Genomic DNA, 72,089 nt, shown 5'->3' on the forward strand with positions numbered 1-72,089 from the left:
TCTGAGATTCGAGTCGACTCCCAGGACAGTCGAGTCGACTCGAGAGGACAAAATTCAAAATTGGATCCACGGACTTCAGTGGATGAGCCGACTCCGAAATTGCCAAGTCAGCTCCAGAAGTTGGCGAGTCGACTCCAGGTTAAGACGAGTCGACTCCCAGTCGAGGCAAGCACATTAATTCAAATTTGGAACAGTGGCCGAGTCGTCTCCGGTAAAACACGAGCCGACTCCTGCAACAGGCGAGCCGACTCCTGATCGCGCGAGTCGACTCCGATCCCAACGGTCATATTGTCAGGAGCTGCAGACTGGTTCCAACGGCTCTATTTTTGTCTCTAACGGCTATATTCTTGTTTCCACTCCATCTAAAGCTATAAAAACAAGAAGAGAGCTAGGGGAGAATGCATGGAAGTGGGAGAGATCATCTAGGAAAGAGATCTCAAAGAGATTACAAAGGAAATCTCCCAAAAGCACAAAAGGGCCATTCAAAGTGAAATAGAGGGAAGAAGAGCATCCAAGTGAATCCCAAAGCTTCCTCTCCATCCGTGTGCTGCCTCAGTGATCCTCCACTTCGTGCCAAATCAGAAGAGGGTCAAGTAAAGAAGAAGTCGAGCTCCTTCATCTTCCAAACTCGTTTGAGGACTTCACTTTACTCTATTTGCTTATAGTGTTATATTTGCTTGTTTAAGAAGCTTTGATTTATCTTAAACTTTGTTATAATATCTTGTAACTTGATTCAATCACGGGATTGAATCAAGGGGTAAAGGTTTGTTGGTGAGCCAAAGGGAAAACCAACGGTGTAAGGTTTGTTGGTGAGCCAAAGGGAAAACCAACGGGGTTTAGGTTTGTTGGTGAGCCGAGGGTAAAACCAACGTGTAAGGGTTTGATTGTGAGCCCGGGAAAACAATCGGAGTGGTTCTAGTCGGTGAGCCTGGGAAAACCGACCGAGTTCGTTGTGCGCTCGTAAAACAACAAGTTGGGTTGTGAGCTTGTAAAACAACCGGCTGTAATCGCTAGGATTATAGTGAAATTCCCAAGAGGTCTTGGGGAGTGGATGTAGGTGCTGGGGTGCACCGAACCACTATATTTTTGTTGTGTTTGTGATGCTCTTTGTTGACTGACCTCCTCACTCACTTACTTAGATATTAAGCTTGCTTAACTCTTCTTCGTGCATCCTTTAGTTGCAAGCATAATCAATTTACTCAATCATTAAATTGAATAGCATACTAGGGCAAAATTAGACTAATCTTTTATTGAACCCACTGCTTAATAGTTGATTAGATTAGAATCATACTCTTGCTAAGGTTAAGCTTCACTAAGCATCCATACAACTTAGCATAATTAATCTAAAAGATTAGAAGTAGTTTAAAAGGTTTTAAAAGACCCAATTCACCCCCCCCTCTTGGGTTGTCACCTTGGGCAACAGAACCTATGTTGGTTTTCCGGGCTCACCAACGAACCTTTACAATTGGTTTTACGGGTTCACCAATCAACCTATACCGTTGGTTTTGCAGGCTTACCAACTAACCTTTACAAGGAGTTTAATAAACAAAGAAAGAAGATTTAAGCTCCTAGATGAGCAAATATAACAATATAATCTACAAAGAAGAGTTTAGAGAATAGTTATCGCTTGATGTGACTTCTCTCTTCTTTGTCAAGGATGCTTCACTCTTCAAGGGTGGATGGAGCTCTTAATGACTCTTTGAATCTGCTCAACCACTTTCTTTTGACTCTTGAATGAAACACTTGGATGAAGAAGATTAGGGCACTTTCTCTTTCTTGTGTACACTTTGATATTCTTTGGAAAGGATGTTCTCTCTGATGAATAGTGCCACTTTAAATAGTTTTCTTCATCCATTGGACAAGCTCCAATGGTTAGAATTCAAAAACTAGCCGTTACTCACTGTTGGAAGGACAAAAAGTACTTCTGCAGAACTAGCCGTTATGCTTCTGCCCGTGTTTGGGTCGGCTCAACCTGTCCTTGGGTCGACCCAACTTTCACTTGGGTCGACTCAAACTTTCCTTGGGTCGACCCTCTCAGAACCACAGAAACTTGCAATTCAGCCTTCCTTCACTTGGGTCGACCCAACATTTCTTTGGATCGACTCAAGGTTTAGTTGGGTCGACTCAACTTCTTCTTGGGTCGACCCTCTCAGGGTTTCCAGAGAACCTTTTCTGTCATCTGTTCTGTCTTGCCTTTGGGTCGACCCTCTCAGGGTTTGGGTTGACTCAAGCTTGGGTCGACTCAACTTCATCTTGGGTCGACCCTCTCAGTATTTCCAGAGAACCATTTTTTGAGTTATTGAGAAGCTTGAAGTTTGGGTCGACTCATGCTTTCCTTGGGTCGACCCAACTTACTGTTCATCTATGCCATTTTTCCAGAAGTGTGCCAAATGCTTTCTTGATATGTCGGGGTCGACCCAATCAACCTCGGGGTCGACTCAATCCACACTTTGCTGCAACTCAAGGTTAGATTCATCCAAGTAAACAATGAAATACATCTTTAACTTGTTATACAAATATACTGAGAGTAACAGACTTATAAATGAAGTATCGAATTAACTTATAACATACTCTCGATTATTGCTTGTTAATTATCAAAATAACACTATCATCCTCAATCTCCCCCTTTTTGATGATTACAAAATATAGAGTATGAGCCTATTGATACTTGTCTTATAATCAGTTTTAAAAGGGCTCAAGTTGCTGAATTTCAGCTTTTCAAATATGAGAGTGAAGTCTCCCCCTATATCATTCAAATGTTTCCAATTTAACTTTTTGAATTGCTCCCCCTTTCATTTATATTTTATTAAAGATGAAACTCCAAAAATTCGAGATAAAGCATGAGTTTCAGGTTATGTATCGAGGTGTGAAAGGTGCGTGCCAAATTCTAAAATTCTATGTGCCAAATTCTGAAATTTAATAAAAAATTTAGATTTGATCATTTTCATTGTTACAAATTGCTGCCCCTAAAATGTATATGCTTTTCCATTATAATTTTTAATTTGTTTTACAACTTATTTCTCTTTTCTTACACAGCTTATTTCTCTTTCTTTACTTCTCCCCCTTTTTGTTATCATCAAATAGGTGCATGAGAATAGACACAATAAATAACAAACATTCAAATTTCATTGATCAGAATAGGAACATTTTAGTACAATCATGCCAAAAATAAAAGCAAATACAATGTTCCTCAATCAAGGTTCAAAATACATGATCAACACAAAATACATATGAAAACTAGATACATATCCTAGGCTCTAAACAAGATCGTGAGACTCTTCCGGATCGCTTGGCTACGGCTCTCTTGGGTTCCATTTCTCCAAGATCTTGAAGTAATCTACTGTTTGGAGATGATTGGAGAAGATTTGAGAGTGGAGAATAGGATTTTCGGAAGAGGACAAAGGGTAAACAGTGCCCTAAAAAAGCTCTCGGGTCCCCCTTTTAACAGTGGGGTCCCAACGTTGGGTCGACTCAAGAATTTTCTTGGGTGCGACTCAACGTTGGGTCGACCCTATTCTGGGTTGGGTCGACCCAAGTTCAGAAATTTTTTCTTTCTCTTCCTTTTCGCTTCTAAAAATTTTCCTTGCTTCCAATCCTTACAAATTCTTTCTGGGACAATGATACATGAGTAAGGAATCTATAGATTACAAGTTTGACTCATGTTTCATGGGTTTCTAGAAATGGGAGGAATGTATCATGAGACTGCTTGCTCCCTTTTATATTTCTTCAATAAAAAAAGGATCACATATGCCTAATTCCCTCCTTAGCATGCAGAATCTATCTTCACTCAAGGGTTTTGTGAATATGTCAGCTAATTGTTTTTCAGTGCATATATGTTCAATACATATGTTTCCATTTTGCACATGATCCCTAATAAAATGATATCTTATTTCTATGTGTTTGGCTTTAGAATGCTGAACCGGATTTTTAGTGAGGTTGATGGCACTAGTATTATCACACTTAATAGGAATGTTATCTAGCTTAACTCCATAGTCCTCTAGTTGTTGCTTAAGCCATAGTACTTGAGCACAACAACTGCCAGCAGCTATATATTCAGCTTCAGCTATTGACAATGCCACTGAATTCTGCTTTTTGCTAACCATGATACTAAGTTGTTTCCTAAGAATTGACATGTTCTACTAGTGCTCTTCCTATCTAATTTGCATCCAGCAAAATCAGCATCTGAGTATGCAAACAAATCTAGACAGGAGTCTCTTGAGTACCATAATCCTATGTTCGTAGTTCCTCTTAAATATCTAAGGATTCTTTTAACAGCACTTAAATGTGACTCCTTAGGATCTGATTGGTATCTAGCACATATTCCTACACTAAACACGATGTCTGGTCTACTAGCAGTAAGGTAGAGCAAGGATCCAATTAGTCCTCTATAAAGCTTAATATCAATACTCTTTCCTTTCTCATCTTTGTCTAGCTTACTAGTAGGATTCATTGGAGTGCCTACTCCCTTATGATTTTCATTCCCAAACTTCTTTAGTATTTCCTTTGTATACTTAGTTTGATGAATGAAGATACCTTTTCTTTTTGTAAATCTATTTAACTTTCAAAGATAATCGTGAATGATAAAACTGAAATTTCTTTTTTTTAATATTACTTAAAAAAAATTTATGTAGTATTTCAAACATTCAAGCATTGGAACACAAGTTAGTTTGAGGCAAGGGTGAAGCAAAGACTTGTGAGCAAAGTTAAAACATATTTCAATCAACTTATCCAAGCATGGAGCATTACAAAATATTGAAAACCCATAATTCAAAACATCATGCCACATGCAAAATATATTATGTGTTAAATCATGCATTAAAATATTAAAAACAAGCATGTCAAGGATCAAAATCAATTCTTTTCAAATAAACTCCCCTTATTTAAATATAATCTTGCACTGATTTCATCCTTAAAGTGTGTTTTCAAGTGATTAAAAAATTTGACTTGATTCTTCTTATATACTTTCATTTATTTTGTCTTTCATTTTTACCTTCTTATGCTCTATACTCTATTTGCTCCCTATCCGGTGGAGTTGGAAGGGGCACGAGGTACTACCACTAGTCTTCCTCTTGTGCCGTCCCTAATATACCCTACACCGAATAGTTGGGTCAAATAGTGCCGGGTACTACCACTAGCCTTCCCATTGGCACCATCCCTATGATGAGCAATATAGAAATGTTAAAATGTTCACTTCAAACTCTCCCTGTTTAAGTGTAATTAATTACGGATTTTATCCCTTTCACAAGTCTCACAAATGTGCCGAATGTATTATGCTTGTTTTGCTTTTCCTTAAGATTGAAGTATTTGCCTTTACTTAGATTTTACTTCTCTTGAATAATATCCATTTTTTTTTCTTTATCTCTCTCTCTTTTTGTTATTCTCAAGTAATTTACATGAAAGAGCAGAATAAAGAAATAATCTTATGTATCATATAGATGTATATCATGCAAACAACATTTTCATTATGCTCAAGAATTCATAGCTTCTCATAAGTCAATTCAAATCAGCATTTTAAGCATATACTTGTGTATTTCATGGTTATGATATAGGCAAAGGAACATTTTAGTTTGAGCAAACCATGAATCAATTTCTAAAAGCATAAGTCAATTAATACATATATAGACATGATATCAAGAAATTAATAATTAAAGATTTTAACCATGCCACAATAAGATTTAAGTTATTGACTTTGCTCAGCTAATTTATGAGAGAGATATCTAAAATTACCGATTCATTTTATATTCTTCAAAGTCAAACTAGATTTTTTATGTGTGAACGTTTGGCTGAAGAAGGTCCTCTCTCTTGTTTGCATGTGAATGTTTATTGTATCTTATGTGGAGGTGTCCTTCAAGTTGAAATCTCTCATTTTCTTGCTCAAGGATCCTGCATTATTAACAAACTCCTTTTCTTTCTTGAAAGAAAGTCATTAGTTTCTTCAAGATACAAAACATTCATCCAACATATTTTTAACTAGATGACTCAATATAAGATATGACAATAGTTGAATGTTGAGTCACTTTACTCAAGAGATTGCCTAAATATAAGCAAGCACATATCACTTGAACTAAAAAGATAGTTTCATTAACCAAGATAGTTCAAGGACAAGCATGTGAGGCAATAGAAAGATTCATCAAGATCAAATCAATTTCTTATTTTCAAAATCAATTTAGCTTAGATTCTATTTGCTTAAGATAAATGTCAATAAGGCATGCTAGCTAAGTTTTGATCAAATTGTCTTAAACAATTATTTCTATCAAAATTCAGATTATGATTCATTTGTTATCAATAAAATATGATTCATTAGAGTTAGATTGAAGTCTTGCATAAGGGCACATAATGAGCATACAATCTGGTCTACTAGCTGTATGATAAAATAATTATTCTATCATGCTTCAATATAGCTTTAAAACAATAGATCTACTTTGCTCATCCTTTTCAAATTCTACAAGATGGGGTCATAGACATACCTTCTTCATGCCAATCTTCTATAAGAGTTTTCTTGTGGACTAACTTTGGTCAATGAAGATCCCCTTCCTTGTTTATCTTAATTTGGAGTTCGAAAGAAAATGTTGATTCATTCATTATACATATTTCAAACTTACTTTGTATGAGCATAGTAGAATCTCCATATAAATTTTCATTAGTAGAACCAAAAATGATGCCATCAATGTATGCTTTGAGCAAGCAAGATATCACAAATTCTTCTTTTTAATGTATTGATTTATCATTATTACTTTTTATCAAAAAGTTACTCAAACTTTTATATCATGCTTTTGATGCTTGTTCCAAATCATATATTGCTTTATCATATTTGTAATAAGTGTTTTCAAATAAGGTGGTTATTTTACATAGATCTTTTTAATGAAATAACCACATAGGAGTGCATTCTACACATTCATTTGACAGAATATAAAGCTCATAAAGTAAGCAAATGATAATGGTGATCTTTACTTCTATGCAAGAATTTCATCAAGATCTATTTCATCTTTTCTTAATTTAATCTTTAGGGTGTCCATATGCATACCTCCATTTCTTTGGCAAGTTTTGAGATTGTGGTGGCACGCAATCATCTCCCTTATCTTGAATTGGCACGTCATCAATATTCAACTTTTCAAAGTTAATAATTCCTGTATCATCATCAAGAATATTTTCTTTCCTAGCAGACTCACTATCAGACTCATCAAATATGATATTAACTGACTCTTCGACTACAAGAGTTCTTTTATTGAATACTCTGTATGCCTTGCTTAAAGAGTAATATCCAAAGAAGCACTTGTTTTATCAGATTTGGCATATATTTCATTCTTGAGAACATAATATGTATAACTGAAAAACATGAAGGTATGCACCATTTGATTTTCTGTTTTTCATTAGTTCATATAGGGTTTTCTTCAAAAATAGATTTAATAGAAACCTTATAATATGACAAGTTGTGATGATAGCATTAATCAACTGCTATCACAAGGCATTATCCTTACACAACCAAGGTTCTATTTCTATAACCCCTATATGCAATAGTGTTCTTGGTGCAAAAATAATTGTATTCAATATTATTTTCTATGCAAACCTTATTAACAAATTGCAAACCTTTTTCATTTGAAATCTTTTGTAAGTTTGTGCTAATGCAGAAAATATTTCAATTTAAGTGCCAAGAACAAAACCAATATTAGCTTTGAGAAATTATCCATAATTACAAAATCAGAAAGCTTATCTCCTAGGTTCACAATCCTAGAGATCCAAATAAGTTCTTATGGAGAATTTTCAAAGGCTAAAGGTGAAAACAATATTTTCAGATTTAGAAATGATTCTAGTTTGTTTTTCTAGATGACATACATAGCAAACTTTGACCTTGCAAAAATTAATCTAAGTGAACCAATGACAAGGTCTTTTGAGATTAAGTCCATACTAGTATGAGTTGATTTTATATGCCAAAACTAGTCTATTTAATCTTGGTATTCTTAATGTATATATTAAAAAAAATATACCAAGTAGACATTCTTGTGTTTATGATCAATAGAAGATAATGCCGAGGATAAGAACTCTCAATCAAGTATTTAGAGAATTCAAAGAGTTATTCTAAGAGTATTGATTAAGTAAATTATCCATCAATAACTAAAGCATAATATAGGAAGATGGAGTGATTTGGATATATTTTCTTTTCATACCAAAAGTATCACTTATATCACAGAAATGATTAATACTAGCTACAATTTCAATATGAGAGGATGCAAGGATTACTAATTTCATTATTTCTTCCATTTTGGTCACTCTTCTTAATTATATTTTAAGTTTCATTCTTTAACACGTGTCTAGAGAACCCATTGTCCAGATAACATCTTTCATTGGAATCTTGGGTAGCTAGACACATTTGCTAAAAATGATCATGTTTTCAACTTAGAAACCCAAGCTCTTTTGGGTCCTTGCAGGTTAGCTATAATTGTTTCTTTTGGAACCCATATTCTCTTAATTACCATTTTGTCTCTTAGTTTGCAGGTTTTAGGATTACAAGTAATATACTTCTGCATACTCTTGCTAAATTTAAACAACATAGATTTAGCAAAAACAGATAATGAATTTTCAGTTTTCTGTTTTTGTTTATTAGTTTCACCAGATTTGTAAAAAATTGTTTTAGGATGAATAGTGGAGGATTTAAGAAATATATTCTCGAAAGATTTTTGAGTGTACCAAGGTTGATATCCCAATCCAGCTTTGTCATATACAGCTCTTGAATTTTCTATCATTAAATTCAGTTTTTCAGAGCTGAGAGTGAATCTTTCAATAGTAGGTTTCAAATTATCAACTTCTTTAGTTAATTTTTCATTATCTTCTGAAAGCAACTCATTGTTTTTCTTAAGTTTATCATGGCTTTCAGTGAGAAGTTGATTTCTCTGATTTAGTTCTTTATTTTCTTTAATTAAGATTTCAATTTCATTAGTCAGTTTTAGTTTTTCATCTATTAGAATTTGATTTTCATTCTTCAAGTTCTTGTTCCTAAAAATAAGTTTCTTATGTTCTAAATATAAATCAGAAAAGACATCACGAAGTTCATCAAATGTAAAATCATTTTTAGTTTTAGCATGTACCTCATATATCTCATCTTCATGTGCCATTAAGCATGAATTTGCAATATGATGCTGCTCTTCTTCTACACATGATGTTTCAGATTTGTTAGTGCATTCATATTTAACTTCAAGCATATTCCATATTTCCTTAGCAGTTGTGCAAAAAGATATGCAATTAAGTTCACTATCATCTAATGCACAAAATAGCACATTCATGGCTTTTGCATTTTGCTGATCCATTTTCTTATCATGATTAGTGCTTGTGTGTGGTCCATTGACTATGATACTCCATAAATCATAGTCATGTGCTTGAATGAAAAGTGGAGGTCTATCAATTAATTGTCCCTCTCCTAGAAAACTATCTATTTGAGTTGTCATGATCTTTGGCTCTTGATCTTGAGATCAATAATTAATATTAGAGCACCTGCTCTGATACCACTTGTTGCCCAAGGTGACAAGCCAAGAGGGGGGGTGAATTGGTTTCTCTTAATTTTAACTATCTTACTTATGTTAAATGATGAGTTAGTAGAATTAAACAAATCATAATACAAACAACAAGAAGTATAGTGGTTCGGTGCTCTCCTTAGCACCTACGTCCACTTTCCAAGCGACCTCTTAGGAATTCACTATAATCCCGCGGATTACAGTTGGATTATTTTTCGGGCTCACAATCCAAAAACCTTTACACTTTGGTTTTCCGGGTTCACCAAAAACCTATGTTGGTTTTACGGGCTCACCAACGAACCTATGTTGGTTTTCCGGGCTCACCAACGAACCTTTACAATTGGTTTTACGGGTTCACCAATCAACCTATACCGTTGGTTTTGCGGACTTACCAACTAACCTTTACAAGGAGTTTAATAAACAAAGAAAGAAGATTTAAGCTCCTAGATGAGCAAATATAACAATATAATCTACAAAGAAGAGTTTAGAGAATAGTTATCGCTTGATGTGACTTCTCTCTTCTTTGTCAAGGATGCTTCACTCTTCAAGGGTGGATGGAGCTCTTAATGACTCTTTGAATCTGCTCAACCACTTTCTTTTGACTCTTGAATGAAGCACTTGGATGAAGAAGATTAGGGCACTTTCTCTTTCTTGTGTACACTTTGATATTCTTTGGAAAGGATGTTCTCTCTGATGAATAGTGCCACTTTAAATAGTTTTCTTCATCCATTGGACAAGCCCCAATGGTTAGAATTCAAAAACTAGCCGTTACTCACTGTTGGAAGGACAAAAAGTACTTCTGCAGAACTAGCCGTTATGCTTCTGTCCGTGTTTGGGTCGGCTCAACCTGTCCTTGGGTCGACCCAACTTTCACTAGAGTCGACTCAAACTTTCCTTGGGTCGACCCTCTCAGAACCACAGAAACTTGCAATTCAGCCTTCCTTCACTTGGGTCGACCCAATATTTCTTTGGGTCGACTCAAGGCTCAGTTGGGTCGACTCAACTTCTTCTTGGGTCGACCCTCTCAGGGTTTCCAGAGAACCTTTTCTGTCATCTGTTCTGTCTTGCCTTTGGGTCGACCCTCTCAGGGTTTGGGTCGACTCAAGCTTGGGTCGACTCAACTTCATCTTGGGTCGACCCTCTCAGTATTTCCAGAGAACCATTTTCTGAGTTGTTGAGAAGCTTGAAGTTTGGGCCGACTCATGCTTTCCTTGGGTCGACCTAACTTACTGTTCATCTGTGCCATTTTTGCAGAAGTGTGCCAAATGCTTTCTTGATGTGCCGGGGTCGACCCAATCAACCTTGGGGTCGACTCAATCCACACTTTGCTGCAACTCAAGGTTAGATTCATCCAAGTAAACAATGAAATGCATCTTTAACTTGTTATACAAATATACTGAGAGTAACAGACTTATAAATGAAGTATCGAATTAACTTATAACATACTCTCGATTATTGCTTGTTAATCATCAAAATAACACTATCATCCTCATTCTCTACCCTACGGCAGCACCAACTCTTTGTGAAGAGGGAGAAGTGTGCGTTTGCGCAGCGGAGGGTGCCGTTCCTCAGGCACATCATTGGGGATGGCAGGCTCATGATGGATCCCTCAAAAATTTCAGCCATAGTCGAGTGGGAGGTACCTACACGTGTTATACACTTACGCTCTTTTCTTGGCTTGGCAAATTACTATAGGAGGTTCATCACCGGATATTCGAAGTTATGCGCCACACTGACGAATTTGTTAAAGAAGGATCGACCATGGCGATGGTCAAACCAATTTCCGGAGGCATTTGATCGTCTCAAGTAGGCGGTCACAGTAGAGCCGGTCCTCGTGCTACCGGACTTTTTTATTTCTTTTGAAGTCCACACCGACGCATCAGATTTCGCCATTGGAGGGGTGCTCATGCAGGAAGGGCACCCAGTGACCTACGAGAGTCGGAAGTTGAACGACACCGAACGCAGGTATACGGTTCATGAAAAGGAGATGACAGCGATTGTGCACTGTCTTCGAACCTGGCGTCATTACCTCCTCAGATCTAAGTTTGTGGTGCGCACGGATAACGTGGCCACAAGCTACTTTCAGACCCAACCAAAACTCACCCCCAAGCAGGCGAGATGGCAGCAGTTTCTGGCTGAATTCGATTTCGACATCGAGTACAAGCCGGGCCGAACTAATTCAGTCCCTGATGCTTTGAGTAGAAAGGCACAGCTGGCTGCAGTCTCTTCCTTTTCCAAACCAGCAAGTAACCTAATGGAGAGGGTCAAGACCGAGATGGAGAAGGATCAATGGGCCACTTCCATGGGTGAACTCATCAAAGACGGCAAGGCGCGCCGTTTCTGGACCGAAGGAGGGCTGATTTTGACACGAGGGTGACGTGTCTATGTGCCTTCAGGTGGAGGGCTAAGGCACGAGGTGTTGCGAGAACACCATGATTCTATGTGGGCGGGACACCAGGGGGTGCATCGGACCCAAGCTCTTATAGAACATAACTACTATTGGCCGAAGATGCGGGATGACATCGAGGAGTATGTTCGCACTTGTCTACTATGCCAACAAGACAAGGTTGAACATCGACGGCCTGCAGGGTTGTTGGAGCCATTACCTATACCAGAGCGTCCATGGGAGAGTGTCTCCATGGACTTCATCATCGGGCTACCTCTGGTGGATGGGAACAGCTCTATCATGGTAGTGGTGGATCGCTTCTCGAAGTACGAGTCTTCATTGCAGCACCTACTACTTGCCATGCGGAGGACGTGGCGCGGTTGTTCTTCACATATGTGGTGAAATATTGGGGGATACCGCGGAGTATCGTTTCTGATCGCAATGCTCGCTTCACGGGGAGGTTCTGGACGGAGTTATTTCGGATACTCGGAACGGAGCTGAAGATGTCCACGGCCTTCCACCCTCAGACCGATGGCCAAACAGAGCGAACCAATGCATTACTGGAGATATATTTGAGGCACTATGTGAGTGCCAACCAGCGGGATTGGGTGCGACTCTTGGACCAAGCCCAATTCAGCTACAACTTACAGCGATCAGAGTCGATAGGTAAATCACCATTCGAGGTGATTACAGGGCTGCAACGCCTGCAACCAGACACTCCGGAAAGTATCGCAGCGGACTACATGGGACGTAGTCCGACCGCCTACAGGTTCGTGAGGGATCTGAAGGAGGATACAGATTTGGTTCAGGTTTCCTTGTGGAAGGCGACCAAACGGATGAAGAAGTGGGCTGACATAAAGCGGCGGGTAGCTGAATTTCGGGTTGGTGATCGGGTATTGGTGAAGCTTTATCATCACATGAAATTGAAGTCGGGCTACCACAAAGTACTTGTGAGGAGGTATGAAGGTCCCTTCATCATCACACATCGAATTGGAGAGACAGCATACCGATTGTCGCTGCCTTCCAAGCTGAAAGTGCACCCGGTGTTCCATGTGTCCCTATTGAAACTATTCAAAGAGGACACAACTGACCCTTCTCGGGCTCGAAGCGGGCGAGCTCCAGTGGCCGTACGAGTTCATTACACCAAGAAGGTTTCTGAAATCAAGGCGGACAGGAAAAAGAGTAACCATGTGCAATACTTAGTCCGATGGAAAGGACTATCAGATTCAGAAGCAAGCTGGGAATATAATGACGAACTATGGCAGTTCGAGGACATCATCAACGAGTACCGCCTAGCCTCGTCAGGGGCGACTTCGGCTTAGGTGGGGGAGGGTGTCACGGCTCCTCGAATCGGGGCTGGACCGGATGCGGATCAAGGTATAAACCAGATCAGGTCGCTGGACAGGTTCGAGGTCTGACGGTGCTCTCTAGAGATTTGGGCAACTTGGAGACCAAATCTGGACCCTAGGATCACCTAGGGAAACGTGTGCAAGATGTAGGTGGAATACCCAAGAGCATGGGGCCGTGGGCACGTGCTCCAAGGCATGTATTGTTGAGAATACATGTTGATTCATCATTAGGAGGAAAGCTGCTGCAACGAGACTGATTCAGCGTTGTGGGCTTTTCTCGAAGCATGGACTGAATCCGGAAAATTGGGATGCATAGAAATGTGTGCCACTGATGGAGAAACGTGGCATAAGTCTCCAGAAGGCAAGGGACACGTTTTAACACATTTTTATAACTGAAAACGTGTATGGTTAGAAGACGTGGCTGTAATGCTGTTTCCACGCGCTTTCACTTTGAGGGGCATTTCGGAAACTCTACAGAAGTCCGTTCAAAGTGGAAAAGGTGCCATCTGGAAGGGTTTTTCGTCCCGAATCCAACGAATATAGTTTCATGGTAATCCGAGTTCGTTTGAGGCATAAACTTGGCTGTTTTATCTGATTGCGCAGAATCCTACGGGAATCGGGGTTTTCCTATCTTATCTAGAATTCATCCTTATCTTGTGCATGGGAAGTTGAATTCGTGAGGGACTTGTAACTGGAGGTTGCTCCTCTATAAGAGGACCCTCAAAGGGGAGGGATTGGTATCCGGTAGAGCTGGAGAGGCCAAGAGAGCTTATTGTAATCAGTTGAGTGGTTATTCAATAAAGTTCTCTTCCCCTACATTTCTTCTTCTCCTTCGTAGTATTTTTTGGTGTTGTGTTTCGCTGCATTATTGTTGTTAGGCGTGACCTAAGTCATAGAGACTAGGTACCCACGCTAGGAAGGCTGATCGGTTATCTTCGATAGTCCGAGCCGCACGTTGTTGGGATTTGCTTTGTAATCCCTTCGTACGTGTCAGAAGGATGTCCTATCGGGCACATTCCGACAATCTGTGATCGCTTCATTTTGGTTGCGAGTCATCTCTTACACTGCGCATTCCAACTTCAACTAAGCCGAGCAGCCCAGTCTCCACCATAGCGCCAACTCCTCCAGGTCGGATTTTGGACAGCAACACATAACAAAGTCATGGATGGTGAAAGAAGTCTTGCCTGAGAATGTCCAAACCCTAATTGTCTATTTGATTATTTTAAAATTTGTATTTCACCCAAGTCTGCAGATAATGGATGTAGCTTGGAACGATCTCCACAAGCTGCACAATAAATGACAAAATAGAAGATTAATAAATCAATAAACACAGCTAGAAACCAGGGATTATTCACCACGTCAACTTGGATCCAATCTAGCTCACAAGCAATGTAGTTCATTTTTTTTTTATTTTTTTTTATTTTCGGTAGTTTAGGGGAAAGAACCCAGTTATGTTCTTATGAAATGAACATTAGATGCATCAGCCGAAACAGAGTGACAAACATCACAATGGAAGTTAGCCATCCAGTTGAAGGAATTTGGGAACAGATCAAGCGGCTGTAAGAGCTAGACAATCATCAGGTTCATCACTGTTATGGAACATATGACTGGCATGGAAGCCCCAAAGGAAGCGACAGTACTTTGGGAAGCAGGTTACGCACCACGGTGTCCGCTGCAGCTTGAAGGCCTTCCCATCCGCCACTCAGTTCAGCACAACGGACACTCGCAGTTCGAACCAGGATAGCTCCAGCAGGTATTCTACCATCATAAACAAACCTAATTTCAATTCAGTCACCAAGGCCAGAAGGTTTTTCCAATCTGATAGTCTTAGGAATCAGCATAGATAGCAAAGGCCGGCTACCATGCAATATCAACATCTCACCAGAAAGCTAATCACGGATCATGTTTGGGTATGGAGCATCTTGAATTTTAAATAGGCTGGGACCTTGGCCACGACAAATAAATACAGTTTGGCCCGAGGCCCAGCCCATGATCAGCTTAGCACCACACTGCCATCCGATCCAAAATCTTTATAAGCTTCAATCAACACAATCGGACGCCAACTATACATATGAATCAAACACAATTATCAATAATATACATCAGACACCAAATTATGTCCAGCAAAACAGTATCTATTCAGGGAACAATGAAATGCATAAACAAGAAAACAGCGTTATACTTTCCAAGCATCCATCCTCACTATTCACAAATGTGCACAGCACTAATACATAGGACAGGTGGCTCAATTCATCAACCTTCTACTGAAACTTCATTGGGAGCATTTCCAGGAAAGGAAAGGTTACACATAGTTTGAGTTTCGTCAAATGTGTTCTCCAGAATGGCTTTAGCTTCTTCAGTAGCATTTTCTGGAACAGCATTAGCTTCTTCACTTGTGTTCTCCAGAGAGACCGACTCCACTGCCACACCTGCTTCAGGAGGGACTGCTGACGATTTGCCATCACTCTCCCCTACCATTGGTTTCTCAATTCTGGGTTTCTGGTCTGATGCTTTTGGCTCTGTGCGAAGGGGTTCGGTTTCAACCTTTGCAGCTGTTGATTTCTGAGTCGGCAGCCTCGAAAGTGATTTCTGAATCGGTTTCTTCAAAGCTGTGGAGGCTCCTTTATTGTTTGCTACACCTTTCTTTGACTTGTTTGTGCCAGAAGAGGGGTGTGGGTTCTGACTTGAACCTTCCAAAGGGTTGTCAGCAGCAGCGATGGATGGCTTGTTCCGTCCAAGCTTTGGCGACCTAGCACGTGTTGGTGGGATCTGTTACATGATCAAACAATTAGTAGCAGTAACAAGCAATCATGTTCTTATAACGTAAAACTTTATTTAAAAATAAGGTCAACATATAAGCATACATCAACAAGCAATACATGTTAATGTAAGCATTATGATCACAAAGCTTCTAAGGCAGCCACCTCCTACTGATACAATAATTAATATGAGAAATGAAGAATAAATGTAGAGCATGATCTTAAAAAAACATATTGAAATATAGAAATCAAGAAAAATTTAGACATCTGCAGTTGACAAACATGATTGTGAACCTCTTCAGGGCTATTGGTGTACTCTATTAGTTGCAATAAGCTCACAAATATATAATTTCAAGTGCTGGGCCAGTATTGACACCTGACACGGATTGGCATGACATGCACTAATAAATTTTTAAGATTTTTTGATTTACAACAGATTTTTTTCCTTCCTGGTATAGAATGGCACCAAATGCTAGCACTGCACATGCCATGTCAGCAGGTGATTGGTTGGGGTACTAGCAAGTGAAAACAATATCCAAATCATTGAAAATTATGATGAAGTGCATGATATTCAAAATCGAATAGTGGTGAAAGTAGATTGAATCCATTTTCTTATCCGAAATTATTTGGATATAGAAAGAAATTTGAGCATCCGACTAATATCCGTATCCATATCTATCAAAGAAAAATAGATATGGATATGGATAGACAACCATTCGATCTCTATCTGAATATCCAATTCCATTTGTAACCCCTTTTAATTTTACATAGCACTCGTAAACTTTTAAGAAAAATAAATAACCACATTAACATTGTATTAACTTAATTTATCAGCCACTTAGTAATATCTTTGATTCTATAGTCATAAAGTTTAGTTATATCCATATTTATATCCATACTTTCAGTATCCGATTTGTATTTGTATCCATTTAAAAGAAATATGAATATAGATTTTTACATCCAACTGACATCTATATCTGTATTCGTTAAACAAAATAAATATGGAGATAGACATACTAGTATCCGATCTGTATCCGATCTGATTTCAGCCCTAGAATCGAAAGAATACATGTAATGATTACGAATGTTTCATTTCAACTTTCAAAAGCCAACATTCATGTTCCATAACTTCACCAGCCATGGCATTTATGGATTCCATTGACCAGCTCTTTAATGGATGAATAAATATTGTACAAACCTCATTATAACGAAGTCCAAAGGATGTCAATTCAATGATCTCAAATTTAGGAGATTCTTACACAAGCCAATACAATATGGCTTTGGAATGGTCATATCTAAGGAGATATTATTAAAAGCATGCAGCACCCTCATGTAGCATCATATTCAAGATACAATTATAAACAACAAACCTCAACAACTATGTGGAATCTATATATGGATCACCATATACCCCAGGAATTTGGAAAGGCTTTACGAGCAACTCTCAATCTGACATCATCCTATTTGGAATTGGTGCCAAATTTTTGGCCAATGCTACTTTGGGCAAAACAACCTTGAGATAACTATGATGCATCTGTATTTGTTCAGTACAATGCCACTAGGACTTTATTCATTTCCAATCCATCCAACCAGTCACGATTAGAAACTTATCTAAACAATATTCAGCATCAGCATCAGCATCATCATAGCTTACAAAAATGATGGGTAGCAACAACAAAGGGCAATTGTTGGCTGCTCAAAGGGGTAATTAGCAGAAAGGGGTAATTATTATAAAAGGTGATAGGAGAGTAGTCATGAAAGTGGTGACAACATGGGCAGGAAGGTTAGGGAGCTGAAGACAAATGATAGTGGTGGGAGTATTTAAGGGTAGGAAAGGGTAGCAGAAGTCATATAGAGCTGAAGGCAATGAAGAAGGGTCAGAAGACGGTAGCCACATTGCTCGCATAAAATGGAAATGGGACAACAAGAGAAACAAAAATCAGATAGTTCAACCTATTTATTGAACTGAGTATGTGAGACGCTGAGACTGAGCCTGGTTCATTTGACCAGCCCAGCCCCTTGGCTTGGGCCTCATGTGCGTTGCACATGAGGGCAACAGGGAGGAAAACTCTGGCTGGAGTCGTCTTCCTCCCCGATCGCGATGAGGATGAGGTTCATCGCAATCCGGACACCGACCGATAAGGCCGAAATCCGCTATTTAGAGACCTCCTCCTCCGAGTTCATCCAAGGTTGACCAACCGAAGTCCAACATTCTCTTAGGATTCGGATCTTCTTCTTCCTCGGTTTGTTGCTAGAGAGCCGACGAAACCTCGCCAAATCGAGGTAAGAGTTCCTCATCTTCCTCTCTTGGTGTTTTGGCCATGAATCGTCGTGAATTTGAGCCAGCAAATTGCCGGAATTGATGCGAAACAGGGTGCTCTATTTCAGCCTGTGTTCTTTCGCCGCCGGCCTTGTTCGCCACCGTCGGCGGCCGGGGTTGGCTGAGCCTGCTTCGTCATATCCCCTGTTTGGAGAAGAGAAAGAGTCTCTCTTCTTTTCTCTCCTCTCTCTTCTCTTTGTTGTTGGACTTTCTCTCTCTTGACTCATGCTAGTCACGTTGCTTGATCCAGTTGACTTATGCCATTGACGACCAAACCCAGACCCCTAATTGAATCGAACTGAGACTCTCTTTTCCATCTTTTTTCTTTTGTTTCTCTCTCCATCTGAACTTTTTCTCTACTCTCTAGAGTATTTGGATCTAGTAGGGACTCTTTGCAGTAATTTTGAATTGACCCTAATGAAGGATCCTAATATGGAGTCATCGGGCGACATGTCAACCCCACTCTGGCTCTTGCCAAATACTGTTAGATTTGATCGCTCCAATATTTATAGAACTATTTGTGCTCTAGTCTGAGCATGATTCAATGAATTTCACGTTGATCAGACCGATCAGAATGTCAGGCACTCCTGCTTGATCAACTTTATGAGAATGTTGGAAATAGAATTTTTATTTTAATAAAATTTTAAGAAAAAAATATAATTTTGGAATATTAGGCTCTGAGAAGAATTTTCGAAATTAATTGGATCTCTTAGTTGAATCACATTTGCAAGATAAGTAATAATCTGCTTCTTCTAGATTCTTCATTTATATAATATTATTTTTATATCGAATAAATTGTTAATGAATATATGTGTGATTTATGAATTTTACGAGATGATGATTTGACTAAAAATAGATATATAACTTGGAGTAATATTTTTTGGACTATTGTTATATTTACGGTTCTTGCATCATACTATACATATTTGATCGGATTATGATATATTTATTATTTTACAAAAAAAAATTTGATGTGCATCAGATTTGAAACTCCTAGCCTATGTTCTAAACCCTGCCAATTGGGGGTTATACATTGCCACTCTGATTCTGGCCCCACTACAAGTTATAAGCGCGGTATTCTAGCCTACTCCACAAGGTATAAGTACGATATTCTATCTCACTCTACAGAGTATAAGTGCGGTATTCTTGCCTACTCCGTAAGATATAAGTGTGGTTCTATTTCTAGCCGAGCCACAGGGTGCAAATGTGGCCATAGTTAAAGGTTGTTGAGTTGAATGTGATTTGTTTCAAATTAGATTTATGTTTACATATACGAATATTTGAAAGACATGAATTTTTAATGGATGTGTTTTAAAACAAAATTAATTTCTTTATACTGATTCATCATAATTTACATTTATATTTTATTATATGATTGTCTAGTTAAGATATTCATTACTTACTGGATTGTCTAGCTCATTATACGATTTCTTACTATTTTTACATATTCAAAAAATTAGCTCAACCCAGAATTTTTCAATTTGAGAGAGCGACTAGCAGAATTGTGGTACAAGTTATCTTAGATTAGAGTTTATTTAAATTGATGTATTACCTTAGACTAATGTTAGAATTGTAAGACATTATAAGTTGAATTAGTTAATGAAATAATGATTGCATATCATGTTTAAATTGTTCCGCTGCATATTAATGATATCACGTTGAGATGCCTTGCATGCTCGTAAGAAGAGCTCCTTAGGAGTCTGCGACGGTTGCCGTGACCCCCATCTCGTGATCTTGGGTCGAGGGCATGACAGAGTAATTGACCAACTATATTGCTGATGACCCAATCCAGTGCTTGTATGTACAACTAGCTGATCATCATAGGAAAATACTTGATGGAAATCAAATCCTGAAAGCCATGAGGAAAAAAATCTTGTTACACATCCAATGTTGCGACTAGATTGGATTGTGTGGAGTGATTGATTATAACCCTATTTGATTTTGATGAGCTCAAAGCATTTGAGTATATCTTATATTATACTAATGAAATTCAATCTAGTGTTTCAGCCAAATATTTGTGAATTTATGTTTAATTATCTCTAGCCTTGGTTCAATACATTTTGGCTAAGTATGGAACTCAGTTTGAACCAAAGTCTGGAACGCGAGTCGACTCCGGAAGATTACGAGTCGACTCCAAGTGTTTCAGAAGCTCTGGCACAGACTCGAGTCGACTCCGGCACACTACGAGTCGACTCCAAATGAGAACTGACAACAGGACAGAAGGATGAATCTCAGACCCTGTCACCGAGTCGACTCCTGAAGAATTCGAGTCGACTCCGATGCTTGCCGAGTCGACCCCCGATAGTTCCGAGTCGACTCCAAGGAGTAACAAACAGAAAGACAGAGAAGTTTTTTTTGGACTCTGAGAACCGAGTCGACTCCAGAAGAACTCGAGTCGACTCCAACGGTTGGCGAGTCGACTCCAAAGAAAGCAAGAGTCGACTCTCAGAGGAATGCAAGACTAAAAGTCAGAGAGCCAACTTCGGTCTCTGAGAACCGAGTCGACTCCCGCAAAGTCCGAGTCGACTCCGAGGCAGTTCAACTCCAAAGACAGAAGACCAGTTTTCAGGCTCTGAGAGCCGGGTCGACTCCAAGAGAATCCGAGTCAACTCGAGGAAGTAAACCCGAAAGAAAGATCTTTGGATCCCTAAAAACGAGTCGTCTCCAGAAGGCAGAGTCGTCTCCGGATATTGGCGAGTCGACTCCAAGTTTGGCCGAGTCGACTCTAGAACGGGACAGCACTTTAATTCAAATCCTGAACAGTGGGCGAGTCGTCTCCAGCAACAGCCGAGTCGACTCCAGATCGAGCGAGTCGACTCCGATCCCAACGGACACTGTGTCAGGAGTTGCAGATTGTGCAGAACGGCCCTAAAAGTGAGTCTAACGGCTAGTTTTCAATGGAGATTGCTTAAATAGCCAGATTGAACGGTAATAGACACTAAGAAAGCTATTCCATTCAAACAAAAAGGGATTTCCACCTACCAAAGGCTCTCAAGAGTAAATACAAGAGAAAGAAGGAAAAAGCGCATTCAACTCCATCCAACCAACGTTCTCCTTCGCATTCAAAGCTCCCCTTCTGACAGCAAATCTTCAGCACATTCAAGAGGAGTTGAAGAGTTTGAGAAGCCCCTTTCTCCACCTCCAAAAATCTGTTTGAGGGCTTCTAACTCTTCTTTGTTTATATTGTTTAAATACGCTTTTCAAGAAGCTATCTTTTTACTTGTTTCAAACTGTTTTCTCTTACTTGATTCAATCAGGAAATTGAATCAAGGGTGTTAAGGTTGGTTGGTTAGCCTAGGGTAAAACCAACGTGTAAGGGTTCGATTGTGATCCCGGAAAAACAATCGGGTGGTTCTAGTCGGTGAGCTTGTGAAAACCGACCGAGTTCGTTGTGATCTCGTAAAACAACAAGTTGGATTGTGAGCTTGTAAAACAACCGGCTGTAATCCGAGGGATTATAGTGAACTCCCAAGTGAAGCTTGGGGAGTGGACGTAGGAGCAAGGGTTAGCTCCGAACCACTATAAAATCTCTTATGTTTGTGATTGTTTCATTGTCTCTTCCATTCCCTTCATTCACTGCATATAGTAACTAATTAATCCACTTGAAATAAGTTTTAATTAGTTACTCACAAGGTTTTTTAATTGCAATAATTACTTAAAACCCAATTCACCCCCCCTCTTGCGTTGTCTTTTTGGGCAACAAGTGGTATCAGAGCCGGAACTCTTCTATCAAAAGAGTAAAAGATCAAAATGACAATCCCATTTGGATCTTCTCATATTGAGGGGCAATCCACCCATAGACCTCCATTCTTTAATGGAACCGACTACTCCTATTGGAAGGCTAGGATGAGGATATTTATCCAAGCTCAAGACTATGAGATTTGGAGCACTATAGTTAATGGACCATACACCCCATCTATTTTTGTAGAGGGTGTTACTATACCCAAACTTGAAAAAGATTGGGATGACAATGATATTAGGAAGGCACAACTAAACGCCAAAGCAATGAATGTGCTTTATTGTGCCTTAGACCGTAATGAATTCAATAGAGTCTCAACTTATAATTCTGCAAAACAAATATAGGATAGGCTTAAAGTGACCCACGAAGGCACGAATCAAGTAAAAGAATCTAAAATAAACATACTAGTTCATAAATATGAACTATTTAAGATGGAATCTAATGAAACTATCACTTGCATGTTTACTAGATTTACTGATATTGTCAATGGCCTAAAAAGCCTTGGCAAAAATTATACTAACAGTGACCTTGTCAGGAAGATTCTTCGATGTTTGCCAAGATCATGAGAGGCCAAGATAACGACAATTCAAGAAGCCAAGGACTTGAACAAGCTTCCACTTGAGGAGCTTCTTGGATCCCTAATGACGCACGAGCTCACAATGAAACAACACAGCGAAAAAGAATCCTCTCATAAGAAAAAGGTAATAGCTCTCAAATCTACTTCTTCTAACAAGGATTTATCTTGCAGTAGCAGCAGTGAAGAAGAAAATCATGAGGGAGATGATGATGAGGCTCTTCTCGTGCGAAAGTTCAGAAAATTCATCAACCGAAAGAAGTTCTTTCATCAGAGGAGAGGTCCCTCAAGTTCCTACTACAAGGATAAAGGTAAGGAAAGGAAAAATGAAGGAATCGGATGCTATGAATGCAAGAAGCCGGGACATTTCAGAGCTGACTGTCCTTTGCTCAAAAAGGCCAGCAAATATAAGAAAAAGAAAGTCCTCGTCTCCACCTTATCGGATTCCGATTCATCATCATCATCATCGGATGAGGAACAAGAGAAAAAGGCCAACTTCTGTTTTATGGCAAACGAAAATGAGGTAACATCTGAAACGCATTTAGATTTTACCTTTGATGAATTGTATGATGCGTTTAATGAATTAATGGATGAATATAAGACAATAAATCTTAAGAATAAAGAGCTAAAACTAACCAATCAATCTCACTTCCATAAATACGATAAATTAGTTAAGGATAAGGATTTTATCATTAAAGAAAATTTAGAACTTAAAACAAGCAAGCAAATGTTAATTCAAAAAACTAATACCTTAATTAAAGATAACGAAAAACTAACCAAGGAAATTTCAGAACTTAAAAATGACAAACAAACTATAAGAGATAATCTCACAAAAGACTTAAACATACTAAAAACAGAAAAACAAAAGTTGGCACAAGAACTTGAAAAATACAAACCTTTTGTAGAAAAGTTTACATATAGTTCTGAAAAATTGGAAATGATACTTAATAATCAACGAGCTGTGTTCAATAGAGCTGGTTTAGGGTATAAACCTAAGAATAAGCAAAAGCTCCTTAGTAATTTTTTTGTGAAAGCAGAGGAAAGCAAAATTAAGAATATAACCTGTTTTTGCTGTGGAAAAACAGGACATAAAGCTAATGTGTGTGACCATAAAAAAGGAAAAGCTAAAAGAAAAATTAAAAAGGTTTGGATTCCAAAAGGAATCAACATTACGAACCATGAAGGACCCAAGAAAACTTGGGTACCTAAAATTGTATGATTTCCATGTGTAGGAGTGTCTTGCAGCCAAGGTCGACAAAAACTGTTGGTACTTGGATAGTGGCTGCTCAAGACACATGACGAGTGACAAAGACCAATTCTTCACCCTTGAGCCTAAAAAGGGAGGTGCAGTGACATTTGGAGACAATAACCAAGGTCACATCGTTGGTATAGGTAAAGTACAAATCACCTCCTCAACCTTTGTTGATAATGTACGATTTGTAGATGGTCTTAAGCATAACTTACTTAGCATAAGTCAATTATGTGATAGGAGTTTTGATGTTCTGTTTAAGCCAACCCTATGCATCATAACCAACTCAATTGACAATAGCTTAGTATTCAAAGGAATAAGACGTGAAAATGTGTACGTAGTAGATCTTGAAGATCTTATCAAAAATAACCCTTGCTTAGTAGCTAGTGATACTAAGGCTAATGATATAAGTTGGCTATGGCACCGTAAGTTAAGTCATGCAAGTATGGATACAATATCAAAACTAGTTAAAAGAGATTCTGTAATAAGTTTGCCAAAACTAAAATTTGAGAAAAATAAAATTTGTGAAGCGTGTCAATATGGAAAACAATCTAGGAGCTCTTTTAAATCCATAAATTGTGTCACTACTACTAGACCCCTTGAACTACTACACATGGATCTATTTGGACCAACTAGAGCTAAAAGTCTTGGTGGAAACAAGTATGGCCTTGTCATTGTAGATGATTTTTCTAGATACACATGGATCATGTTCTTAGCTCATAAAGATGAAGCATTTTTTATGTTTAAGAAATTTCATAAAGAAGTTACTAATTCAAGAAGTGTTTCAGTTATAGCTATTAGGAGTGATCATGGAACGGAATTTGAAAATCATCTATTTGACGAATTTTGTAGTAAAAAGGGGATAACTCATAATTTCTCTGCACCTAGGACACCACAACAAAATGGAGTTGTAGAAAGAAAGAATAGAACCCTAGAGGAAATGGCTAGGACCATGTTATGTGAAAGTAACCTCCCTAAGTATTTTTGGGGAGAAGCCATTAATACATCATGTCATATACTAAATAGAGTTTTATTGAGACCCATTATAAAGAAAACACCCTATGAACTTTGGAAAAATAGAAAGCCCAAAGTAAACTATTTTCATGTTTTTGGATGTAGGTGTTTCATTCATAATAATGGCAAGGATAACTTAGGTAAATTTGATTCTAAATCTGATGAAGGTATCTTTTTGGGATATTCTACATCAAGTAAAGCATATAGAGTATTTAACAAAAGAAACCTTGTTATTGAAGAGTCTATACATGTTGTTTTTTATGATACTAATGATATCTCTTCTAGCAAGATAGTTGCTCCTGATGATGATGCAGAAATTCTTGAAGAAAAGATTGATGAGATTACATTACAAGAAGATGAACAAAAGCTAATTGGAAATGCATCAACAAGCCAAGAAGCAATTGTGGATCATGGGCTGACTAAGGCTTGGAGGTATGCTCATGGGCATCCTAAGGAATTAATTTTAGATGATCCATCTCAACCTGTTAGAACTAGAGCATCTCTTAGGAACTTAAATAATCATCTAGCATTTGTCTCACACTTTGAACTTAAAAACATAGAAGAAGCTGAAAATGATGTAAATTGGATAAATGCAATGCAAGAAGAACTAAACCAATTCACTAGAAACAAGGTGTGGAATCTAGTTGAACGACCCTCTGAATACTCAATAATAGGAACCAAATGGATATATAAAAATGAACTTGATGAACATGGAATCGTGATTAGGAACAAGGCTAGACTAGTAGCAAAGGGCTATAATCAAGAAGAAGGTATAGACTTTGATGAAACTTTTGCTCCTGTAGCTAGACTTGAAGCAATTAGATTGTTACTAGCATTTGCATGCTCTAAAGACTTCAAATTATTTCAAATGGATGTAAAAAGTGCCTTTTTGAATGGGCATATTAATGAGGAGGTGTATGTAGAACAACCTCCTGATTTTGAAAATCATCAATACCCCAATCATGTGTATAAATTAAACAAAGCACTTTATGGTTTAAAACAAGCACCTAGAGCATGGTATGAAAGACTTAGCAAATTTCTGTTAGACCATGAATTCTCTAGAGGGAACGTTGATACAACATTATTTTTAAAAAGAAAAAACAAAGATATGTTAGTAGTTCAGATTTATGTAGATGATATTATTTTCGGTGCTACTAACAATCGCCTCTGCGAAGAATTTGCTGACCTAATGCAGAGTGAATTTGAAATGAGCATGATGGGAGAGCTGAACTATTTCCTCGGGCTCCAAATCAAACAATCTGAAGAAGGGATCTTCATCAATCAAGCTAAATACATCAAGGAGATGCTTAAGAAGTTTGATATGGAAGGAAACAAGTCAATCAGCACACCCATGAGTTCATCATGCAAACTAGACCAAGATGAATCAGGTAAATCAGTAGATCAAAAGATGTATAGAGGTATGATAGGATCTTTATTATATCTCACTGCAAGTAGACCTGATATCATGTTTAGTGTATGCATGTGTGCTAGATATCAATCTAATCCTAAGGAATCACATTTAATCGCAGTTAAGAGAATTTTTAAATACCTAATAGGAACAAAAAATATAGGTTTATGGTACTCTAAAGAATCTAGCATAAACTTAATAGGGTATACAGATTCAGATTTTGCTGGTTGTAAACTTGATAGAAAAAGCACCAGCGGGTCATGTCAATTCTTAGGAAAAAATTTAATCTCTTGGTTTAGCAAGAAACAAAACTCGGTTGCACTATCTACGGCGGAAGCCGAATATGTTGCTGCCGGGAGTTGTTGTGCTCAAATCTTGTGAATTAAACAACAGCTTGAAGATTATAGCATTAAACAAGATAAAATTTTCATTAACTGTGATAATACAAGTGCCATTAATCTAACTAAAAATCCAATTCAGCACTCAAGAACTAAACACATTGAGATAAGACATCATTTCATAAGAGATCATGTACTGAATGGTGATGTGACACTTCAATTTGTGTGTACTGATAATCAACTTGCTGATATCTTCACAAAACCTCTGAGGATCGATTTTGCATACTTAGAAGAGGATTAGGAGTGATTGATCCATTCTCGTGATACTCTCCTCTAGTTCATAGATTTTGAGGATTAGTCTATGGTGGACATAGGACTTCTTATCTACGATCATCAAATCAGTTCCTAAATCCTGGATAAGTCCATAACTCTCTTTTGTGGCACGAAAATAACTTGATTTTGGGTGTGTGCCAGAGTTCGAGTCGACTCGGACACATTTTAGAGTCGGCTCATGGGGGAGTCGACTCGCGCATATTTTGGAGTCGACTCGAGGTCGAGTCGACTCGCGACTTACTGGAGTCGACTCGAGGTCGGGAATCCGATGTTTTAACCCTAATCGAAACGTTCAATCCCCACTTCTATTCACAGCCGACACTGTTCCAAAACCCTAGAGCCGTCTCCGACCTCGTCTCCGACCCATTCTAGGTCTTCTCCATCGAGTTTTTCCTCCATTTTCCTAGTTCTTCTCCCGTGTTTAGGTCAAAAATGCCTAGGAAAGCAGTTGTCCCAAGCCGGAAGAGACCTATCTCTGCGAGCGGGGCCGAGCGACGGTCAAAGGCTCGGAACGAACCCGCGAGGCCACCACCTCCGGTTTCTTCCCCGCCTAGGCCGGTTCCCTCGCGTCCGTGCGCCGGGAGGGCGGTCTCCACCGGAAGAAAAGTCAACTTTGACTTCCTCTCCCGGGAAGGCTTCACCCTAGGGCACCGTCTTAGGGTACAAGGGCTAGAGTTTTTCTGTTCCTTAGACCTCCCAACTTACCCGGGGTTAGTTAGGGAATTTTATGGGACTAGCCCGGGGTAGTGGTGGTATCCAGGGAACCGTAGCAGGTGTCCCTATATTCATCTCGGAGGACTTCATTGCTCAAGTCCTCCATCTTTCCCAAGAAGGGATCTCTCCCAGTCACCCTCTTGATAGGACTGAGGTCCTTACAGCAGTCTTAGGGAGTCCTCCACAGTCCCCCATAGAGGAGGTGTTCGCAAATCAGCTGTCGGCTGAAATGCGGCTTCTCCTTAGTGTTATCTCTAGGACTCTCTTCCCAAAGACTGGGAGGTTTGACTTTATCTCCGAGAGGGACCTAGCCCTGATGTACCATATACTCCAGGACACTCCTATCAACTTTCCTAAACTTATCTACAAATATATCTGTGAACCCCTAGATAAGCCAAGGTTGAGTCTCCCCTACGGTATGCTTTTCACTCTCATCTTTAGGGAGTTAGATGAACCTATTCCTGAGGGGGAACCCTCTCGCTCACTGCGTCACACAGATCGCATGGGTGAGGGTACTCTTCATCGGATGGGATTTCATAGAGTAGAGGGAGTCTGGGTACGGAGACCATCCACTTCATCTGAGCCAACCACTCATCACTCTCCTGCCTCTGACCATGACCAGGACCACCATACAGATCTACCCACCCATCCTTCTACCTCTGGTCCTGCACATACAGAGCCCTCCACCTCCACTGCCCCATCTACTCAGCAGCAGCCACTGGAGGTCCGCATATCTTCTGAGCAGCTCCGAGAGTTGCGGCAGGAGATAGTGAGGGATCTGAGAGATGATCTGCTGAGGGAGCTCCGAGGTCCTCAGAGTGCTCCCTCCACCGAGCTAGTTCCCTCCTTAGCAGTCGTGACAGAGATGGTTGCAAATCTGGAGGAGATATTCAACATTCGAAGCCTAGTTCAAGGTCAATACTGGAACATAAGTGACGTCAAGAACGACACAAGGGAGATGCGAGATAGCATCAAACATGAACTAGGCAACCAGAGTCAGGGTGCAGAGAGACTAGCCAATGTACTGATCTTCAAACTTGACACCCTCCAGGAGAGTGTGAACAACATTTCTACAATTCAGTCTAGAACCACCTCGGAGATTCTTGAACAACTGGGGAACATCAATGAGAGGTTAAGCATGGTCATCAAACACACTAGACTGAGCAAGGAAGCCACATCCTCCACCACGAAGAAACCCTAGTGTTTTTTGTTCTTTTTACTTTATGATGTACAGTCCCTTGAGGACTTCTTTTGATATGTAATCACACTTGTACTCAAATTTGAATTTAATACAATGAGTAGAAATTTCCTTTCAAAATTGTGCATTCTTGAGTTCTTGTACTTTTCTGTGCTTTCTGCCTTTTTGCTATGATGACAAAAAGAGGGAGAAAATATATTGAATTGAAATGTAAAGGGAATCAATAAAAAGAAAATTCTTAAAGCACAAAGTAATTTGTTCTAAGTGGATTCGATACCTCGAGGCTCATTATCTCTCTGTTGGGACTCCTAAAGGAATAATCTCCAGAATCTATTCAAGGGATATTCGGAGATTAGTTGAATCATACTCAAGAACAAATTGGCAGATTTTCCCTCTAAAACCAAAAATTTAAGCTCAAAAGCTTCAAGACATTAAAAGAAAATTCAGAGAATCTAAACAAAATTGAATGCATATGTTGAGGGGGAGAATCTGAAATCTTAAGAAAGCAAATTCATTAAACACATATAAGCCAAACAATTGATTGCATGACATGAAGGCTTATATAATTCCAAATGAAAGGAGGAGCTTTAACTTCAGGATTTACTGTTTCACACCTTTCAATTTTGGATAAATTAAATGACTAGACACTTGAATTCATTTCAAAACTTTATTATAAATCTTCTTTTTGGTTGAGCAATTCACTTTACAAATACTCAATGTTTTGTCATCATCAAAAAGGGGGAGATTGTGGAGTGATTGATTATAACCCTATTTTATTTTGATGAGCTCAAAGCATTTGAGTATATCTTATGTTATACTAATGAATTCAATCTAGTGTTTCAGCCAAATATTTGTGAATTTATGTTTAATTATCTCTAGCCTTGGTTCAATACATTTTGGCTAAGTATGGAACTCAGTTTGAACCAAAGTCTGGAACGCGAGTCGACTCCGGAAGATTACGAGTCGACTCCAAGTGTTTCAGAAGCTCTGGCACAGACTCGAGTCGACTCCGGCACACTACGAGTCGACTCCGACTGAGAACTGACAACAGGACAGAAGGATGAATCTCAGACCCTGTCACCGAGTCGACTCCTGAAGAATTCGAGTCGACTCCGATGCTTGCCGAGTCGACCCCCGATAGTTCCGAGTCGACTCCAAGGAGTAACAGACATAAAGACAGAGAAGTTGTTTTTGGACTCTGAGAACCGAGTCGACTCCAGAAGAACTCGAGTCGACTCCAACGGTTGGCGAGTCGACTCCAAAGAAAGCAAGAGTCGACTCTCAGAGGAATGCAAGACTAAAAATCAGAGAGCCAACTTCGGTCTCTGAGAGCCGAGTCGACTCCCGCAAAGTCTGAGTCGACTCCGAGGCAGTTCAACTCCAAAAGACAGAAGACCAGTTTTCAGGCTCTGAGAGCCGAGTCGACTCCAAGAGAATCCGAGTCGACTCCAAGAGAATCCGAGTCGATCGGAGTCGACTCCAGATCGAGCGAGTCGACTCCGATCCGAACGGACACTGTGTCAGGAGTTGCAGATTGTGCAGAACGGCCCTAAAAGTGAGTCTAACGACTAGTTTTCAATGGAGATTGCTTAAATAGCCAGATTGAACGGTAATAGACACTAAGAAAGCTATTCCATTCAAACAAAAAGGAATTTCCACCTACCAAAGGCTCTCAAAAGTAAATACAAGAGAAAGAAGGAAAAAGCGCATTCAACTCCATCCAACCAACGTTCTCCTTCGCATTCAAAGCTCCCCTTCTGACAGCAAATCTTCAGCACATTCAAGAGGAGTTGAAGAGTTTGAGAAGCCCCTTTCTCCACCTCCAAAAATCTGTTTGAGGGCTTCTAACTCTTCTTTGTTTATATTGTTTAAATACGCTTTTCAAGAAGCTATCTTTTTACTTGTTTCAAACTGTTTTCTCTTACTTGATTCAATCAAGGGATTGAATCAAGGGTGTTAAGGTTGGTTGGTTAGCCTAGGGTAAAACCAACGTGTAAGGGTTCGATTGTGATTCCGGAAAAACAATCGGGTGGTTCTAGTCAGTGAGCCTGTGAAAACCGACCGAGTTCGTTGTGATCTCGTAAAACAACAAGTTTGGTTGTGAGCTTGTAAAACAACCGGCTGTAATCCGAGGGATTATAGTGAACTCCCAAGTGAAGCTTGGGGAGTGGACGTAGGAGCAAGGGTTAGCTCCGAACCACTATAAAATCTCTTGTGTTTGTGACTGTTTCATTGTCTCTTCCATTCCCTTCATTCACTGCATATAGTAACTAATTAATCCACTTGAAATAAGTTTTAATTAGTTACTCACAAGGTTTTTTAATTGCAGTAATTACTTAAAACCCAATTCACCCCCCCCTCTTGGGTTGTCTTTTTGGGCAACAGATTGCAGAACAAACCTTGAAAACCTTGGAAGACAACAGAATATATTTTTCTACTCCAAGTTCAACAGGTTTTCTGACGAATATAAGTTCAAATCATATAGTGGTGAATGGGTTAGCATGGAGTTGAAGGAGCTAGGCGAAAATATAAAGAACAAGGAGTACCTTGAGATTATATAATTACCCTCCAGCAGGATTACTATTTACGCATACATTTTGTCCAGGTAACTCCATCTCCTCGGTAGCATGCCCAAACTTTCGAAACCTAAAATTTCTATGGTTGTCAAATATAAGGTACCTAACTGATATATTTATGAAGTTATATGTCCACACTGACTAACTCCAAAATGCTAAACTTGTTCAAATGATTCACTTTGGCAGTCTATATGTTACGCCATGCTAAAACAAGTTACATATGGCTTAAATTGGAGATGAATAAGCACAAGAATATATTTATTCTACAGCTGTTTAGACATCAATATATTTGCTGCTTTAGATTGCATACTTTTCAATTAATATTTAAATTAAACTTAATCAAATATTAGTTCAATTTCTGCCAAAGAAATCCTAAAACTCAAACTTCGCAAGATACTCGGTAGTTGTTGTTGGCAACCCGCCCATGCCGCTGATATTTCAAAAAAATTCAAATGGCAGCGGAATCGGCATAAGCGGGATCGACGTTCATCGCATGAATGTTGTTTCATGAATCGTTCGTAGATAGATAAGGATTAAAAACTTTTAATAACCTTTAGGAAGATCAGATCTTCACCTTGTGCGGGTAGATGATCACCGCAAACTGAAGTTCGTGGTCTAGGATGAAGGTTTGCTTGAAGCCGTTCAAGTGTCCGGCCTCTACGGGTATCCACACAAAGCAGTGATCCGATCAAAGCTCTCTTGTCTTCCCGGGGTGCTAGCTCCCTTGCAAAGACTTCTTTTGATGGCTGATTTCCTCTCTTTCAATCAACCCTTGATTGTGCTTGAGAGGAGGAAGAAGAAGGATGAAGAAGATGAAGAAGAAGAATCCCCACGCAGCCTTCTTTCTTTTCCCTGCGTTGGAAGGAAGAAGGGAGGAAGAGGATGCCGCCAACACCTTTGGCTTTTATCTTCCTTGCTTGCGGCTGAACCAAGAGGAGAGGAGAGGGAGGCGTACGGCAAGGAGGAAGAGGACTTCTTCTATGCCCTAGGTGCCGCCCACAAGTCCCTTTTTATAGACATGTGGAGCTCCTAACATTTAGGAGTTCTTGATGTCTTTCCTAAGAGGGGGCGCCGTCTCTTCTCCCTTCTCCACGTGGAAAGGGGAGGGGCTTATCCCCTTCCTCATGGTAAACCCTAATCCATATTAGGTAGGGATTGGAATGCCCTAATGTGGTCAAGCCCTAATCCAATTAGGCTTAGCCCAAGGGTGAACCAATTTGGATCCAATCTAGGTAAGTCCTAATCCAATTAGAACTTAAATCAATTTTGACTCAATTGAACTCTTCAATCCTAATCCAATTAGGAGTCTTATTGATTCATTAGATTAATAATTAATTGTGACTTAAGAAACCCTAATCCAAATTAGGACATATATAATTTTAGTCCTAATCCAATTAGGACTCTATTTGAATCCGAAGTCCTAATCCGATTAGGACTCTAGGAATCCTACTCCAAGTAGGAATCCAATTTTGATTCAAAACTTCTAATCTCATTAGGATTGCAGGAATCCTATTCCAAGTAGGAATTCCAGTCATACTCCAACTAGGATTCCCAGTCCTAATCCAATTAGGACTCTAGGAATCCTACTCGAAGTAGGACTCTTGTTTCAAGTCTAATTAATTAATTCCCTTTGTTCCTTCTTCAACTGAATATCAATCGAATTGATTACTTGTGATTCATAATCACTTTTCAACCATCGGATCGGTCAATACTTCTAGTGTGTGTGACCCCATAGGTTCTACTCTGACTGGTAGTGAGATATATTGTGATCTCTATCACTATATCATTGAAAACTCCTTTCAATGGGTTGGAACGATTCCAACTCAACTCATTAGGGTTTATCGATCATCGAGATAATCCCTGTGAGTCCCACCATCCACCAGTGACACCTAGCAGCATGTAGTGGCTATCCAGTAGAATAGAAAGATGAACCTCTAGGTGCAGTTACCATGTGATACAGTCCTACTATCGTGGATCCCTACAGGACGGAGGTCATGGACAACTCGTCAAACCCCATCGTCTGTCATATGTCAAAATTTATTCGACTCGAGTTCGATAGTGGAAAACTCTTTCTCCACTTTATATTACTGCCCTGGCCAAGGTCTTAGAACTCAGTCTAACAAATCACATAGGATCACTCCTCTTCTATCAAGGTTGATAGATTCCTTGTAGGTGCATACCCTACTCCTACAGTGAACCTACTGCAGCCAATCTACACTGCATGGAGCCATATGGCTAGAGACCATGTATGTGTGCAGTCAAACTACAATAACCTCACTGTGAGTAGCCGAAGCACCGCAGGTCAAAGGACCAGTCACACTACTGCAACATCAAGCAAGTCACTGACGAGTGGATAGACATCCAAGTGACTTCTTGTCTTGGTCACGCTCAGTACCCTTCTTCTCTAACAAGCACCTGCACTATCACTTCAGTGTCCCTACACTGTGGACTCAAGTCTCATCCATCCAGAAGGAAAGTGATCTGTGCACTGATCGGATCGATCACCGTCCTCGTGATGATCCATTGATCAGGAGCATTTAGAAATTAATCACCAATGATACATGGCTCAAATTCTCAACTCTTGAGAATATGTATCATCATCTTATTAATTTCTTGTACGATTCATAGACACATAAATAATATGAATGAAAAGATGCCTTTTATTTATTCAATAATAAATAGTCAAGTACAAAATTATGTCCCTAGAATTAACAATGTGTCAGCCAGAGGGCATACATCTAACAGTTGTAACATATGAATGAGTATTGTCGATCTGCATTCAGAAATCACTATCAAGATCTATGTTTCCTAGTTCATTGGTTTGCTTGGTACAGATTCTGATTTGTAATTTAAATTCGTTGCTAATTAATGAACCCAATATGATAGAGGTAGGATTCGAAAATAAATTTTGTAAATATTAAAAATATATTCTAATTTTGATTATGATTACAAAAGTTAATGAAAAAAATAATAAAACCCTCTGACCAATAAAAAATGACAAGTAAAACATGCAAAAAATTGAAGCTTATACATCCATTGAGTTTTATATAGGACTATCATGCCTTGTTTCGAAAAACATTCCGCTTGACAGATTTCAGGAAGCATATCACTTTCACATGTTTCCCGGTGTGACCCCTCACTTCCTTGTCTCCCAACAGCACAAAATCTCCTACTATTCTAGAATCCCATTCTCAGCAGCTTTCATGCAATTTTAAGTACCCTCCTCTTTAGAGCCTTACAAAATGTAAGAATTGCAAACTCTCCATAAAAATGTACTGCAAATGGATCCAAAACATACTGATTTGCAAAATGCTTATGCGACAAGCAACTTAGGTAACCCTGGGCAAGGCAAGAAACTCATTGAATCATGTGCCATTGCTGTTCTTTTTACACCAATATGTTTTGAAGTCCTAGAATGTATGCCTTTCCGACCGACAATCAAGTTTATTTATGATAAATCAATCAGACTGCCACCTAAGGTTTCTTTCCATTGTTCTGTTAAAATACTTAGTCATTAGTTTCACTAGAAATAGCGCATTAATCAGCACTCTCTGCACCAGAATATCACACTGTCAAGAAACCCGTGAAATCATGTGTGATTGCTATGTGATGCCCCTATATCACTTATTCTTGTAACACACATTTCTCTTGACAACTAAACAGGTACAAATGCTATACAAAGTTGCAAACATATTGGATGCAACAAAAATGGACTAGTAGATTTGTTTCAGCAATCTTAAAAAGATGAGGAGGTATTACCAAACTCTTAATCTAAAACAAGAATAGAAGGTATCCACCAAATTACGATTGCCGTAATGCAAATACAAGAAAGCTCAAGACTTATTTCAAAGAGTACTATAAAAAGAAATGCCACAATACACTTCCCAGCTATCACAACGTCATCAGTAGGATGCTAAATTTAAGATGTAGATAGGAAATGCACCTTCTCATGCATGCATAATTGAACGTGAAGGGTAAAAAGAATAATTACGCCACTACCTTCTTTAGTTCAACTTTTGGAGGACCGGGTTCTTGATAGAAGCTTGGCATTGGTGTGGCTTTAAAAGTCAAGCTTTTCCTCAGTTGTCTGATCTCAGCCTCCTGGTTTTCCTGGAATATAACATTTTCTAGAGAACTCAATTAACAGTTAACGTGGAAAAGCTTTCAAGAAGAACAATTAAGAAAAGCTTCAATATTTGTACGAGGAGATTACCTTAGATCTTGCCTGCAAGTTAGTCTTTTCCAATTCCTTTTGCTGGATCTTCTCTTCTAACTTCAAGAAAAACTGAGAAACCAACATTTATCGATTCTTTACATGCTAACTAAGAGAGACCAAACCAAGAAAGAAGCAAGAACACAATCTATTAACCAACCTCCTTGCGTTTCTTGGCACGCTCATCCAACCTGAAGTTAAAACCAGAACTAGTGCTCTTTTGTTGGGCCATTGCACAAGAAGTTGCACTAATTCTGGATAAATGACAAAGCATGAAAACCAAATTCTAAAACATATATAAGAAAGTATCAATCTACATATGAATGCAGTGGGCATCATCATCCTTTTTTGCTGGTAAGGAGCATCTCAAGGGCCTTGTATTTCCAACATGTGACCTGTTATAATGTGCTAATCCTTGCAAACCAAATGAAAGTAATCTACCTATCATGTCAAACCAGTTTGGTCAGGTAGTAGTCATTCAATCATAGAAGGGAACTGAGATGGCAAACTATAAAGCCTGAAACGTGCAATGGATGCGCTGCACTGGCAGTATTATGCTATTTTATTCATATCGATGCATATATATCATGCATTGGACTTTGACCGATATCATAGTTGTTAAATATTTAGTATTCCATATTCTCATACAAATCTGATATGTCTATTGAACACTACAGCCCCATAATTAAAGTTACCAAATGTTTAAGATCTTTATAAACTTCATTACTATTATAGCAATAAGATAAAGAGTAAAGAGGACTTGATGAGCGCCAGGAGAGAAAGAACTGAAGAAAAAAGCACTAGTTTAGCCTGCTTAACAGACAAGAACTTACTTCATGGCTTCAGAAGAAGTACCATTGATGGTTGCATCCACTGAGCCATATTTCACTTGCTGGTTTCAAGCAAGGATTGGAAAGAGTCAGTAGAATAGGAGGATGCCATGGGTAAAAACACAGCATTTATGCAGATTCTGGAGCAGTTCTTTAACAAAGAGCAGTGTGTCAGCCTGCATTCAGAGACTCACCAATGATGGCCGAGTACTGCATGCGGCAGCTGAGTTGGATTGCTTAGCAGGAAGCTCACCTGCATTCCATCCCACAGAATTAAGCCCGGAAGAAGGTTGAGCATCAGAATGTATCAGATGAAGAAAGATGAAAGCAAACCATTGGTAATTGAGGGTGGATCTTCTGATCCATTTGAGCCCAAGCCTTTTACATCTGCTTTCCCCTGCTTCCCAGAAGTGGTACTCTTCCTCAGACTGCTGGCAAGAGTACCTCTGGCAGGGAATGAAAGACCCTGTGAAAGGCTAGGTTTTTTGTTTTGTGATTTGACCTGGGCACCATTCTGACCATCTCGATCCTTCTGCACCTTGACACTCTTCAATCGATTATCTCCATCAGATCCGGTTTCCTACAAAAATAATCCCTCACCTTGCATCACTCAATTTACACTTCTCACAGAGCTGGAAACAAGAAGGGAAAGAAGAAAGTAACAGTCCTATACCTTTGAAAGATTCGAGACTTTGTTTTCCAAAATAGCCTCAGAGGCTTCATTCCCTGCTCCAGATGTCTGAAGATCATCTTCGTTTAATGGATCTTCAATCAGGACACCATTGGCTTGCACAGCATTGGAACCATTTTCAATAACTTTGTTATCCTTGTTTACATTTGAACCGAATCTGTTGACCTCTGGAGCTTTCTCCCAAGTCCCATTATCGACCTTCAGTTCAACACCATAGCCAGCTTCCATCGTACTACTATGGAAACCTAGAACCAACCACTCTGAAACCTGTTCACTTCAAAAGTCACATCTTTGGCACAAGCACAAGCCTTAATAACAAACTACATGACAACTAGAAACATACTACAAATCTAACAACAAACAAAGCCTCTACTTCTGTTCTTCTTCTTCTTCTACTACTAGTAGACTAACTTCCAACTTCCTTTACGGAATGTGTCTCGATTGTACTTTCAAATCAATCGCACTCGATATGATCTAGCATCTCAACCTAATTCTACCGAATTGGACCAACATAACCATAAAAAATCAGAACAGGTCAACATTTTGGAAAGACATACATCGATTTTTTCATGAAAAACATAGATCCCGACTAAAAAACACTTGTGATCGAGTGAAAACACCGCCTTTCTCAAATCCACGCTGAGAACTCCAAAAATCGAGAAAAATGGGAGGCACAAACAGATCAGGACAGTAAGAATAGATCCTGACATACCTATGGAGCTCAATCGCTGAATTCAGCGTCAGAGAGAGAAAATCCTCGAGCGATTAGCGGAAGAAGCGAGAACCGCCACGACGTGAACTGGCCAAATAGATCGAAGCGCAGGAAATCGGATCTAACGATCCGAGAAGGTTCTCTACTTCCCTCGGCATAGAGATCTTTCCCCTTCTCGCAAACCCTAATTCGGTTGTCGGCGATCTGAAATTCGCTTCGCACCTCACTGCCGTGCAACCACCTCTCTCCCCCAAAACCAACCAAAAAAAAAAAAAAACGATCGACGGTGAGAAGCGACCGATTTTTTTCAAACTAAGGGATAGACGGCGCCGATTTACGAAGATGTCATAGTCTTTTGTGACCAAAGTGCCCCTAATCTCCGTCCCGAATGGCGCTGGGTCTACATGGGGAAGCAGGCTAAGAAAAACGGCCGCTATAGGGACGGTAATAACTACTTTGAGCCGTCAAATAAAAAAATTGTCAACTTTCATTCCAGCTATTTATTTAAAAAAATATTTTTATTTCGATTTTTGACAGAAATGGGATAAAAAAATTATTTTTATTTTGATTTTAGACAAAAATGAAAAGCTCAAATTTCTGTAAATTAAATTTAGACTCTCATTTAGTATTCAAATTCTATTCCAATTTCAATTCTGATTCCAATAATGAACCAAATATGTCGAAGAAGATGACCATTTCGATTTCCATTTCAATCCACTTCAATTCTAGTTTTGATTCCAGTTGTGAACCAAACGCATCCTTAATCATAATAGATTTATAATTGGTGACAATTCTTTAGCTATTATCATGTTGTGTGTCGGTTAACATATATCCGGATGTAGAATGCAATTATTATGATCTTATATGTATTAAGATCACATCCGATGGCCTTTGTATAGTGCACTAACTCTCCATCTATTTGCAAATAAATCGACACAAGGATGCATGGAGATTATTGGTTATGCAAAAAAGTCATTGTATCATTTACGCAACAAATTTTAGCCTATTATATGTTAGAAGTATGCCCTACAAGTCAATTTTGGCAGACGCATTGTAATTGTTCTGGGACATAAAATTTGTACTTGACCTTTTTATTGATTAATAAAATTGGGCATTTTGTTCATTCATGTTGTTATGTATCCATGATTCATCCTAGGAATTAATAAGATAATAATACATATTCTCAAGAGTTGAGAATTTAAGATATGTGTCATTAGATAGTTAATTCCTAAATTGCTCCTGATCGATGGATCATCACGAAGGACGGTGATCGATTCGATGAGATTAGTGCACAAATCATTTTTCTTAATGGACGAGTCTTAAGTCCACAGTGTGAGGACACTAGAATAATTGTGCAAGTGCTTGTTAGAGAACAAGAGTACTGAGTGTAACGAAAGCAAGAAGTCACTTGGATGACTATCCACTCGTCAGTGACTTACTTGATGCTGCAGTTGTATGACTAGTACTTAGACCTGCGATGCCTCAGCTAATCATGGTGAGTTTACTATAGTTTGACGAGCACATAAACATGGGTCCTAAGAATTCTTATGGTGTAAATTGGCTGCAGTAGGTTCACTATCGGATTAAGGTTGCATCTAAATGGAATCTATCGATCTTGATAGATTAAGAGTGATCCTATGTGATTTATGAGACTAAGTTCGAAAAATCTTGGTCAGGACAGTTTTGGAAAAAGAGTTTTCCAATCTCGAACTTGAGTCAAATAAATTTGACATATGACAGACAATGGGGTTTGACGAGTTATCCATAACCTCTGTCATGTCAGAATCCACGATAGAAGTACTGTATCATACGCTAACTACATCTAGATGTTTATCCATTCCGTTCTACTGTGTTGCCATTATATGATGCTAGGTGTCACTAGTGGATTATGAAACTCGAATGTATTCACTTGATGATCAGTGAATCCTGAAGAGAAGAGTTGAAATTGTTTCAACATATTGAAAGAAGTTTTCAATGATATTGTGATAGAGATCACAATATATCTCACTACCAAATAGAATAGAACCTATGGAGTCACACATATAAGAGGTTTTGATCATTCCGATGGTTGGATTGCGATTTAGAATCACAATAGATCTTGATTGTCTATTTGATTGACAATTGATTTAACCCACTAAAGAGTTAGTGAGTTAAAGAAGAAGGATTTGCAATTAGATTGTAATTTGATTGATTCAATTAGGCTTAATCAATTAGAACTCCTTATTAGATAAGGAACTTAATTCATGAAGTTCAATTTGGATCCTAATTGAATTAGGATTCATATAAATTAATATGGAGGACACATTGGGTTCTAATTGGATTAGGATTCAATTAATCAAGAGGAACCAAATGTTTCCTAATTGGATTAGAAAATTTAGCATGAAAGGAAGGGAGTATCCTTCCTTCATGCAGGCCATAATAAGGGAGAAAAACAAGGAGGGGCGTCCTCCTTGTCTCACGCCCAAAGGAAGGAGGGGGCATCCCCCTCCTTTTCTTCTTTGGTTCCACATGCCACATGGAGGGGCATCCGCCCCTCCTCTTTCTCCTCTTCCCCTGGATCGCCACACGGCTCAAGGAGAGCCCTTGATTCTCTCCAATCTCTTTTAAGTAAGGGATGTAGAAGAATTAAGTAAGGGGTGTGCAAGAATTAAGTAAAGAGTGTGGTAGAATTTGGAGGGATGAATCAAGGAGTGATTTCTCATTGAAATTATTACTTGTTTAGATGGGCATTAGATGCCTATAAAAGGAGAGGGGACATGAGGGCTTAAGAGTATTGGAGATCCCTTGTTTCAGCCGCCCACCCTCTTCCTCTTCCTCCTCCAGCCGTAAGCAAGAAAGAAGAAAAGAAGAGTTGCGCCCTCTTCTTCCTTTCAAAGCAATCAAAGGGTTGATTAAGGAGAGCGGAAATCAGCCATCAAAGGTGATCTTTGCAAAAGAGCTAGCACCCTGATAAGATCTTGGAATGATCTGTACCTCGTGTAGATACCTATAGAGGCCAGACGCTTGTGCGGCTTCAAACGAACCAAATCCAACGATCATCAGATAGCGGTGAAAATCTACCCGCTCAAAGATAAAGATATGGTCTTTATAATTCTGAATAGTAGATCTGAAAATTAATCTAGTCTTTAATTTTAATCTTTTCTTAAGATTTCATAATTTTCTGAGTTAGAGAACTCAGAATTTTTTTTTAAAATCTACGTTCTCTAGGATGTTCATGAGATGAACAACTCCACGCGTGGCTTTCCACTGCGATCGTCGCAACGCGTGTGGGGATAACCTGACAATGGTATCAGAGCCGCATTTTTGAAATTTAGATTAAGATTAATAGATTTGATTATGATTTAATTTAGATCTAAAATTTTTATATGCTTGCTGAAATTTCTGTGTGCTGAAATTTCAGATTTCAGCATGCTGATTTTTGTTTTAAAATCCAGATCTTGCATAATTAATTTTTATTACAATAAGATTACAATAATTGAAATCATATCTTGCATGATCAAAATTTTAGTTGATCGCATATTTAATTAAAACTTTCAGATTTGAAAATTATATGCATGAGATGCATGAGGTATGATCAAATTATGAATTCATGATCATTAAAGGATAATTTTGTTTAGGCTTATGCTTAAAATAAAATTGATATATGCATGAGATGTATATATATGTTAAACAATATTCGCATGAGATGTGAATAAGGTCTAAACAAATTTACATAGGATGTAAACTTGAACATATATGTCATTTACATAAGATGTAAACACATAACATATGAAAGGAGTTTCATATTCGCATAAGATATGAAAAAGACCAAAACAATTATGACATTTACATAAGATGTAAACCCTAATCGAGACCTAAAAGCTCCTCAATCAGTCGAGAGTGAACGATACATTGAGCTAGCCATATTTGATTAATTGATCTAATTAGTGTTTAGGAAAGTATCAAATGTGGTTACTTAATTAGGACCTTACTCTCTAAGTAAGTGGAGCCTTCCACTTGCTTACCTGGCCAATTGATCGATTACCTCCTATGAAAAGTTCAAAGTTGGAATCACTAAGACTAGATTTCCTAATATTAAGTCTAGAGATCTTCCACCATAGTAGAGTTGCTAAGGTCTTTCCGGCGTTAATTTATCTCAGTTGGACACAGTAGGCAAGTTGCATTAGAGAACTGGACCTCTTTATTGGCATGCGATGTTGTGGGGATAAAAATAGGGTTGGGGACTAATAACTGTTAGGTGATGATCTAATGACGACTTTACTTCTGCGGAAATTATGGTGGGTCTGACTTAACCAAGGAATAGGACTAATAACTGTTAGGTGAGGCCTTATGACTTGGAGACCAAGTGGGCTACAACTTGCTTAAGAAGTATTATACAAAGAGTTGTACACTCATCGTTTATGTATCACCAATAACTGTTAGGTGAGGTGACATGTAAATTGGTGGGACTGTAGCACCCCACTTGAAATCTAGAGGCGCAGTTTTTATTTCTCTACTAGAGGAGTGTAGGAGATTCGAAGAAATAGTGGAAGATGTTTGTTTTAAAAGTTCCTAAAACAAATAAAAATTCATATTCAAGTACAAAATTCTAACTAGAATTTTTATTCTCTGTAGATAAAAATGTCGGCCTCTAATCTCTTGACCTGCATCCTTGAGAACAACTGATTGACCGGACCCAATTATAAGGATTGGCTCTGCAACTTGAAAATTATTTTAAGTTGTGAGAAATTAGGGTATGTACTGGACCATGACACCCTGGTGTTACTAGCCCGTCTGACTATTACACAGCGTGAGACGCATGCTAAGTGGACGGACAATGACAATAAAGTTAGGTGCTACATATTGGCATCTATGTCCAACGAACTACAATGCCAGTAATAAGAACATGAAGACTGCCATGGACATATTGAATCACCCGCAAGAGTTGTATGGTGAATAGAGTCGCACAGCTCGGTTTGAAGTATCCAAGAGGCTCTTTAAGGCCAAGATGTACAATGGGCAGTCTCTCCATGATCATGGTTTAACCATGATAAAGGACTTGGAAGAGCTTGAGAAGCTCGACATGAACATGCACAAGAAATTGCAAACTGATTTAATCCTGCAATCTCTTCCTTCTTCATATGGGCAGTTTATAGTAAATTTACCACATTAACAAGATTGAATGCACCAAACTTGAATTGTTAAACATGTTGGTAATAACTGAGGAAGCCTTGAAGAGTTCAAGAGGCACAGTGTCACATACGAAGGGATCTCAGAGCGGATCCCAACAACGTGCGGCTCGGTCTACCGAAGAGAAACTGATCAGCCTTCCTCGCATGGGAACCTAGTCTCTATGACTTAGGTCACGCCTAACAACAATAATGCAGCGAAGCACGATATCAAAAAATACCACGAAGGAGAAGGAGAAATACAGGGGAAGAGAACTTTATTGAATAACCACTCAACTGATTACAATAAACTCTTCTGGTCTCTCCAGCTCTACCTGATACCAACCCCTCCCCTTTGAGGGTCTTTTTATAGAGGAGCAACCTCCAATTACAAGTCCCTCATGAACTCCACTTCCCATGTACAAGATAAGGATAAATCCTAGATAAGATAGGAAAACCCCCATTCCCGTAGGATTCTGTACAATCAGATGAAACGGCCAAGTTCGTGCCCCAACCAAACTCGGATTATCACAAAACTAGATTTGTTGAATTCAAGACGAAAAATCCTTCTAGATGGCACCTTTCCCACTTTGAACAGACTTCTGTAGAGTTTCTGAAATGCCCCACAACATGAGAATGCGTGGAAACAACGTTACAGCCACATTTTCTAACCATACATCTTTCAGTTATGAAAACGTGTTAAAACGTGTCCCTTGCCTTCTGAAGACTTATGCCACGTACCTCCATCAGTGGCACACATTTTCATGCATCCCAATTTCTCGGATTCAGTCCATGCTTCGACATAAGCCCACAATACTGATCAGACTCGTTGCAGCAGCTTTCCTCCTAATGATGAACCAGCATGTATTCTTGCCAATACATGCCTTGGAGCACGTGCCCCCGGCCCCATGCTCTTAGGTATTCCTCCTAGATCTTGCACATATTTCCCTAGGTGATCCTTGGGCCCAGATTTGGTCTCCAAGTTACCCAAATCTCCAGAAAGCCCGGTCAGACCTTGAAACCGTCCAGCGACCCGATCTGGTTTACACCTTGATTCACGTCCGGTCCAGCCCCGATTCGAGGAGTCGTGACACCCTCCCCCACCTAAACCGATGTCGCCCCCGATGAAACTAGGTGGTACTCATTGATGATGTCCTTGAACTGCTATAGTTCGTTACCATATTTCCAGCTTGCTCCTTTCCATCGGATTAAGATTGCACATGGTTACCCTTTCCCTGTCTGCCTTGATTTCAGAAACCTTCTTGGTGTAATGAACTCGTACAGCCACTGGAGCTCGCCCGCTTTGAGCCCGAGAAGAGTCAATTGTGTCCTCTTTGAACGATTTCAACAGGAACACGTGGAACACCGGATGTACTTTCAGCTTGGAAGACAGCAATAATTGGTACGCTGTTTCTCCAATTCGATGTGTGATGATGAAGGGACCTTCATACCTCCTCACGAGTGCTTTGTGGTAGCCCGACTTCAATTTCATGTGATGGTAAAGCTGAAAGAGTAGATGCCCTACAAGCCAATCGCAATATGTATTGCGAAGGGTTTTCTTTTGATTTTCCAAATCATATACATGAAATTTAAATATAAATAAAGGCATTGTGTTTTATCATATGCTGTTGATTATATTTGTGATAAACCCCTTAGATTAGAGCAATGATTTTGAGGCTATGATGAGATCATACTAGTGAGACCTAAAATCCTAAAATCCTAATCTTAAATATTTCCAGTCATTGATACATTGAGTCGGAGATCAATGTTTACCGGAAAGACTGGCACATCTTATGTATGCTCGGTGCAGAGGGTGATTGATCTTACAATCACTTGTGTGGACACACTAATACAAAGATGTGGGTGCTCATTAGAGGAATGAATTCACTGAATTGACCTACAAAGAGAAATCTTATGAAGTCTTACTTACATATCAAAAGATGATTCTCTTAGTAGAAGTTGTACAACTGATCCTTTGACCTGAGATCACCATAGTATCTTATGCACATAAATCCATATTTTGGTTTACACTCATTCATGACAATAAGTTGTGTACGAGATCTTCTGGATATGGTGGATTGTGTACGAAGGTTATGAGTAGGTCAATAAGGAATTAATCACTTTTAGTAAGAGAAGATTGCATCCTATTTATACTAATCATATGATAATTCAGAGAGCCTTTGATCAAAGCACAACGAAAATTAGAAAGAGTTTCTAATATTTCATTATTCGAATTATCATTAGAAGATTGAGAAATATATATGAATATGAAATTGAGTTTGACATATATTCATACTCATATACATATTCGGGATGCAGTTTGATTAAAGGATTGAATTGCATGGTAACTTGCCACTAAAGGGTATTTTTGGTATTTCCACCAAGTTTCATATTTTTTCGGTAGACATGACACGTTGCTAGACGTCAATCTTGTCTTATAAGTTTGATTGAATTAAAGAGATTAATTCGATCACCAATTAGAAAGAATTCTAATTGTTAAGTTCGGGATCGCGCAGTTTGGACCTAAATCGATTAGAAGAGTTCTAATCAAGTTGGGTCGACTCGCACTCACACCTATTGCTGGCTAAGTATGGAACCCAATGGGTCACACACAAAAAAACTTATCAAGGATCTAATTGGATTAGATCATGTTTGTAAGATAGACATCCTAGCAGGTGTTGCAAACCCTTAGCTCCTGATTCGAATTGGATTCGAATCTGATTCTTAATTGATCTAATTTGATTAGATCATGTTCTAATATAGGTTAGCCAAGAGTTGGGATCTAATTAGCTTGTTTTGAGTCTAATTGGATTAGATTTGATAAATCATTCAATTTAGACCATTAGATCTTGATCTACCGTTGGATGAAGACATAATGGTGATTTGGTTTGAACCCAATTGGATTGGGTTAGATGTGGCTTTTAATCATGACCATTGGATCTTCATCAGCCATTGGATGAAGATATAATGGGATGATTGGATGGCGCCATGAAGGAGAACCATTGGATCATCCTAGAGCCATTGGATGATCACTTAATTCCCCTTCATGATGGCGCCTTGATCCTAAGCCCTTGGATCATATGGAGATGCATCAAAAGATGTGAGGCATGATGGACTTGTGATGTTGACTTGGTCAACATCTAATGGCGTGAAGAGAAGTGAGGCGTGAGCTTTAAATGGATAAGGATGAAAGACACCCTTTGATCTTATCCATTTAATTATTCTCTCTTCATCACTTCTAAGGGATATATGGCGCCATCAATTAAGGCCTTTGGATCACCATCAAGGCTTTGATCAATGGACAAGGATTACCCCTATTTTTCATGCGTGAGAAGGGAGGGGACCACATGGCGTTTGGATAAGAATGAAGCGCCTTATTTAGCGCTTCATCTTATCACGCCTCTTCATGAATACGCCTCTCCCTATTTTTGTGGCGCCTCCTCTCCTCTTATCACGCCCCATCTGAAGGATGTGTGGATGGGATGCATCCTTTGGTGATGCGTCCCCACGCCATCTATAAAAGAAAATCGCTTCCGGTGATTTAATTCATCCCGATTCCAATCCAACTCTCTCTCTCTCTTTTCCTTCTTTCTTACAAGCCTTCTTTCTTTCTAACATCCCTCTTATGTTGTCCTAATCTAAGACAAGGAGGTCTTCTTTAGGACAAATAGCTTAGAAAGATATTTAGAAAAAGAAAAAAATTAGAAAGGAAGGAAAGCAAGCCATTAGAGTTCTTTAGAAAAATTCTGCATTAAGGATCAAAAGTTTTTGGAGCTAAAGTCTTGATCAAGTTTTTCGTGTGGATCACTGTTGGAGGGCGGATACTTGGACGCCTCGTGGAGATTTTACAAACTTGGATTTAGCGTTACAGGCATTTTTCTATTTCAGTATTTATATTTATATTGTTTGATTGTTACCATTAAGGTGATCTAGGCTTATAAGGGTTTCATGTTAAGGGACTTTATTAAGAAATTTTTAAAATTCCTAGCTTCCGCTGCGCATTATGAAATGTTAAAACCCTTCAAAAGCTTCACTAATACCCGATCACCAACCTGAAATTCAGCTGCCCGTCGCTTTATGTCAGCCCACTTCTTCATCTGTTTAGTCGCCTTCAATAAGGAGACTTGAACCAAATCTGTATCCTCCTTCAGATCCCTCATGAACCTATAGGCGGTCGGACTACGTCCCATGTAGTCCATGTTAGAAGTATGCCCTAGAAGCCAATGTGGCTGACGCATATTTGTAATCTGGGGTATAAATTTATAATTTGATACTTATTAATAAATAAGATTGGGCAATTTATTTTTCATTCATGTTTGTATGTGTCCATGAATCGTCCAAAAAATTAATAGATGATGGCACATAATTTCAAGAAGTTGAGAATTTGAGGCATGTGTCATTAGGGATTAATTTCTAAATGCTCCTGATCGATGGATACATCACAAGGGACGGTGATCGATCCGCTGAGATTAGTGCACAGATCACTTAGTCAGATGGACGAGTCTCGAGTCCATGGTGTAGAGACACTGGAGTGATTATGCAAGTACTTATTAGAGAACAAGATACTGAGCATGACCAAAGATAGTAGTCACATGGATGTCTATCCACTCGTCAGTGACTACTTATGCTGCAGTTGTATGACTGATCCTTTGACCTGCGATGCCTCGGCTATTCACTGTGAGGTTGCTGTAGTTTGACGAGCATGTGAACTTGGACCCTAGTCATTCGGGTACTTGTAGTGCGAATTGGCTGCAGTAGGTTCATTTTGGAATAGGATTGCATTTAGATGGGATCTATCGACCTTGATAGATTAGGAGTGATCCTATGTGATTTATGAGACTGAGCTCGATAAATTTCTGGCCAGGTATTTTGGAAAAAGAGTTTTCCATATCTCGAACTGGAAGTCGTATAAATTTGACATATGACAGACGATGGAATTTGACGAGATATCCATAACCTCCATCACATCGGGATTCATGATAGAGGGACTGTATCATACGCTAACTGCACCAAGAGGTTCAGATATTTTATTCTGCTGGGTTGCTACCACATACTGCTAGGTGTCACTAGTGGATTGTGAGAGTCGAAGGCATTCACTTGATGATCAGTGAACCCTAAGAGTAGAACTGAAATCGTTTCAGTCCACTGAAAGGAGTTTCAGTGATATTGAGATGAAGTTCTCAATATTTCTCACTACCAGTCAGAATAGAACCTACGGGGTCACACACATAGAGGATTTAATTAGTCAGACTATTATAATTGTGATTTGGAATCATAATAGAAATCAATCATCAATATGATTGGTGATTGAATTAACCCACTAAGTGTTAGTGAGTTAATGGAAGAAGAATTAAATGGAATTGATTACAATTGGATTGCAATTGGGCTGATTTAATGAGCCAAATCAAATTGGGTTCGACCCAAATTGATTTGGGTTCATGATTGGGTCAATTTGATTAAACCAAAATTTGTGCGGATTTTAAAGACCACATGTCGTTGTAGGATGAATATGACTTAAGTCATGTTCACACAATGCGAACTTTAAAGTCCACATGGCGTCGTAGGATGCATGCTCCCAAATCAATTAATTCTCCTAATAAGATTAGAAATCCTAATATGATTAGAAAATTAATCAATTGATTAAATAGACACATGTCATGTATCTATGAGCACAAGGATTGGACACTTGGCATTAATCCAAGGGTGGGTTATAGTCCCATACTCCTAATAAGATTAGGAGGAGCCCTAAACCCAATCAATAAAAGGGTAGCAAGGGAGAAGTTATGAATTAATTCTCTCCTCTTCCTCTCCACGCCTCCTCTTCTTTCTTCCTCCTCCACGGCAGCAAGGGGTCTTCATCCTCCTCTTCTTCCATGGTAGCAAAGCAATGAAGATCCACGTGCAAGGTTCCTCCTTCCTCTTCCTCCATCGCGAGCAAGGTTGAAGAAGAAAGGGTTCTTCTTTAAGGAGGTATGTTGCAGATTTTTATTTTCTAATCTATATGATAGTCATGAGAGATCTTTGCAAGGAGCTAGCACTCCGGTAAGACCCTATCTCAGATGATTAGATCTTCGTGTGGATACCTGTAGAGGCCGGATAATTGTGTGGCTCAAACAGGAACCTAGATAGATCATCAGGTGGTGCGTTCGCAAAAATGCTCTCCCAAGTGCAGGAGAATCGCACAAGTAGTATACTCGAAAGTCCGAGATCGAATCCTCAGGCAGCGGTCTATGAATTATTAGTGTAATTTCAGATGCAATTTTTCGTTGATTTTCAGAAATTAAAAGCAGAGAATAATAGGTAATTTAAACAAAGTTCAAGAATATAGAGAAAGCTAGGGATCTGGATTCCCCCTGGACAATGTTGTTTTCAACAATTAAATTCTGCGATTCTTGATTAAGGATAATTAGATAGAATAGTTCTAATCATGGAATATATAATTTGAAAACATGAATTAAACATCCAAGTATTTATCGTGCCGGTTACGTCTACGACAAATCAAAAATTGAAACAATCCATGCATCAATATATATAAACCATACAAGATCTATCTAATAAATAAATATGCAAGAGTCCAAAATATACCAATGGATATAAATTAACTAGAATAAAAGTTTAGAGTGTACTTGAAGAAAGCAACATAACAAGGGTTCATCCATCACCCTTTGCTAAGGGAGTTAGCAAGTCATTACAAACATCAAATCCTTTGACATCAACTCCCTTGTTTTTTTTCTTTTTTTTTTTCTTTTCAGAAACAGGGCATACCCTGTTTCTTTCTTTCTTTCTTCCCTTCTCTGTTTTCTTTTTTTTTTCTCAATCGCCCAGCGCCCCATTGAATCCCTCCTAGCTCCCTTTTATAGCCTTCCCGACCCATCAAGTGGAGAATACGATCTTCCGCGTGAGAGGATTAGGGCAGAGGAATGGCCTCTGTGAACGGAAGGAAAGGATGGCACACGGGATGCTTGATTCATGGAGAGGGTTGATCACGGAAGATGGGGCGCTAATCTGCTCTGTGAACGTGGACGGATGAACTGCTCGCTGAAGAAACTGATGCGGAGGGCATGGACGCTGATCTCGGCTGGGAGATTGCGGACGGATGAAGCCGCGACGCTGGAGGGGGCTGATCGCTAGCTCACGGATGCACGCGGCTGAGTTGCTTGCTAATCTGGAAGAGGCGGATGAATGGGCGTTGGGCTCGGCTAAGAGGAAGGCTGAGACGCGGACACCGGAAGAAGGAATGGGATCGCGGACGCTGTGGAGGAGCGCGATCTCTTCCGGACGGTCGCTGGGAAGATTCACGAGATGCTGGGATGCGTGAGCTGATCACGGCCGGATCCGACGCTGATGCTGGGACATGATCACGGGCTGAAGCATGGGAGCGTTGATCGGGTTGTGAGGCTGAGAAGGAGGAGAACGCGGACGAGACGAATGCCGGAGGTGATCGCAGACGCGGACGACATGCAGATGCTGGGAATCCAGAAGATCGTTGGGGATGAAGCTTGGACTCGTGGACGGTTTGGGACGCTTCACGATCGCAGGAGCTGGAGTTTGGGAGAGGCAGACATGGACGAGATGAGTTGGACACGAACATGATGCTGGGAGGCGCGGATGGATCGTGATGACGGATCCGCTGCTGTGAGCCCACGGGCTTTTGGGTCCTCTCGGATAATGAAACAAGGCCCTTGGCAAATCCATTATGCGGTGCCTCCGAATGACTGCCAAGTGTTGCTCGAGTGCAAGTGTAATTGATCAGATTAATTATGCTCCAACATGATCAAGTTCGGGGTTATGCATCATCCAAATCTGTACCAAATTCGTATCTTAACTCTGATTTACGATCAACTGCATCCACCAAAAATATAATATTAATGTAGCACTTTTATTATTATTTATTAGCAATAATACCAATTTAAGTGATGTGTAGATCGCACTTTTGTGCTCTCATCACACCCTCCAACTGGCTTATTGCTAGTCTCTAGCAATTAATGAGCAAACGATAAAATGAGAGCGCAAAAGCTGTGGTTTAACCTATGACTTTTTATTGAAGCTAAAGATACAAAATAAAGATGCATGCCCACTTTCGTAGGGAATTACGATTGCACTTAACACGTGCAACAAGCCGTTAAACCCCTAGGTTACCCTAGTGGACGAGTGTTGTCTCGTGAGGGTTTGCAGTAATGTTACCCACAAACATCATTCATAAAATGATATACAATGAAATCTAAGTCAATACACATGTGATATATATTTTTCTCAAGCTTGGCAACTATCAAAGCAAGGGGAATACTAAAGTGTAGTATGCATAAACAGAATGACTTTCTTAGAGCACTAATACCTCCACCACAACATGGTACCGCTTAAATTTTAGATGCACTACTCAAGTTCGCAAGTGTTTACTACAGTTTATTAGAATCCGATCTATCAAATTTTCAGAATATCACATGTTGTCTACATTCGTCAAGAATGGCTCGTATGTAAAGAAAGAGCTATCAATCCCAACTAAACAACCCGGGTACACAGAGGTCCAATACAATGGAGTCAAACCAGCCATTATCACATGTCACTGGGTTCAGCCTGACCAACTCATTCTTGCTTATTTTTATTTCATCATCATTTTTTTATATATATATGACGACTACAGTTGTCCAACCCCATTAGGCTCTAGTAAGGTCCATGTAGCGAGCTTTCGGTCAATGACCCCCGATCCAGTTGGCTCAAGACATTAGGTGAAACACCCCTCAGACTTAATTACTCGAACCAGACTACGCCACAAGGTCAGACTTGTCATCATAAGTTTTTTTTTTAATCTATAAGAATTTTGCAAGAAAAGAGAGGGCAGACTGAACCATATAGATATTTTTATTATATACGTGACTGCATCGTGACTGTAGGTCAACCAAGGTCGAATCGTAAGGTACTTAGGTGTTCTAGCCAGGGTATTCAACCTCTATCTTTATGTGAAAACCAAATCATGAACCTTATAGTACAGACAAGGATACTCGTACTTTTTTTACAGATACGGCTTAATAAAAATGCATTGAACAAATGTGAACTCCTGAGGCCTTCCTATAATCATTAAGTACATGTGCGGGGATCTAATAATAGATCTCTGATCAGTCATAGTATGCATGTGTTCGTTGCCTTAATAGTTGCACAAACTCAATATGAAAATACATGTGCATTTGTAATAAATCAAATGCAAAAACAAGTTTTTTTTTCTTTTTTTTAATATTTTCCTCCTCCAACTTAAACATTGCATTGTCCTCAATGTAATATATACAAGAAAACTATATATGAGAGACAGTAGAGAAATAATATTGGAGAGAAGAGGAATACCTTGAGTTGCTGATATATAGAAAATAAGACCTACAAATTAAGAAGAAAACTAGAAATAAAAGAAAAAAAAATAATTCTAGCTAATATACACATACCTTTGCCTCCATGCTCAGTTATAAGAAGTCTCCTCCAAGGAAAGGGAGTCCTCCTCATCTGCAAAATTCTCAAGAAAAGGTTTAAGTCTGTGTCCATTCACCTTAAATATCGTACCATCCTGTGGATTCTCAATCTCAACCACCCTATGTGAAAAAATAGTTTTTACAATGAAAGGACCTGTCCATCTTGATCGTAACTTTTCAGAAAATAGATGTAAGCGAGCATCATAACAAAGAATTTTTTGTGAAGGTTCAAAAGATTTTCTTAGAATTGATTTATCGTGCCTAATTTTCATTCGTTCTTTATAAATTCTAGCATTGTCATACGCATCTCTGCGAATCTCGTTAAGCTCATTTAATTGCAATTTTCTAGCTAGACCGGCATCTTGTAAATCAAAATTCAATTTTCTAATTGCCCAATACGATTTATGCTCTATTTCAATAGGTAGATGACATGCTTTTCCATATACTAGCTGATACGGGGACATACCAAGAATAGTTTTATATGCAGTACGATAAGCCCACAATGCATCTGATAGTTTCAAGGACCAATCTTTTCGCGATGGGTTCACCGTTTTCTCTAAAATTCGTTTAATCTCCCGATTGGCTAACTCTACTTGGCCACTAGTCTGCGGATGATATGGGGTAGCAACTCTATGGGTGACACCATATTTTTTCAATAAGGTCTCGAAAGGCTTATTACAAAAGTGCTTTCCACCATCACTAATTATGATCTTAGGTATTCCAAATCGTGAAAAAATATTTTCTTTCAGAAATTTCAAAATAGGTTTGTGATCATTGGTTCTACAGGTGATAGCTTCTACCCATTTTGTTGACCCCCTAATGGATTTTGATGAATACAAAACACTAGAGTAAAATTCCATTATATCTTAACAATTCGATTGAGGAATTCATGTGTTTTACTTAGAAAATTGTTAAGAAATGTCTAGGCAAGTTCCCACAATTTTTATGAATTTATTGAAGAATATTTTGAGCTAAAGAAAAAGTTCAGGGACAGCCGAGACGTCTCCTGATAGTTTCAGAGACGTCTCTGGCGCAAACAGGAAGAACTGGCACACTTGGAGTCGTCCCCGGCACCTGCCGAGTCGTCCCCGCGTTAGCGGAGTCGACTCTCTCAGAAGCGGAGTCGACTCTCTCAGTGGCGGCAGAAAGACGTTTCTCAAGGGATATGCGCGAGACGTCCCCGCTGTACGCGGAGTCGTCCCCGCAAGCAAAAAGGAGACTCCCCGAGACGTCCCCAAGATGGCGGAGACGGCTCTCTCAGGGTTTTCCAGAAAATGGTTTTTGCGGTGATAAGGAAGCGGAGTCGACTCTGAGATAGCGGAGTCGTCCCCACGCATAAAGTGGACACAAGCGGAGACGTCCCCTGAAAGAGCGGAGACGACTCTCTCAGAGAATTCCAGAGGGCAAGTTTTTCGGAGACAAAGAAGCGGAGTCGTCCCCAAAGAAGCGGAGTCGTCCCCACTCAAAAAGCACAGACAAGGCGAGACGTCCCCGTAAAGTGCCGAGTCGACCCCAGATAAAGTAAAAAGTAAAATCCTGTAGGGGAGACGTCTCTCGCTGTAGCGGAGACGTCCCCGGAGCGCCTGGGACGCGACTGACAGCTTTTCAGGTTTGATTTTGAATTTCAAATCCTTCTCTTTTTGTCTCTAACGGCTATATTTGCTTTTTGGGCTATAAAAGGGACCTCTTAAGTGGTTCTCAACAACTCTTCACCAACCCAAAGCAAAATCATTCAAGAGAGAAGTTTGAAAGAAAAGCTCAAGGGAGTGAGTGCATCCAAGGAAGGAAATCAAGTACTTTCAAGTCTCCCAAGTGATTTCAAGCTCAACCACTCTCGCGCGCTTGGGAATCAAAGCTCACACTCAACCCTACGCGGTCTACCTTGGAAGAATCAACATCTCCCACGCTTCCAACGGCAAAAAGATTCTTCCGGATTTCATTGTTCATAAGTGCTATATTTGCTTTCTAGAGCTTTTATATTCTTTTGTACACTCTTTTATCGTGGTGCTTGTTCAAGTCAAGGGACTTGGAACAAGGGAAAGGCGTCCCAAGCCTAAGAGAAATTGGGGGTTTAGGGTTTGTTGTGAGCCCGGTGTAAAACAACGAGTTGGGTAGTGAACTCGCAAAACTACCGTACTGTAATCTTGGATTATAGTGGAAATACCCAAAGGCGCTTTGGGGAGTGGATGTAGGAGCAGTGAAGGCTCCGAACCACTATAAAACCGTGTGCTTGTGGTTGTCTTCTCTTATCCCTTTATCCTTGCTTTAGTTTATATATTTGTGTGTTTTAATCTTAAATTAGTCAAAAAGTTTTTTAAAACACCCAATTCACCTCCCTCTTGGGTGACCATCTTTGGGCAACAAGTGGTATCAGAGCAGGTGCTCTTATATTTCTTGAAAGACCTAACCGTCTTAGCCAAAGATCTAGATGGGAACACCCTTTAACAATGTTCCTGCCGAGGGGCAAGCAACCAATAGACCTCCACTCTTCAATGGAACAAATTATACCTATTGGAAGACTAGAATGAAAATCTTCATTCAAGCACAAGACTATGCCTTGTGGAGGGTTATAGTCAAGGGACCACAAGAACCATCACACATAGTTAATGGCATTCGAGTTCCCAAACCTGAAGAGGATTGGGATGAGAATGATGATAGGATGGCTCAACTCAATTCTAGAGCCATGAACTCATTATTTTGTTCTTTAGATGCAAATGAGTTTAATAGAGTCTCCACATGTAGTTCCGCTAAGGAAATATGGAATAAGCTTGAAGTTACCCACGAGGGTACAAATCAAGTCAAGGAGTCCAAAGTGAACATTCTAGTTCACAAATATGAGTTGTTTAAGATGGAACCCAATGAAACCATCACATGCATGTTTACACGCTTTACGGATATAATTAATGGTTTAAAAAAGCTTGGGTAAATCCTACACTAACCCGGAACTTGTGAGTAAAATTCTCAGGTCTTTGCCAAAAGCATGGGAAGCAAAGGTCACGGCGATCGTAGAAGCCAAAGACCTCAACACCTTGGGGCTAGAGCAACTCTTGGGCTCATTGATGACGCATGAGCTCACGATGAAGCAACATGAAGAAGAGTTGCCGAAGAAAAAGACAATCGCACTCAAGGCTGCCTCAAGTGTGTGTGAAGAAGAGAGCAGTGGGAGTGAAGAAGAAAGCCAAGATGAGGACTTGGGGTTGATAGTTAGGAAGTTTAAGAAATTCATGAGAAGGAAGAAACCCTTCCCAAGAAAGAAATTTGGAGGTAGAAATGATTGGGAAAAAGAAAAGGAAAAAGAAAGATATCCAATCATATGCTATGATTGCAAGAGACCGGGACACATTCGTTCCGAATGCCCTCAACAAAACAAGTATTTTGGAAAGAAGAAGAAGAAGGCATTGAAGGCAACATGGGATGATAGTGACACATCATCCTCCGAGGAAGAGAAGGAAGAGACCGCCAATTTATGCTTCATGGCGTTCGAGGACGACGAGGTATGTCAAAACCCAACCATAAATTTTACTTTAGAAGAATTGTATGAAGCTTTTCAAGAACTTATGGGTGATTGTAGTATGTTAGGAGCAAAAAATAAAGAATTAAAAGCCTCCAATCAAAAACTAAAGGAAGACATTGAAAACCTATTAATTGAAAAGGAGAGCGTTAAAAATATTAATACTACTAACCTAGAAATTAAGAATTCAAAACTTAGTATTGAAAATGAAAAGGGAAAAACAGTAATTAAGGAATTAAATCTAAAATTAAAATTCCTATTCGATATTAATACCTCACTTGCACAAAATGTTGAATCTCTTAAAAAAGATAAGGAAGAACTAGTCAAAGAAAATTTGAATCTTAAGAATGAGGTACATAAGTACAAACCAATTGTTGAAAAATTCACACAAAGTTCTGAAAAATTAAATCTCATTCTTTCAAATCAAAGAGCCGTTTTTAATAAAGCCGGATTAGGTTATAAAACTAATAAACAACAAAAGTATCTAAAGAATTTCTTTGTAAAAGCGAAAGATGTAAAAACTGAAAAACCTACATGCTTTCATTGTGGAAAGACTGGACATAAAGTCTACTCTTGTATTCAAAGAAAAATCCAAACTAACAAGAGTACATTTGTGAAAGCCAAAAACATAACTAAAGTATGGGTGCCTAAGGGAACCAACCACACTAACCACGAAGGACCCAAAAAAACTTGGGTACCTAAGAGCTTCACATGATCATTTTGCAGGTATGCCTTGCAGCCAAAAATAAAAAGAGAATGTGGTATCTTGATAGCGGTTGCTCAAGGCATATGACCGGTGACAAGAGTCTCTTCGTCACCTTGGAATCAAAAGAAGGAGGAGTAGTCACATTTGGAGACAATGCTAAAGGCCGAATCATTGGTGTCGGTAAAATCTCCATATCATCCTCCTCATTTATTGATAATGTATTGTTAGTTAATGGACTGAAACATAATTTATTAAGTATAAGTCAATTTTGTGACAAGGGCTTTAAAGTATCATTTGAATCGTCACTATGCATAATTAGTAGTCCAATTGATAATGAGATCATACTCACAGGACATAGGCATGGAAATGTTTACATGGTAGATCTTGATGATCTCACCATGAAGGATGGCCAATGTCTTGTAGCCATGAATCCTAAAGTCAATGAGACTAGTTGGTTATGGCATCGTAGGTTAGGGCATGCTAGCATGGATTTAATTTCTAAATTGATTACAAAGGATCTAGTCAAAGGACTACCGAAAATAGACTTTGAAAAGAATAAAATTTGTGCGGCATGTCAATTAGGAAAACAAACAAGAAGTTCTTTTAAGTCTAAGAACATAGTCTCAACGTCAAAACCCTTAGAACTAATTCACATGGATTTGTTTGGACCCACTAGAACTGCTAGTCTAGGGGGTAAGAAATTTGGTCTTGTCATTGTTGATGATTTTTCACGTTTTACATGGGTTTCATTCCTTGCACACAAAGATGAGTCCTTTTCCGCTTTTATCAAGTTTCATAATAAAGTTTCAAATGAACTCAATCTTAAGCTAAAAGCAATTAGGAGTGATCATGGTACCGAGTTTGAATATCAACACTTTGAAAAGTTTTGTGACGAAAATGGTATCAATCACAATTTCTCGGCACCTAGGACACCCCAACAAAATGGGGTGGTAGAAAGGAAGAATCGCACACTCGCAGATATGGCTCGTACCATGTTGTGCGAATCGGATCTACCAAAGTATTTTTGGGCTGAAGCAATAAGTACCTCATGTTATATCTTAAATCGTGCTTTAGTTAGATCTATCTTAAAGAAAACACCATATGAATTGATAAAAGGCAAAAAACCAAATATAAGTTATTTTCATGTTTTTGGTTGTCGATGTTTTATTTTGAACAATGGAAAGGACAATCTCAGTAAATTTAGTGCCAAATCAGATGAGGGGATCTTCTTAGGTTATTCCTCATCTAGTAGAGCATACAGGGTCTTCAACAAGAGAACTCTCGTTGTTGAAGAATCCATTCATGTTGTTTTTGATGAAACTAATGGAGATTCTTCTAGAAAAGAAGAAGATGTTGATGCAGGTATACTTGAAGACCGAATCAAGGAATTCTCCATACAAGACAAACAACATGAGGATGAGGTTAAGGAAGATACAAATCAGCAAGATGAAGAAGATCAACCTCCATCAAACAATCAAGATCTTCCTAAAGAATGGAGGTATGCACATGGTCATCCAAAGGATCTAATCCTTGGTGATCCTTCACAAGGTATAAGAACTAGATCTTCTCTAAGAAACACTAGTAATTATCTTGCTTTCGTTTCACAAATAGAGCCTAAATCACTAGAAGAAGCTGAAAAAGATGATAATTGGATGAACGCTATGCAAGAGGAATTAAACCAATTTGAAAGAAATGAAGTTTGGACTCTAATGAAAAGACCCCCAAATGTTTCAATTATAGGCACCAAGTGGGTGTATAGAAATAAACTAGATGAAGATGGAATAGTAATAAGAAACAAAGCTAGGCTAGTGGCCAAAGGATATAATCAGGAGGAAGGAATAGATTTTGATGAAACTTTTGCTCCTGTTGCTAGATTAGAAGCTATTAGATTACTTTTGGCATATGCATGCTTCATGAACTTTAAACTCTATCAAATGGATGTAAAAAGTGCATTTCTAAATGGTTATATAATGGAGGAAGTTTATGTAGGACAACCTCCAGGTTTTGAAAATCACTTACATCCAGATTATGTGTATAAATTGCATAAAGCATTGTATGGACTTAAGCAAGCTCCTAGGGCATGGTATGAAAGATTAAGTAATTTCCTAATTGAAAACAAATTTAAGAGAGGAAATGTAGACAAAACCCTCTTTATTAAAAGAAAAGAAAATGACTTATTGCTTGTACAAATTTATGTGGATGATATAATTTTTGGTGCTACTAATGATAGTCTTTGTCAAGAGTTTGCCAAGCTTATGCAGGGAGAATTTGAAATGAGCATGATGGGTGAGCTCAACTTCTTCCTTGGGCTGCAAATAAAACAATCAGAGGAAGGCATATTCATCAGTCAGTCCAAGTATATCAAAGAAATGTTGGAGAAATTCAAGATGAAGGATGCAAAAGAAATCAGCACACCCATGGGCTCAAGTTGCAAGCTTGATAAGGATGAAAAAGGTAAAAGTATAGACTGCAAATTGTACAGAGGTATGATAGGCTCTTTACTTTACCTTACTGCTAGTAGACCAGATATATTATTCAGTGTTTGTATGTGTGCTAGATACCAAGCATGTCCTAAGGAATCACACTTGCAAGCTGTTAAAAGAATATTTAGATATCTAGTAGGGACATCTAATGTAGGCTTATGGTACTCTAAACAGTCTGACATAAACTTAATTGCTTATTCCGATGCTGATTTTGCCGGGTGCAAACTCGACAGAAAAAGCACAAGTGGGACATGTCAATTCTTGGGTGCCAATTTGGTTTCTTGGTTTAGCAAGAAACAAAATTCAGTTGCCTTGTCCACAGTTGAAGCTGAGTACATTGCAGCTGGAAGCTGTTGTGCCCAAGTTCTTTGGATTAAGCAACAGCTTGAAGACTTCGGTATTAAAATGGACAATATACCAATTAAGTGTGACAATACAAGTGCAATCAACTTAACAAAAAATCCTGTTCAACACTCTAAGTCAAAGCATATAGAGATTAGGCATCATTTTATTAGGGATCATGTGATGAAAAATGATGTGATGATTGAATATGTATGTACTGAAAATCAATTAGCTGATATCTTTACAAAGCCCCTTTGTAAAGATAGATTCAATTTCTTAAGGAATGCGTTGAGCTTGTATGATCCTAGCAAATGAAGTGAACTTGTATTGCTTTACTTTGCTACTCGAACTAGTAACCCACCTCAAGGCAAACATATGTGAAAACATGAATTCATCTAAACTAAATGACGAACTGTTTGACTTTCCGGAGGATGGTTACCCTCCCTTGGACTCTTCATAGAGATATTTTCAGAGCCTATAACATGGGTATTCGAAATTTGGTCAAACATTCCTCATTTCAATCTTAATAATCTAAAAGTCATTATCAAATCATTATAGGATGTATTATTAAGGGGGAGGATCACAAACAAATTCACTCTGTGTCTATCAAAAGAAATCACGATTGATTAGGGTGATTAAACAAAAATCTGGAACTGCAGTCTGAAATTTTTTGTGCCGGAGACGTCTCTGGCAAGTCGCAGAGACGTCCCCCAAGGGGGAGACGTCTCGCCTTAGTGGCGGAGACGTCTCGGGGACCGAATGAGGGCTTTTTAAATAGGTCGAAATCGCTCGAGCCGACTCGAGCTTTCTCCCTCATTCCCGACCAAAACGGAAAGCCCTAGCCTCCACTTGCTCTCCACTTCAAAACCTAGCTTCCATTTGCCCTAAATCGCAAACCCTAGCATCCATGGCACCAAAGAAAGCTAGGACAACCCGTGGGAGGCGACCTAGAGTAGCGGGCGACGGCGAGGAACGGCGGGAAGAACCCTCCGCGCCTTCTCCTCCGGTTGCTCCGCCGACCACGACGATTTCCTGTGCAAATCGCACAGTCACGACTGGCAGGCACATCGATTTTTCCTTTCTAGATCATGAGGGGTTCTCTATTGGAGAGAGACTCCGAGCCCAAGGGTGGGAGCACCTTTGCACCCTCAAAATCTCGACCTACCCCGGCCTTGTTAGAGAAATGTTTAGTGATATGGCCTTAGGGGACTTAGGGTACACTGCATATGTCCGAGGGACATTGGTAGAAATTAATGAGGATGTCCTATCCACTGTCCTACAAATTCCTAAGGACGGTGAGGCACCGACCTCACATCCCCAAAGGGAAATAGCCCTAAACTTGATTCTAGGAAGAGAGGACTGCGGCCCTCTTGATGTTGTCTACTCCCAGGACCTAAATGCAGAAATGAGACTTCTTTTAAGCATTGTCAATCGGGTCCTATTCCCCAAAACCGGTCGCTTCGATTTTGTTTCGGAGCGTGATTTAGTCATAATGCACCATATCCTACTAGGGATCCCCCTAAACCTCCCTAGACTCATGCTAAATTACATTGCCCAATGTCATAGGTATTCTAGGTTTAGTATACCCTATGGCATGATCTTTACCTTAATATTTAAACACTTCAAGGTTCCCATTCCACCAAATGAACCTGCAAAGGCCCTAAGAAACACCGATTATTACAATGAGGGCTCAATGAGAAGAATGGAATTTCACAAGATAGATGGGTCGTGGGTCAAGGTTCCAAAAAGAAAAGCACAAACCATAGAGCCTGAAATCCCACATCATGAGCCTGACCATCACTCTCCTCCACCTAGCCACATGGACATCCCTGATATTCCCTCCAGCTCAGCTGGACCTTCCACATCCATGCCACAACCTCCTCCAGTCAGTGGGACCTCCTTCCTATCAGAGGAGCAGATGCACACTTTAGCATCTGTTATTTGTCAGCAGATGAGGGAGGAGATGAGATCCATGATGACTGCAGAGCTGGCCCCCATCAGACAAGAGCTGAAGGAAATTAGAGCTCAAATTGAAGCCACAGAGCAGCAAATAGTTGGGGTAGGTGCCACCCAAACATTCAGATCGATAGAGCTCAAAGACAGCTTGAAGGCCATTTCCGAGAGTCTCAAAGAGTTGACAAAGCCAGATGGCAATGTGGGCACCCTAGTTGCCCAACTTAGAGGCAGAATTGAGATGGCAACCTTAGAGTTTGAAGCACTTGTGGCAGGTTTCCACAAGTCACAGGGAGATCACTTTAAGACTCTCATGGATTCTATCAATGGCTTCATAGATGCAGCCTGTAAGGCTTATGCACAAAGTACAATGCCCCATGAGCAACGACGCCGATGATGGATATCCTATAGGATCTTCTTTTTGTAAATCCTAGGCCATTGTGAAACACTTTTGTACTAGAAATCAATACTTGTTATGACTCTTCCTTTTGTACTTGAAATCAATACTCTTATGTACTAACTTCAAAGACTTACAATGACATATGAATGAATACAATTTCTTTTTAAAATCTTGTGTACATTGCCAATTCTGTGTATGTGTTTGATTGTGTGATACAAAGAAACAGGGGGAGCACATCTTGTGATAACTATGTTAAACTAAACGATGAGTATGAAATGAATTCCACAAACAAAGGGGGAGTAATATGAATGACTGAACTCATTGGACAGGGGGAGCACACCTTGAGTATCATTTGTCCCCTTCATTGTTGATGACAAAAAGGGGGAGTAGAATATTGTAAGGGGGAATAGAATATTGAAATATGAATATTGAAAGATATGGATATTGAAAGGGGGGTACAGAATGAATATTGAATATGGTTATTGAAGAATATTAATTTTAAGATAATTGCCCTTCTGGAAAAGAAAGGGGGAGTCAAAAAGAATCTAGTTTTTAAATTATCTTCAGCATCAATATATCATTCTAACTTGATTCAAATTCAGTTCATATGATAAAATCATTTAAGAACTATAAAGATCAATCCTATGCACAAGGAAATTTAAGTGATGCACATCGTATCTAGTTCAAATCAAAACATTATACTTGTATATCTGATCAATACTGTGTATATGTTTAAATTTCAAATTTTGCATATACTCAGTGTTTTGTCATCATCAAAAAGGGGGAGATTGTTGACCCCCTAATGGATTTTGATGAATACAAAACACTAGAGTAAAATTCCATTATATCTTAACAATTCGATTGAGGAATTCATGTGTTTTACTTAGAAAATTGTTAAGAAATGTCTAGGCAAGTTCCCACAATTTTTATGAATTTATTGAAGAATATTTTGAGCTAAAGAAAAAGTTCAGGGACAGCCGAGACGTCTCCTGATAGTTTCAGAGACGTCTCTGGCACAAACAGGAAGAACTGGCACACTTGGAGTCATCCCCGGCACCTGCCGAGTCGTCCCCGCGTTAGCGGAGTCGACTCTCTCAGAAGCGGAGTCGACTCTCTCAGTGGCGGCAGAAAGACGTTTCTCAAGGGATATGCGCGAGACGTCCCCGCTGTACGCGGAGTCGTCCCCGCAAGCAAAAAGGAGACTCCCCGAGACGTCCCCAAGATGGCGGAGACGGCTCTCTCAGGGTTTTCCAGAGAATGGTTTTTGCGGTGATAAGGAAGCGGAGTCGACTCTGAGATAGCGGAGTCGTCCCCACGCATAAAGTGGACACAAGCGGAGACGTCCCCTGAAAGAGCGGAGACGACTCTCTCAGGGAATTCCAGAGGGCAAGTTTTTCGGAGACAAAGAAGCGGAGTCGTCCCCAAAGAAGCGGAGTCGTCCCCACTCAAAAAGCACAGACAAGGCGAGACGTCCCCGTAAAGTGCCGAGTCGACCCCAGATAAAGTAAAAAGTAAAATCCTGTAGGTGAGACGTCTCTCGCTGTAGCGGAGACGTCCTCGGAGCGCCTGGGACGCGACTGACAGCTTTTCAGGTTTGATTTTGAATTTCAAATCCTTCTCTTTTTGTCTCTAACGGCTATATTTGCTTTTTGGGCTATAAAAGGGACCTCTTAAGTGGTTCTCAACAACTCTTCACCAACCCAAAGCAAAATCATTCAAGAGAGAAGTTTGAAAGAAAAGCTCAAGGGAGTGAGTGCATCCAAGGAAGGAAATCAAGTACTTTCAAGTCTCCCAAGTGATTTCAAGCTCAACCACTCTCGCGCGCTCGGGAATCAAAGCTCACACTCAACCCTACGCGGTCTACCTTGGAAGAATCAACATCTCCCACGCTTCCAACGGCAAAAAGATTCTTCCGGGTTTCATTGTTCATAAGTGCTATATTTGCTTTCTAGAGCTTTTATATTCTTTTGTACACTCTTTTATCGTGGTGCTTGTTCAAGTCAAGGGACTTGGAACAAGGGAAAGGCGTCCCAAGCCTAAGAGAAATTGGGGGTTTAGGGTTTGTTGTGAGCCCGGTGTAAAACAACGAGTTGGGTAGTGAACTCGCAAAACTACCGTACTGTAATCTTGGATTATAGTGGAAATACCCAAAGGCGCTTTGGGGAGTGGATGTAGGAGCAGTGAAGGCTCCGAACCACTATAAAACCGTGTGCTTGTGGTTGTCTTCTCTTATCCCTTTATCCTTGCTTTAGTTTATATATTTGTGTGTTTTAATCTTAAATTAGTCAAAAAATTTTTTAAAACACCCAATTCACCCCCCTCTTGGGTGACCATCTTTGGGCAACACATTTAGACACGTACTCAACACCGACTAAAATGTACTCATATCCAAAAGACAGTAGGAATGGGCCCATGAAATCGATGCCCTACATGTCAAAAATTTCAATAGCAGTAATGGGCTGAAGAGGCATCATATGCCTACGAGTTAGACTCCCAACACGTTGACATAGGTCACATGTCCTACAGAACTCGTGGACATCTTTAAATAGTGTAGGCCAATAAAAACCATATTACAACACCTTAGCTGCCGTTTTCTTAGATGCAAAGTGTCTTCCGCAAGTACTGGCATGACAAAAAGAGAGTACACTTTGCATCTCATGATCCGGTATGCATCTTCTAAAGATTTGATCATTGCAATACTTAAACAAATAGGGGGCATCATAATAATAATTCCTTACTTCACGCAAAAAATTATTCTTATCATTCGATCCCCAATGCTCCGGCATCCGGTTCGTGACAAGAAAGTTTACAATGTCAGCATACCATGGCATAGTTGAAAGTGCAAACAATTGCTCTTCGGAGAATGAGTCCCTGATGGAAAACTGTGGCACTGAATCATTAAAAACTAGCTGTGATAAATGGTCAGCAACCACATTCTCTACTCCCTTTTTATCTTTGATTGTGATGTTAAATTCTTGGAGGAGAAGTATCCATCGTATTAAGCGTGGTTTGGCCTCTTTCTTATCCAGCAAATATTTTAGCGATGCATGGTCCGTGAAGATAAGAATAGGAGCACCAAGGATATAAGAGCGAAATTTATCTAATGCGAATACTACTGCAAGCAATTCCTTCTCGGTGGTGGTGTAATTCATTTGGGCATCGTTTAAGATTTTGCTTGCATAGTAAATGACATATGGCTTATTATCCTTGCGTTGTCCTAGGACAACTCCTATTGCATAGTCACTAGCATCGCACATGATTTCAAAAGGTAATGACCAATCAGGTGGTCGCATGATGGGTGTAGTGCTAAGCATAGACTTCAACTTTTCGAATGCCTCTTGACATGTTTCAGTCCAATTGAACGGTGTATCAAGGGATAGAAGGTTACATAATGATCGAGCTATAACACTAAAGTCCTTGATGAACCTGCTATAAAATCCGACATGACCCAAAAATGATCTAACATCTCTAACCGTCTTGGGTGCAGGTAGCTTAGCGATTAAATCAATCTTAGCTCTATCAACTTTCATGCCCTTCGATGAAACAATATGTCCTAGGACAATTCCCTTTGGCACCATGAAGTGGCATTTCTCCCAATTCAGTATCAAATTCTTTTCAATACATCGAGCTAAGACTGCTTGTAGATGTGACAAGCAATCATCAAAAGAATCGCCAAAAATAGAGAAATCATCCATAAACACTTCCAAAAACTTCTCGTTCATGTCTTCAAAAACGCTGAGCATGTATCTTTGGAATGTTGCAGGTGCATTACACAACCCGAATGACATTCGTCGGAAAGCGAATGTACCAAAAGAACAAGTGAAAGTAGTTTTTTCTTGATTCTTAGGTGAAATTTCGATTTGGTAGTATCCGGAATAGCCATCGAGAAAACAATAAAATTGGTATCCTGCAACTCTTTCCAAAACTTGGTCTAGGAAGGGTAAGGAAAAGCGATCTTTCCTAGTAACCAAATTCAATTTTCGGTAGTCAACACACATACGCCAACTCGTCGGAACGTGAGTTGGGACTAACTCATCCTGCTCATTTTCGACTACCGTTAGACCCGCTTTCTTGGGCACGACTTGATTAGGACTCACCCACTTGCTGTCGGAAATCGGGTAAATAATACCCACATCAAGCAACTAAGGACTTCTGTTTTAACCACGTCTCTCATTGTCGGATTCAGCCTACGCTGCATTTGCCTTGTGGTTTTCGCATTATCCTCCAAATATATCTGATGCATGCAAATCAAAGGGTTAATCCCCTTTAAGTCTGTAATTGACCATCCAAGCACTTCTTTATGACTCTTTAGGATCGTAAGTAATTTTTCTTCTTGATCATTATCGAGCTCAGTCGAGATAATTACGGGAAAAGTGTTATCGGGTCCAAGAAAGACATACTTGAGTTCCCTTGGTAAGGGTTTCAGCTCAAGTATGGATGCTTGTTTCCAAGATTGTACAATTTTTGTTCTTTGTGAGGGCAACTGCTCGAATTCCTCTATCCTCGGTCTCCACCCATTGACCATCATGGCATCCGAATTATCCAAAACAGGTGGGACTACATCATCAGCATCGGTTCCATTAGGACACCAATCAATTAAGCTATCATCGGATGGTTCGTTAATTGCTTTAGTTAATAAATATTCTTCTGCGATGGTTTCAACCCAATCAACCTCCTTACTCTCTTCGGGATCATTAGATTGTTTGCACACATTAAAAATATTCAGTTCTAAGGTCATGTTACCAAAAGAAAGCTTCATGACACCATTCCTACAATTAATCAATGCATTAGAAGTTACAAGGAATGGACGTTCAAAAATGACCGGAATCTAAGACTGTGAGTTCGAAGCCGGATGTGTGTCCAATACGATAAAATCGACAGGAAAGTAAAACTTGTCTACTTGGACTAATACATCCTCGATAATCTTCCTTGGAATTTTAACTGACCTGTCAGCTAATTGCAAAGTGACGAAGGTTGGCTTCAACTCACCTAAACCAAGTTGCTCATATACAGAATATGGCAACAAATTCACACTCGCCCATAAATCTAACAATGCTCGCTCTATCCTAAAGTCACCTATGATGCATGAGATGGTTGGGCAACCTGGATCTTTATATTTAGGAAGAATATTGTGCTGCAAAATAGCACTCACATTTTCAGTTAAAAATGCCTTCTTCTTAACATTTAATCGGCGCTTGACAGTATACAAGTCCTTCAAAAATTTGGCATATGAGGGTATTTGTTTGATTGCATCAAGAAGAGGTATGTTGATCTTTACTTGCTTAAAAAGCTCAAGAATTTCAGAATTAGGTTCGAGCTTTTGCAACGGCTTTAACCGTTGTGGAAAAGGTGGAGGAAAAGGACATTCAACTTTCTCGGTAGAAGTTGGGACCTCAACTTCTTCTTTGTCCCTTTCATCGGCTTTGGGAGCATCAAAATTAGAAGTGACCTGTGGTCTCAATGGGGCGATCTGATTAATGACTTTTCCATTATGCAAAGTCATGATGCTCTTTGCATGTTCTGTATGCGAACTAGAAGGAGCCGTATTATTACTACCATGCACTTGTGGGTTAGGTTGGGGTTGAGCTGGAAGCTTACTCTTCTCTTGGGTACTTAGGACGGTAGTCAACATTGACAATTGGTTCCTTATAACTTCAAAATTTCGAGTATTTTGAGCATTGATATTATCTTGACCTTGTAGAAAAATTTGTATAGATTGCAAGGTATCCTCGATATTCGGCTTTTGAGAGGGTGGTGATGCAAAAGTAGGATGTGCAGGTGGAGGAGCTGAATTGTGTGACTGTTGAGGATGATCGTTTCTCCACCTAAAATTTGGATGATTCTTCCAACCAGGGTTATAGGTATTCGAGTATGGATCGTTATAAGGCTTTTGGTAGGAGTTCATAGCATTTGCTTGATCGTGCAAGACTTCTTTGAATGCCGGTATGGTGGGACAATTTGTAGTGGTATGATCCGACATATCACAGATACCACAACACTCGTTTCTAAGCTCTATAGTCTTGACAGGCTCAACCTTCCTAAGCTCAATTTCTTCTACCTTTCTAGTGAGGGCTGCCATTTTAGCATGAAGATCATCCTCAGTTCTGAGGTTGTAAAGGCCTCCCTGTACAGAGCTAGTAGGCTTAGGCAAAGACTTGTTGTTTCTATCTCCGTTATCCCAAAGTTGGGCAGTTTCAGCAAGGGAATCCAAATACTCCCATACCTCATCAGGTTGTTTTTCTAAAAATCCACTATTGCACATGGTCTCTACAAACTGTTTCAACTGTGGAGATAAACCTTCATAAAAGAAGCTAATAGTTCTCCAAGTTTCGAACCCGTGATGAGGGCATGAGAGAAGAAGGTCTTTAAATCTTTCCCAACATTCGTAAAATGTTTCATTATCTTTTTGTTGGAAATTGCTGATATGTCTTTTCAAAAAGTTGGTCCTTTGTGCGAGAAAGAACTTCTTTAAAAATTCTCTTTGCATATCTTGCCAAGTTCTTATTGATCTAGGTCGCAAAGAGTTTAGCCATATTTTGGCCTTATCCTTTAGAGAGAAAGGGAACAATGTCAGCTTGAGGACATCCTCGGTGACATTTGGCACTCTAAATATAATGCTCAATTCTTCAAAATCCTTTAGATGAAGATACAGACTCTTGGACTCTAACCTGTGAAACTTGGGCAGCAATTGGATTACCCCTGGTTTGATGTCAAAATGTCCTACATTATCAGGAAAAATTATGCTTGAAGGCTGACTAGTCCTAGCTGGTTGTAGGTATTGTCTTAGGGTCATAACATGGGGTTCACGTTCTCGATCGTGGTGACTCCCCGCATCTTCATTTAAATCAGCCATCTCACAAGGTGTGAGATACTGCGAAGGAATTTCAGAGGTATGTCCTAAGGGATGATCTAAAGTTGTACGACTCAATCGACCGGTGTCGTCCCTATTCCACTTTAGCATGCAAAATTTTTTTCTATCTTTTTTTTTAAAAAAATAAAAAATAAGTACCACCTAAAGATACCCTAAAACGACACCCTAATATAAAAATCTATTCACAATCAAGCATGCATCAAAACATTACACCTCAATTCCTAATGTTTTTCTTAAATTTCTAGACAGCTCCTAACTGGTTTGAAGAGGACACCTAAGCCTCCAATCCGGTCTAGTAACCTAGTCGACCATGTAAGCTCCGAGGTAAGTGGAGGGGTCACGATGTATTTAGCAAGGGTCCCACTTAAAACCCACTTTTCTCGAACAGAGACTGTCTCCCTTAAAGGGACAAAGCTTGCCTAGACATCGACTGGGCCATAGAGCGAAATTGGTGCAACTTTCGGTGGTCTTCGTCCTATTGAGCTCGAATATCCTTAGGGGCCAACGTCTAGTTGATTTTAGTTAAGCTTAGGATATTTATGCACTGGGGTAATTTTTGGGCTAAGGACGAGTGATGAAATTCCGACCTTATCTTTTTTAATGGGTTCAGCCCTTAGAATATTTTATGCTGATGCCTTATACTATATGCAACAATCAAAATTTTTTTTTAATGTTTTATGACATGACATTAAATTATATTGAATAGTTGATCAAGCAAATTATTTATTTCTTTTTTTTCAGTTTAAATTTCAAATTTGAATTCTGAAATTTGAAATTTAAAATTTGAAATTTTGAGTTCTTCCCTCTCTTTTTTTTTTTATTTTGAATGATCACCCTTCATCTTTTCTTAAAGTTTTTTTTTTATTTATCAATTTTCAATTAGCAACAAGGGCTAATGAGATATGATAACAATATAAATTCTGATTCTAAAAAAAAATTAAATGCAGAAAATTCAAAACAGAAAGTAGCAAGGTTTCGTATTAATCTAATGGTCTTAAAAGTAGCCGAATGTCAATCTGACCGTTCAGATTATCGAAAAATGTGTCTTGCACAAGTGGACCAAATTTGAGTCCAATCAGACGGTGAATTTCTCTGATATCAGAGTTTGATGCAGACTATGTAGGGAATAAAAACAGTAGTAAAGATTTAATTTTTTTTTCGAAAGAAAAAGACTAACTACTAAGGTACTAATTAAATCTAAAATTATACTAATAACTCAGCCGTTCTCCGGCAACGGCACCAAAAACTTGGTGCGTTCGCAAAAATACTCTCCCAAGTGCAGGAGAATGCACAAGTAGTATACTCGAAAGTCCAAGGTCGAATCCTCAGGGAGCGGTCTATGAATTATTAGTATAATTTTAGATGCAATTTTTCGTTGATTTTCAGAAATTAAAAGCAGAGAATAATAGGTAATTTAAACAAAGTTCAAGAATATAGAGAAAGCTAGGGATCTGGATTCCCCCTTGATAATGTTGTTTTCAACAATTAAATTCTGCGATTCTTGATTAAGGATAATTAGATAGAATAGTTCTAATCATGGAATATATAATTTGAAAACATGAATTAAACATCCAAGTATTTATCGTGCTGGGTACGTCTACGACAAATCAAAAATCGAAACAATCCATGCATCAATATATATAAACCATACAAGATCTATCTAATAAATAAATATGCAAGAGTCCAAAACATACCAATGGATATAAATTAACTAGAATAAAAGTTTAGAGTGTACTTGAAGAAAGCAACATGACAAGGGTTCATCCATCACCCTTTGCTAAGGGAGTTAGCAAGTCATTACAAACATCAAATCCTTTGACATCAACTCCCTTGTTTTTTTTCTTTTTTTTTCTTTTCAGAAACGGGGCATACCCTGTTTCTTTCTTTCTTTCTTCCCTTCTCTGTTTTCCTTTTTTTTTCCTCAATCGCCCGGCGCCCCGTTGAATCCCTCCTAGCCCCCTTTTATAGCCTTCCCGACCCATCAAGTGGAGAATACGATCTTCTGCCTGAGAGGATTAGGGCGGAGGAATGGCCACTGTGAACGGAAGGAAAGGATGTCACACGAGATGCTTGATTCATGGAGAGGGTTGATCGCAGAAGATGGGGTGCTAATCTGCTCTGTGAACGCGGACGGATGAACTGCTCGCTGAAGAAACTGATGCGGAGGGCATGGACGCCTCCGGGTACATAAATTTCAGCAAGCATAATCCCTTAAATTTCATATCTAAAATGCCTTGAAAAATTTAATTCTAATCTTAATCTACATAACCATGGCTCTGATACCACTGTTAGGATCCCACATATGCCTACAACGAATCGATATCTGATATCGCCTCGTTGTAGGTATTGGAATCCTGTACATGTTCCCTATCTCCCATGAGAAATATTTCCTCGGTGTCCTCTACTAGTATACCTAAGTATCTATCGGGAGGATGGGAGACCCTACTAGATCTACGAGGTGGAGGAGGTACTATGTGTACTGGCTCTATGTGAATAGGTTCTATATGCTACAACTTTAATCTTGCTCTTTTAAAAAGAAAAATTAAATGTAGAATACCCCAAGTATAGGGTGTAGCAAAGTAATATTCTCGGTGAGTCCGAGGTCGAATCCACAGGGATTTGACAGTGAACAAAAAACTAAAGGCTGAATAATATTCGGATTGACAAAAATATAACTAAGGCATCAGGATTCAGCCTAGCATTTCATCATGCTTTTCTTAAAATCACCTATTAATCATAATAAAATAGATTTAGTCTTATGGGCAGCATTACAGTAATTCTATTTTAAACTACAGGGATTTCTAAGCATCTGTTATACCCGGGGGAAATAACAAATCAAAGGAAATATATAAGTTTGAAATAATTTCTATCAATCTACTGCACCACAAATCTAAAACATTAAAATCCCATTGATGATTAAAGAAAATACATGAAGAAAATGTTAGGCTTTTCCCTAGCCTTAGCTAAAAAAGATTTAGCTATTCATATGAGATGCAAACATTTTTATAAAAGGATTAGTAAAGAATAACTTAAAATAAACATAAATCCCTTTTTTTTTTCTTTGGTTCAGAAAACAGGGTGCTCTGTTTTCTTCTCCCGGCTGCTTTCTCCCTTCCGTGGCCTTGGTTTCCTCTCTCGCCCGGCTGGGAAAATGCGGATGTTGGCTTCCCCCTCCTCTCTCGTTCCGTCCCCGGCTCCCCTTTGTCTTCACGGGCAGCAAAGACTTGGGATCCTTCGTTCTGAAGCGGGGAAGAATGGGAAGTCAAACGGCTATTGGGAACTTGGATGAATTCGGCCGGCTGTCTTCTCTCC

General features: G+C 39.3%; 1 protein-coding gene and 1 non-coding gene across 2 annotated transcripts; one reads left to right on the forward strand and one right to left on the reverse strand.

Annotated features, from left to right (window-relative positions):
* Positions 1 to 15,313: 15,313 nt before the first annotated feature.
* LOC103697580 (uncharacterized) lies at positions 15,314 to 38,352 on the reverse strand. Its single transcript, XM_088714479.2, has 9 exons — positions 37,910 to 38,352; positions 37,180 to 37,464; positions 36,840 to 37,086; positions 36,701 to 36,759; positions 36,510 to 36,568; positions 35,837 to 35,930; positions 35,677 to 35,748; positions 35,463 to 35,573; positions 15,314 to 16,010 (listed from the first exon to the last, which is right to left on the reverse strand). Exons 2-9 carry the CDS (start codon positions 37,423 to 37,425, stop codon positions 15,495 to 15,497), a joined length of 1,404 nt encoding a protein of 467 aa, XP_088570605.1. The 5' UTR covers positions 37,426 to 37,464; positions 37,910 to 38,352; the 3' UTR covers positions 15,314 to 15,494.
* A 29,886-nt stretch (positions 38,353 to 68,238) lies between these two features.
* Positions 68,239 to 68,347, forward strand: LOC113461488 (small nucleolar RNA R71). Its single transcript, XR_003383764.1, has one exon. It is a non-coding gene; the product is annotated as a small nucleolar RNA R71 (small nucleolar RNA).
* The last annotated feature ends 3,742 nt before the right edge of the window (positions 68,348 to 72,089 follow it).

This window comes from Phoenix dactylifera, chromosome 18, assembly GCF_051530095.1.
Source record: "Phoenix dactylifera cultivar Ajwa chromosome 18, Ajwa_hap1_PhDact_Kaust_v1.1, whole genome shotgun sequence".
NCBI classification, from domain to species: Eukaryota; Viridiplantae; Streptophyta; class Magnoliopsida; order Arecales; family Arecaceae; genus Phoenix; species Phoenix dactylifera.

What these genes read in the sequence shown, in the direction of transcription:
- LOC103697580 (XM_088714479.2), bottom strand. Translation starts at nt 37,425, where the DNA reads ATGGAAGCTGGCTATGGTGTTGAACTGAAGGTCGATAATGGGACTTGG. An exon ending in ACTTGCAGGCAAGATCTAAG is followed by an intron (nt 35,574 to 35,676) that starts GTAATCTCCTCG and finishes GTTATATTCCAG; the next exon opens with GAAAACCAGGAGGCTGAGAT. An exon ending in CAAAAGTTGAACTAAAGAAG is followed by an intron (nt 16,011 to 35,462) that starts GTAGTGGCGTAA and finishes ATCATGTAACAG; the next exon opens with ATCCCACCAACACGTGCTAG.